Source organism: Macaca nemestrina, chromosome 11, assembly GCF_043159975.1.
Source record: "Macaca nemestrina isolate mMacNem1 chromosome 11, mMacNem.hap1, whole genome shotgun sequence".
Classification (NCBI taxonomy): Eukaryota; Metazoa; Chordata; class Mammalia; order Primates; family Cercopithecidae; genus Macaca; species Macaca nemestrina.
In genome coordinates this window covers 26955826-27027726 of record NC_092135.1, presented here as the reverse complement: position 1 = coordinate 27027726, position 71901 = coordinate 26955826, and positions in this window count along the sequence as shown.

The window sequence follows — 71901 nt, the reverse complement described above, 5'->3', positions numbered from 1 at the left end:
CTGAGAAACTTCTCAGTGTTCTGTGAATTCATCTCACAGAGTTACATGTGTATTTCGAGGATCTCTTTGCTAGCCTTATTTCTGTGGAATCTGAGAACAGATATTTCGGATCCCCTTGAAGACTATAGGGCCAAAGGACATATCCTCCGATAACAAAGAGAAAGAAGCTTTCTGAGAAACTTCTTTGTGTTCTGTGAAATCATCTCACAGAGTTACAGCTTTCCCCTCAAGAAGCCTTTCGCTAAGACAGTTCTTGTGGAATTGGAAAAGTGATATTTGGAAGCCCATAGAGGGCTATGGTGAAAAAGGAAATATCCTCAGATGAAATCTGGAAAGAAGCTTTCTGAGAAACTTCTCAGTGTTCTGTGAATTCATCTCACAGAGTTACATGTGTATTTCGAGGATCTCTTTGCTAGCCTTATTTCTGTGGAATCTGAGAACAGATATTTCGGATCCCCTTGAAGACTATAGGGCCAAAGGACATATCCTCCGATAACAAAGAGAAAGAAGCTTTCTGAGAAACTTCTTTGTGTTCTGTGAAATCATCTCTCAGAGTTACAGCTTTCCCCTCAAGAAGCCTTTCGCTAAGACAGTTCTTGTGGAATTGGCAAAGTGATATTTGGAAGCCCATAGAGGGCTATGGTGAAAAAGGAAATATCCTCAGATGAAATCTGGAAAGAAGCATTCTGCGAAACTCCTTAGTGTTCTGTGAATTCACCTCACAGAGTTACATGTGTATTTCCAGGATCTCTTTGCTAGCCCTATTTCTGTGGAATCTGAGAACAGATATTTCGGATCCCTTTGAAGACTATAGGGCCAAAGGAAATATACTCGGATAACAAAGAGAAAGAAGCTTTCTGAGAACTTCTTTGTGTTCTGTGAAATCATCTCACAGAGTTACAGTTTTCCCCTCAAGAAGCCTTTCGCTAAGACAGTTCTTGTGGAATTGGCAAAGTGATATTTGGAAGCCCATAGAGGGCTATGGTGAAAAAGGAAATATCCTCAGATGAAATCTGGAAAGAAGCTTTCTGAGAAACTACTCAGTGTTCTGTTAATTCATCTCACAGAGTTACATGTGTATTTCGAGGATCTCTTTGCAAGCCTTATTTCTGTGGAATCTGAGAACAGATATTTCGTATCCCCTTGAAGACTATAGGGCCAAAGGACATATCCTCCGATAACAAAGAGAAAGAAGCTTTCTGAGAAACTTTCTTGTGTTCCGTGAAATCATCTCACAGAGTTACAGCTTTCCCCTCAAGAAGCCTTTCGCTAAGACAGTTCTTGTGGAATTGGCAAAGTGATATTTGGAAGCCCATAGAGGGCTATGGTGAAAAAGGAAATAACCTAAGATGAAATCTGGAAAGAAGCTTTCTGAGAAACTGCTTAGTGTTCTGTGAATTCATCTCACAGAGTTACATGTGTATTTTGAGGATAACTTTGCTAGCTCTATTTCTGTGAAATCTGAGAACAGATATTTCGGATCCCTTTGAAGACTATAGGGCCAAAGGAAATATCCTCTGATAACAAAGAGAAAGAAGCTTTCTGAGAAACTTCTTTGTGTTCTGTGAAATCATCTCACAGAGTTACAGCTTTCCCCTCAAGAAGCCTTTCCCTAAGACAGTTCTTGTGGAATTGGCAAAGTGATATTTGGAAGCCCATAGAGGGCTATGGTGAAAAAGGAAATAACCTCAGATGAAATCTGGAAAGAAGCTTTCTGAGAAACTGCTTAGTGTTCTGTTAATTCATCTCACAGAGTTACATGTGCATTTCGAGGATCTCTTTGCTAGCCTTCTTTCTGTGGAATCTGAGAACAGATATTTCGGATCCCTTTGAAGACTCTAGGGCCAAAGGAAATATCCTCGGATAACAAAGAGAAAGAAGCTTTCTGAGAAGCTTCTTTGTGTTCTGTGAAATCATCTCACAGTGTTACAGCTTTCCCCTGAAGAAGCCTTTCGCTAAGACAGTTCTTGTGGAATTGGCAAAGTGATATTTGGAAGCCCATAGAGGGCTATTGTGAAAAAGGAAATATCCTCAGATGAAATCTGGAAAGAAGCTTTCTGAGAAACTGCTTAGTGTTCTGTTAATTCATCTCACAGAGTTACATGTGTTTATCGAGGATCTATTTGCTAGCCTTCTTTCTGTGGAATCTGAGAACAGATATTTCTGATCCCTTTGAAGACTATTGGGCCAAAGGAAATACCCTCCGATAACAAAGAGAAAGAAGTTTTCTGAGAAACTTCTTTGTGTTCTGTGAAATCATCTCACAGAGTTACAGCTTTCCCCTCAAGAAGCCTTTCGCTAAGACAGTTCTTGTGGAATTGGCAAAGTGATATTTGGAAGCCCATAGAGGGCTATGGTGAAAAAGGAAATATCCTCAGATGAAATATGGAAAGAAGCTTTCTGAGAAACTACTCAGTGTTCTGTTAATTCATCTCACAGAGTTACATGTGTATTTCGTGGATCTCTTTGCTAGCCCTATTTATGTGGAATCTGAGAACAGATATATCGGATTCCTTTGAAGACTATAGGGCCAAAGGAAATATCCTCGGATAACAAAGAGAAAGAAGCTTTCTGAGAAATTCTTTGTGTTCTGTGAAATCATCTCACAGAGTTACAGCTTTCCCCTCAAGAAGCCTTTCGCTAAGACAGTTCTTGTGGAATTGGCAAAGTGATATTTGGAAGCCCATAGAGGGCTATGGTGAAAAAGTAAATATCGTCAGATGAAATCTGGAAAGAAGCTTTCTGAGAAACTGCTTAGTGTTTTGTTAATTCATCTCAACGAGTTACATGTGTATTTCGAGGATCTCTTTGCTAGCCCCATTTCTGTGGAAACTGAGAACAGATATTTCGGATCCCTTTGAAGACTATAGGGCCAAAGGAAATATCCTCTGAAAACAAAGAGAAAGAAGCTTTCTGAGAAACTTCTTTGTGTTCTGTGAAATCATCTCACAGAGTTACAGCTTTCCCCTCAAGAAGCCTTTCGCTAAGACAGTTCTTGTGGAATTGGCAAAGTGATATTTGGAAGCCCCTAGAGGGCTATGGTGAAAAAGGAAATATCCTCAGATGAAATCTGGAAAGAAGCTTTCTGCGAAACTCCTTAATCTTCTGTGAATTCATCTCACAGAGTTACATGTGTATTTCGAGGATCTCTTTGCTAGCCCCATTTCTGTGGAAACTGAGAACAGATATTTCGGATCCCTTTGAAGACTATAGGGCCAAAGGAAATATCCTCCGATAACAAAGAGAAAGAAGCTTTCTGAGAAACTTCTTTGTGTTCTGTGAAATCATCTCACAGAGTTACAGCATTCCCCTGAAGAAGACTTTCGCTAAGACAGTTCTTGTGGAATTCGCAAAGTGATATTTGGAAGCCCATAGAGGGCTCTGGTGAAAAAGGAAATATCATCAGATGAAATCTGGAAAGAAGCTTTCTGAGAAACTGCTTAGTGTTCTGTGAATTCATCTCACAGAGTTACATGTGTATTTCGAGGATCTCTTTGCTAGCCCTATTTCTGTGGAAACTGAGAAAACGTATTTCGGATCCCTTTGAAGAGTATAGGGCCAAAGGACATATCCTCCGATAACAAAGAGAAAGAAGCTTTCTGAGAAACTTCTTTGTGTTCTGTGAAATCATCTCACAGAGTTACAGCTTTCCCCTCAAGAAGCCTTTCGCTAAGACAGTTCTTGTGGAATTGGCAAAGTGATATTTGCAAGCCCATAGAGGGCTATGGTGAAAAAGGAAATATCGTCAGATGAAATCTGAAAAGAAGCTTTCTGCCAAACTGCTTAGTGTTCTGTGAATTCATTTCACAGAGTTACATGTGTATTTCGAGGATCTCTTTGCTAGCTCTATTTCTGTGGAAACTGAGAACAGATATTTCGGATCCCATTGAAGACTATAGGGCCAAAGGAAATATCCTCGGATAACAAAGAGAAAGAAGCTTTCTGAGAACTTCTTTGTGTTCTGTGAAATCATCTCACAGAGTTACAGCTTTCCCCTCAAGAAGCCTTTCGCTAAGACAGTTCTTGTGGAATTGGCAAAGTGATATTTGGAAGCCCATAGAGGGCTATGGTGAAAAAGGAAATATCTTCAGATGAAATCTGGAAAGAAGCTTTCTGAGAAACTGCTTAGTGTTCTGTTAATTCATCTCACAGAGTTACATGTGTATTTCGAGGATCTCTTTGCTAGCCCCATTTCTGTGGAAACTGAGAACAGATATTTCCGATCCCTTTGAAGACTATAGGGCCAAAGGAAATATCCTCCGATAACAAAGAGAAAGAAGCTTTCTAAGAAACTTCTTTTTGTTCTGTGAAATCATCTCACAGAGTTACAGCTTTCCCCTCAAGAAGCCTTTCGCTAAGACAGTTCTTGTGGAATTGGCAAAGTTACATTTGGAAGCCCATAGAGGGCTCTGGTGAAAAAGGAAATATCCTCAGATGAAATCTGGAAAGAAGCTTTCTGAGAAACTGCTTAGTGTTCTGTAAATTCATCACACAGAGTTACATGTGTATTTCGAGGATCTCTTTGCTAGCCTTATTTCTGTGGAATCTGAGAACAGATATTTTGGATCCCTTTGAAGACTATAGGGCCAAAGGAAATATCCTCCGATAACAAAGAGAAAGAAGCTTTCTGAGAACTTCTTTGTGTTCTGTGAAATCATGTCACAGAGTTACAGCTTTCCCCTCAAGAAGCCTTTCGCTAAGACAGTTCTCGTGGAATTGGCAAAGTGTTATTTGGGAGCCCCTAGAGGGCTATAGTGAAAAAGGAAATATCCTCAGATGAAATCTGGAAAGAAGCTTTCTGCGAAACTGCTTAGTGTTCTGTGAATTCATCTCACAGAGTTACATGTGTATTTCGAGGATCTCTTTGCTAGCCCTATTTCTGTGGAATCTGAGAACAGATATTTCGGATCCCTTTGAAGACTATAGGGCCAAAGGAAATATCCTCCGATAACAAAGAGAAAGAAGCTTTCTGAGAAACTTCTTTGTGTTCTGTGAAATCATCTCACAGAGTTACAGCTTTCCCCTCAAGAAGCCTTTCGCTAAGACAGTTCTTGTGGAATTGGCAAAGTGATATTTGGAAGCCCATAGAGGGCTATGGTGAAAAAGGAAATATCCTCAGATGAAATCTGGAAAGAAGCTTTCTGCGAAACTCCTTAATGTTCTGTGAATTCATCTCACAGAGTTACATGTGTATTTCGAGGATCTCTTTGCTAGCCCTATTTCTGTGGAATCTGAGAACAGATATTTCGGATCCCTTTGAAGACTATAGGGCCAAAGGAAATATCCTCGGATAACAAAGAGAAAGAAGCTTTCTGAGAACTTCTTTGTGTTCTGTGAAATCATCTCACAGAGTTACGGCTATCCCCTCAAGAAGCCTTTCGCTAAGACAGTTCTTGTGGAATTGGCAAAGTGATATTTGGAAGCCCATAGAGGGCTATGGTGAAAAAGGAAATATCCTCAGATGAAATCTGGAAAGAAGCTTTCTGAGAAACTGCTTAGTGTTCTGTTAATTCGTCTCACAGAGTTACATGTGTATTTCGAGGATCTCTTTGCTAGCCCCATTTCTGTGGAAACTGAGAACAGGTATTTCGGATCCCTTTGAAGACTATAGGGCCAAAGGAAATATCCTCCGATAACAAAGAGAAAGACGCTTTCTGAGGAACTTCTTTGTGTTCTGTGAAATTATCTCACAGAGTTACAGCTTTCCCCTCAAGAAGCCTTTCGCTAAGACAGTTCTTGTGGATTTGGCAAAGTGATATTTGGAAGCCCCTAGAGGGCTATAGTGAAAAAGGAAATATCCTCAGATGAAATCTGGAAAGAAGCTTTCTGAGAAACTACTCAATGTTCTGTTAATTCATCTCACAGAGTTACATGTGTATTTCGTGGATCTCTTTGCTAGCCCTATTTTGTGGAAACTGAGAACAGATATTTCGGATCCCTTTGAAGACTATAGGGCCAAAGGAAATATCCTCCGATAACAAAGAGAAAGAAGCTTTCTGAGAAACTTCTTTGTGTTCTGTGAAATCATCTCACAGAGTTACAGCATTCCCCTGAAGAAGACTTTCGCTAAGACAGTTCTTGTGGAATTCGCAAAGTGATATTTGGAAGCCCATAGAGGGCTATGGTGAAAAAGGGAATATCATCAGATGAAATCTGGAAAGAAGCTTTCTGAGAAACTGCTTAGTGTTCTGTGAATTCATCTCACAGAGTTACATGTGTATTTCGAGGATCTCTTTGCTAGCCCTATTTCTGTGGAAACTGAGAAAAGATATTTCGGATCCCTTTGAAGACTATAGGGCCAAAGGAAATATCCTCGGATAACAAAGAGAAAGAAGCTTTCTGAGAAACTTCTTTGTGTTCTGTGAAATCATCTCACAGAGTTACAGCTTTCCCCTCAAGAAGCCTTTCGCTAAGGCAGTTCTTGTGGAATTGGCAAAGTGATATTTGGAAGCCCAGAGAGGGCTATGGTGAAAAAGGAAATAACCTCAGATGAAATCTGGAAAGAAGCTTTCTGAGAAACTACTCAGTGTTCTGTTAATTCATCTCACAGTGTTACATGTGTATTTCGAGGATCTCTTTGCTAGCCCTATTTCTGTGGAATCTGAGAAAAGATATTTCGAATCCCTTTGAAGACTACAGGGCCAAAGGAAATATCCTCGGATAACAAAGATAAAGAAGCTTTCTGAGAACTTCTTTGTGTTCTGTGAAATCATCTCACAGAGTTACAGCTTTCCCCTCAAGAAGCCTTTCGCTAAGACAGTTCTTGTGGAATTGGCAAAGTGATATTTGGAAGCCCATAGAGGGCTATGGCGAAAAAGGAAATATCGTCAGATGAAATCTGGAAGGAAGGTTTCTGAGAAATTGCTTAGTGTTCTGTGAATTCATCTCACAGAGTTACATGTGTATTTCGAGGATCTCTTTGCTAGCCCTATTTCTGTAGAAACTGAGAACAGATATTTCGGATCCCTTTGAAGACTATAGGGCCAAAGGAAATATCCTCCTATAACAAAGAGAAAGAAGCTTTCTGAGAAACTTCTTTGTGTTCTGTGAAATCATCTCACAGAGTTACAGCTTTCCCCTCAAGAAGCCTTTCGCTAAGACAGTTCTTGTGGAATTTGAAAAGTGATATTTGGAAGCCCATAGAGGGCTATGGTGAAAAAGGAAATATCCTCAGATGAAATCTGGAAAGAAGCTTTCTGAGAAACTTCTCAGTGTTCTGTGAATTCGTCTCACAGAGTTACATGTGTATTTTGAGGATCTCTTTGCTAGCCTTATTTCTGTGGAATCTGAGAACAGATATTTCGGATCCCCTTGAAGACTATAGGGCCAAAGGACATATCCTCCGATAACAAAGAGAAAGAAGCTTTCTGAGAAACTTCTTTGTGTTCTGTGAAATCATCTCTCAGAGTTACGGCTTTCCCCTCAAGAAGCCTTTCGCTAAGACAGTTCTTGTGGAATTGGCAAAGTGATATTTGGAAGCCCATAGAGGGCTATGGTGAAAAAGGAAATATCCTCAGATGAAATCTGGAAAGAAGCTTTCTGCGAAACTCCTTTAGTGTTCTGTGAATTCACCTCACACAGTTACATGTGTATTTCGAGGATCTCTTTGCTAGCCCTATTTCTGTGGAATCTTAGAACAGATATTTCGGATCCCTTTGAAGACTATAGGGCCAAAGGAAATATCCTCGGATAACAAAGAGAAAGAAGCTTTCTGAGAACTTCTTTGTGTTCTGTGAAATCATCTCACAGAGTTACAGCTTTCCCCTCAAGAAGCCTTTCGCTAAGACAGTTCTTGTGGAATTGGCAAAGTGATATTTGGAAGCCCATAGAGGGCTATGGTGAAAAAGGAAATATCCTCAGATGAAATCTGGAAAGAAGCTTTCTGAGAAACTCCTTAATGTTCTGTGAATTCATCTCACAGAGTTACATGTGTATTTCGAGGATCTCTTTGCTAGCCCTATTTCTGTGGAAACTGAGAAAAGATATTTCGGATCCCTTTGAAGACTATAGGGCCAAAGGAAATATCCTCCGTTAACAAAGAGAAAGAAGCTTTCTGAGAAACTTCTTTGTGTTCCGTGAAATCATCTCACAGAGTTACAACTTTCCCCTCAAGAAGCCTTTCGCTAAGACAGTTCTTGTGGAATTGGCAAAGTGATATTTGGAAGCCCATAGAGGGCTATGGTGAAAAAGAAAATATCGTCAGATGAAATCTGGAAAGAAGCTTTCTGCGAAACTGCTTAGTGTTCTGTGAATTCATCTCACAGAGTTACATGTGTATTTCGATGATCTCTTTGCTAGCCCTATTTCTGTGGAAACTGAGAACAGATATTTCAGATCCCTTTGAAGACTATAGGGCCAAAGGAAATATCCTCGGATAACAAAGAGAAAGAAGCTTTCTGAGAACTTCTTTGTGTTCTGTGAAATCATCTCACAGAGTTACAACTTTCCCTTCAAGAAGCCTTTCGCTAAGACAGTTCTTGTGGAATTGGCAAAGTGATATTTGGAAGCCCATAGAGGGCTATGGTGAAAAAGTAAATATCGTCAGATGAAATCTGGAAAGAAGCTTTCTGAGAAACTGCTTAGTGTTCTGTTAATTCATCTCAAAGAGTTACATGTGTATTTCGAGGATCTCTTTGCTAGCCCCATTTCTGTGGAAACTGAGAACAGATATTTCGGATCCCCTTGAAGACTATAGGGCCAAAGGAAATATCCTCCGATAACAAAGAGAAAGAAGCTTTCTGAGAAACTTCTTTGTGTTCTGTGAAATCATCTCACAGAGTTACAGCTTTCCCCTCAAGAAGCCTTTCGCTAAGACAGTTCTTGTGGAATTGGCAAAGTGATATTTGGAAGCCCCTAGAGGGCTATGGTGAAAAAGGAAATATCCTCAGATGAAACTGGAAAGAAGCTTTCTGCGAAACTCCTTAATCTTCTGTGAATTCATCTCACAGAGTTACATGTGTATTTCGAGGATCTCTTTGCTAGCCCTATTTCTGTGGAATCTGAGAAGAGATATTTCGGATCCCTTTGAAGACTATAGGGCCAAAGGAAATATCCTCGGATAACAAAGAGAAAGAAGCTTTCTGAGAACTTCTTTGTGTTCTGTGAAATCATCTCACAGAGTTACAACTTTCCCCTCAAGAAGCCTTTCGCTAAGACAGTTCTTGTGGAATTGGCAAAGTGATATTTGGAAGCCCATAGAGGGCTATGGTGAAAAAGAAAATATCGTCAGATGAAATCTGGAAAGAAGCTTTCTGCGAAACTGCTTAGTGTTCTGTGAATTCATCTCACAGAGTTACATGTGTATTTCGAGGATCTCTTTGCTAGCCCTATTTCTGTGGAAACTGAGAACAGATATTTCAGATCCCTTTGAAGACTATAGGGCCAAAGGAAATATCCTCGGATAACAAAGAGAAAGAAGCTTTCTGAGAACTTCTTTGTGTTCTGTGAAATCATCTCACAGAGTTACAGCTTTCCCCTCAAGAAGCCTTTCGCTAAGACAGTTCTTGTGGAATTGGCAAAGTGATATTTGGAAGCCCATAAAGGGCTATGGTGAAAAAGGAAATATCGTCAGATGAAATCTGGAAAGAAGCTTGCTGCGAAACTGCTTAGTGTTCTGTTAATTCATCTCACAGAGTTACATGTGTATTTCGAGGATCTCTTTGCTAGCCCTATTTCTGTGGAAACTGAGAACAGATATTTCGGATCCCTTTGAAGACTATAGGGCCAAAGGAAATATCCTCCGTTAACAAAGAGAAAGAAGCTTTCTGAGAAACTTCTTTGTGTTCTGTGAAATCATCTCACAGAGTTACGGCTTTCCCCTCTAGAAGCCTTTCGCTAAGACAGTTCTTGTGGAATTGGCAAAGTGATATTTGGAAGCCCTTAGAGGGCACTGGTGAAAAAGGAAATATCCTCAGATGAAATCTGGAAAGAAGCTTTCTGCGAAACTCCTTAGTGTTCTGTGAATTCATCTCACAGTGTTACATGTGTATTTCGAGGATCTCTTTGCCAGCCCTATTTCTGTGGAATGTGAGAACAGATATTTCGGATCCCTTTGAAGACTATAGGGCCAAAGGAAATATCCTCGGATAACAAAGAGAAAGAAGCTTTCTGAGAACTTCTTTGTGTTCTGTGAAATCATCTCACAGAGTTACAGCTTTCCCCTCAAGAAGCTTTTCGCTAAGACAGTTCTTGTGGCATTGGAAAAATGATATTTGGAAGCCCATAGAGGGCTATGATGAAAAAGTAAATATCGTCAGATGAAATCTGTAAAGAAGCTTTCTGCGAAACTGCTTAGTGTTCTGTTCATTCATCTCACAGAGTTACATGTGTATTTCGAGGATCTCTTTGCTAGCCCCATTTCTGTGGAAATTGAGAACAGATATTTCGGATCCCTTTGAAGACTATAGGGCCAAAGGAAATGTCCTCCGATAACAAAGAGAAAGAAGCTTTCTGAGAAACTTCTTTGTGTTCTGTGAAATCATCTCACAGAGTTACAGCTTTCCCCTCAAGAAGCCTTTCGCTAAGACAGTTCTTGTGGAATTGGCAAAGTGATATTTGGAAGCCCATAGAGGGCTATGGTGAAAAAGGAAATATCGTCAGATGAAATCTGGAAAGAAGCTTTCTGAGAAACTGCTTAGTCTTCTGTTAATTCATCTCACAGAGTTACATGTGTATTTCGAGGATCTCTTTGCTAGCCCCATTTCTGTGGAAACTGAGAACAGATATTTCGGATCCCTTTGAAGACTATAGGGCCAAAGGAAATATCCTCCGATAACAAAGAGAAAGAAGCTTTCTGAGAAACTTCTTTGTGTTCTGTGAAATCATCTCACAGAGTTACAGCATTCCCCTGAAGAAGACTTTCGCTAAGACAGTTCTTGTGGAATTCGCAAAGTGATATTTGGAAGCCCATAGAGGGCTCTGGTGAAAAAGGAAATATCATCAGATGAAATCTGGAAAGAAGCTTTCTGAGAAACTGCTTAGTGTTCTGTGAATTCATCTCACAGAGTTACATGTGTATTTCGAGGATCTCTTTGCTAGCCCTATTTCTGTGGAAACTGAGAAAACGTATTTCGGATCCCTTTGAAGAGTATAGGGCCAAAGGACATATCCTCCGATAACAAAGAGAAAGAAGCTTTCTGAGAAACTTCTTTGTGTTCTGTGAAATCATCTCACAGAGTTACAGCTTTCCCCTCAAGAAGCCTTTCGCTAAGACAGTTCTTGTGGAATTGGCAAAGTGATATTTGCAAGCCCATAGAGGGCTATGGTGAAAAAGGAAATATCGTCAGATGAAATCTGAAAAGAAGCTTTCTGCCAAACTGCTTAGTGTTCTGTGAATTCATTTCACAGAGTTACATGTGTATTTCGAGGATCTCTTTGCTAGCTCTATTTCTGTGGAAACTGAGAACAGATATTTCGGATCCCATTGAAGACTATAGGGCCAAAGGAAATATCCTCGGATAACAAAGAGAAAGAAGCTTTCTGAGAACTTCTTTGTGTTCTGTGAAATCATCTCACAGAGTTACAGCTTTCCCCTCAAGAAGCCTTTCGCTAAGACAGTTCTTGTGGAATTGGCAAAGTGATATTTGGAAGCCCATAGAGGGCTATGGTGAAAAAGGAAATATCTTCAGATGAAATCTGGAAAGAAGCTTTCTGAGAAACTGCTTAGTGTTCTGTTAATTCATCTCACAGAGTTACATGTGTATTTCGAGGATCTCTTTGCTAGCCCCATTTCTGTGGAAACTGAGAACAGATATTTCCGATCCCTTTGAAGACTATAGGGCCAAAGGAAATATCCTCCGATAACAAAGAGAAAGAAGCTTTCTAAGAAACTTCTTTTTGTTCTGTGAAATCATCTCACAGAGTTACAGCTTTCCCCTCAAGAAGCCTTTCGCTAAGACAGTTCTTGTGGAATTGGCAAAGTTACATTTGGAAGCCCATAGAGGGCTCTGGTGAAAAAGGAAATATCCTCAGATGAAATCTGGAAAGAAGCTTTCTGAGAAACTGCTTAGTGTTCTGTAAATTCATCACACAGAGTTACATGTGTATTTCGAGGATCTCTTTGCTAGCCTTATTTCTGTGGAATCTGAGAACAGATATTTTGGATCCCTTTGAAGACTATAGGGCCAAAATAAATATCCTCCGATAACAAAGAGAAAGAAGCTTTCTGAGAACTTCTTTGTGTTCTGTGAAATCATGTCACAGAGTTACAGCTTTCCCCTCAAGAAGCCTTTCGCTAAGACAGTTCTCGTGGAATTGGCAAAGTGTTATTTGGGAGCCCCTAGAGGGCTATAGTGAAAAAGGAAATATCCTCAGATGAAATCTGGAAAGAAGCTTTCTGCGAAACTGCTTAGTGTTCTGTGAATTCATCTCACAGAGTTACATGTGTATTTCGAGGATCTCTTTGCTAGCCCTATTTCTGTGGAATCTGAGAACAGATATTTCGGATCCCTTTGAAGACTATAGGGCCAAAGGAAATATCCTCCGATAACAAAGAGAAAGAAGCTTTCTGAGAAACTTCTTTGTGTTCTGTGAAATCATCTCACAGAGTTACAGCTTTCCCCTCAAGAAGCCTTTCGCTAAGACAGTTCTTGTGGAATTGGCAAAGTGATATTTGGAAGCCCATAGAGGGCTATGGTGAAAAAGGAAATATCCTCAGATGAAATCTGGAAAGAAGCTTTCTGCGAAACTCCTTAATGTTCTGTGAATTCATCTCACAGAGTTACATGTGTATTTCGAGGATCTCTTTGCTAGCCCTATTTCTGTGGAATCTGAGAACAGATATTTCGGATCCCTTTGAAGACTATAGGGCCAAAGGAAATATCCTCGGATAACAAAGAGAAAGAAGCTTTCTGAGAACTTCTTTGTGTTCTGTGAAATCATCTCACAGAGTTACGGCTATCCCCTCAAGAAGCCTTTCGCTAAGACAGTTCTTGTGGAATTGGCAAAGTGATATTTGGAAGCCCATAGTGGGCTATGGTGAAAAAGGAAATATCCTCAGATGAAATCTGGAAAGAAGCTTTCTGAGAAACTGCTTAGTGTTCTGTTAATTCGTCTCACAGAGTTACATGTGTATTTCGAGGATCTCTTTGCTAGCCCCATTTCTGTGGAAACTGAGAACAGGTATTTCGGATCCCTTTGAAGACTATAGGGCCAAAGGAAATATCCTCCGATAACAAAGAGAAAGACGCTTTCTGAGGAACTTCTTTGTGTTCTGTGAAATTATCTCACAGAGTTACAGCTTTCCCCTCAAGAAGCCTTTCGCTAAGACAGTTCTTGTGGATTTGGCAAAGTGATATTTGGAAGCCCCTAGAGGGCTATAGTGAAAAAGGAAATATCCTCAGATGAAATCTGGAAAGAAGCTTTCTGAGAAACTACTCAATGTTCTGTTAATTCATCTCACAGAGTTACATGTGTATTTCGTGGATCTCTTTGCTAGCCCTATTTTGTGGAAACTGAGAACAGATATTTCGGATCCCTTTGAAGACTATAGGGCCAAAGGAAATATCCTCCGATAACAAAGAGAAAGAAGCTTTCTGAGAAACTTCTTTGTGTTCTGTGAAATCATCTCACAGAGTTACAGCATTCCCCTGAAGAAGACTTTCGCTAAGACAGTTCTTGTGGAATTCGCAAAGTGATATTTGGAAGCCCATAGAGGGCTATGGTGAAAAAGGGAATATCATCAGATGAAATCTGGAAAGAAGCTTTCTGAGAAACTGCTTAGTGTTCTGTGAATTCATCTCACAGAGTTACATGTGTATTTCGAGGATCTCTTTGCTAGCCCTATTTCTGTGGAAACTGAGAAAAGATATTTCGGATCCCTTTGAAGACTATAGGGCCAAAGGAAATATCCTCGGATAACAAAGAGAAAGAAGATTTCTGAGAAACTTCTTTGTGTTCTGTGAAATCATCTCACAGAGTTACAGCTTTCCCCTCAAGAAGCCTTTCGCTAAGGCAGTTCTTGTGGAATTGGCAAAGTGATATTTGGAAGCCCAGAGAGGGCTATGGTGAAAAAGGAAATAACCTCAGATGAAATCTGGAAAGAAGCTTTCTGAGAAACTACTCAGTGTTCTGTTAATTCATCTCACGGTGTTACATGTGTATTTCGAGGATCTCTTTGCTAGCCCTATTTCTGTGGAATCTGAGAAAAGATATTTCGAATCCCTTTGAAGACTACAGGGCCAAAGGAAATATCCTCGGATAACAAAGATAAAGAAGCTTTCTGAGAACTTCTTTGTGTTCTGTGAAATCATCTCACAGAGTTACAGCTTTCCCCTCAAGAAGCCTTTCGCTAAGACAGTTCTTGTGGAATTGGCAAAGTGATATTTGGAAGCCCATAGAGGGCTATGGCGAAAAAGGAAATATCGTCAGATGAAATCTGGAAGGAAGGTTTCTGAGAAATTGCTTAGTGTTCTGTGAATTCATCTCACAGAGTTACATGTGTATTTCGAGGATCTCTTTGCTAGCCCTATTTCTGTGGAAACTGAGAACAGATATTTCGGATCCCTTTGAAGACTATAGGGCCAAAGGAAATATCCTCCTATAACAAAGAGAAAGAAGCTTTCTGAGAAACTTCTTTGTGTTCTGTGAAATCATCTCACAGAGTTACAGCTTTCCCCTCAAGAAGCCTTTCGCTAAGACAGTTCTTGTGGAATTTGAAAAGTGATATTTGGAAGCCCATAGAGGGCTATGGTGAAAAAGGAAATATCCTCAGATGAAATCTGGAAAGAAGCTTTCTGAGAAACTTCTCAGTGTTCTGTGAATTCGTCTCACAGAGTTACATGTGTATTTTGAGGATCTCTTTGCTAGCCTTATTTCTGTGGAATCTGAGAACAGATATTTCGGATCCCCTTGAAGACTATAGGGCCAAAGGACATATCCTCCGATAACAAAGAGAAAGAAGCTTTCTGAGAAACTTCTTTGTGTTCTCTGAAATCATCTCTCAGAGTTACAGCTTTCCCCTCAAGAAGCCTTTCGCTAAGACAGTTCTTGTGGAATTGGCAAAGTGATATTTGGAAGCCCATAGAGGGCTATGGTGAAAAAGGAAATATCCTCAGATGAAATCTGGAAAGAAGCTTTCTGCGAAACTCCTTAGTGTTCTGTGAATTCACCTCACACAGTTACATGTGTATTTCGAGGATCTCTTTGCTAGCCCTATTTCTGTGGAATCTTAGAACAGATATTTCGGATCCCTTTGAAGACTATAGGGCCAAAGGAAATATCCTCGGATAACAAAGAGAAAGAAGCTTTCTGAGAACTTCTTTGTGTTCTGTGAAATCATCTCACAGAGTTACAGCTTTCCCCTCAAGAAGCCTTTCGCTAAGACAGTTCTTGTGGAATTGGCAAAGTGATATTTGGAAGCCCATAGAGGGCTATGGTGAAAAAGGAAATATCGTCAGATGAAATCTGGAAAGAAGCTTTCTGAGAAACTACTCAGTGTTCTGTTAATTCATCTCACAGAGTTACATGTGTATTTCGAGGATCTCTTTGCTAGCCCTATTTCTGTGGAATCTGAGAAAAGATATTTCGAATCCCTTTGAAGACTACAGGGCCAAAGGAAATATCCTCGGATAACAAAGATAAAGAAGCTTTCTGAGAACTTCTTTGTGTTCTGTGAAATCATCTCACAGAGTTACAGCTTTCCCCTCAAGAAGCCTTTCGCTAAGACAGTTCTTGTGGAATTGGCAAAGTGATATTTGGAAGCCCTTAGAGGGCTATGGCGAAAAAGGAAATATCGTCAGATGAAATCTGGAAGGAAGGTTTCTGAGAAACTGCTTAGTGTTCTGTGAATTCATCTCACAGAGTTACATGTGTATTTCGAGGATCTCTTTGCTAGCCCTATTTCTGTGGAAACTGAGAACAGATATTTCGGATCCCTTTGAAGACTATAGGGCCAAAGGAAATATCCTCCTATAACAAAGAGAAAGAAGCTTTCTGAGAAACTTCTTTGTGTTCTGTGAAATCATCTCACAGAGTTACAGCTTTTCCCTCAAGAAGCCTTTCGCTAAGACAGTTCTTGTGGAATTGGCAAAGTGATATTTGGAATCCCATAGAGGGCTACGGTGAAAAAGGAAATATCGTCAGATGAAATCTGGAAAGAAGCTTTCTGAGAAACTGCTTAGTGTTCTGTGAATTCATCTCACAGAGTTACATGTGTATTTCGAGGATCTCTTTGCTAGCCCTATTTCTGTGGAAACTGAGAACAGATATTTCCGATCGCTTTGAAGACTATAGGGCCAAAGGAAATATCCTCCGATAACAAAGAGAAAGAAGCTTTCTGAGAAACTTCTTTGTGTTCTGTGAAATCATCTCACAGAGTTACAGCTTTCCCCTCAAGAAGCCTTTCGCTAAGACAGTTCTTGTGGAATTGGAAAAGTGATATTTGGAAGCCCATAGAGGGCTATGGTGAAAAAGGAAATATCCTCAGATGAAATCTGGAAAGAAGCTTTCTGAGAAACTTCTCAGTGTTCTGTGAATTCATCTCACAGAGTTACATGTGTATTTCGAGGATCTCTTTGCTAGCCTTATTTCTGTGGAATCTGAGAACAGATATTTCGGATCCCCTTGAAGACTATAGGGCCAAAGGACATATCCTCCGATAACAAAGAGAAAGAAGCTTTCTGAGAAACTTCTTTGTGTTCTGTGAAATCATCTCACAGAGTTACAGCTTTCCCCTCAAGAAGCCTTTCGCTAAGACAGTTCTTGTGGAATTGGAAAAGTGATATTTGGAAGCCCATAGAGGGCTATGGTGAAAAAGGAAATATCCTCAGATGAAATCTGGAAAGAAGCTTTCTGAGAAACTTCTCAGTGTTCTGTGAATTCATCTCACAGAGTTACATGTGTATTTCGAGGATCTCTTTGCTAGCCTTATTTCTGTGGAATCTGAGAACAGATATTTCGGATCCCCTTGAAGACTATAGGGCCAAAGGACATATCCTCCGATAACAAAGAGAAAGAAGCTTTCTGAGAAACTTCTTTGTGTTCTGTGAAATCATCTCTCAGAGTTACAGCTTTCCCCTCAAGAAGCCTTTCGCTAAGACAGTTCTTGTGGAATTGGCAAAGTGATATTTGGAAGCCCATAGAGGGCTATGGTGAAAAAGGAAATATCCTCAGATGAAATCTGGAAAGAAGCATTCTGCGAAACTCCTTAGTGTTCTGTGAATTCACCTCACAGAGTTACATGTGTATTTCGAGGATCTCTTTGCTAGCCCTATTTCTGTGGAATCTGAGAACAGATATTTCGGATCCCTTTGAAGACTATAGGGCCAAAGGAAATATACTCGGATAACAAAGAGAAAGAAGCTTTCTGAGAACTTCTTTGTGTTCTGTGAAATCATCTCACAGAGTTACAGTTTTCCCCTCAAGAAGCCTTTCGCTAAGACAGTTCTTGTGGAATTGGCAAAGTGATATTTGGAAGCCCATAGAGGGCTATGGTGAAAAAGGAAATATCCTCAGATGAAATCTGGAAAGAAGCTTTCTGAGAAACTACTCAGTGTTCTGTTAATTCATCTCACAGAGTTACATGTGTATTTCGAGGATCTCTTTGCAAGCCTTATTTCTGTGGAATCTGAGAACAGATATTTCGTATCCCCTTGAAGACTATAGGGCCAAAGGACATATCCTCCGATAACAAAGAGAAAGAAGCTTTCTGAGAAACTTTCTTGTGTTCCGTGAAATCATCTCACAGAGTTACAGCTTTCCCCTCAAGAAGCCTTTCGCTAAGACAGTTCTTGTGGAATTGGCAAAGTGATATTTGGAAGCCCATAGAGGGCTATGGTGAAAAAGGAAATAACCTAAGATGAAATCTGGAAAGAAGCTTTCTGAGAAACTGCTTAGTGTTCTGTGAATTCATCTCACAGAGTTACATGTGTATTTTGAGGATAACTTTGCTAGCTCTATTTCTGTGAAATCTGAGAACAGATATTTCGGATCCCTTTGAAGACTATAGGGCCAAAGGAAATATCCTCTGATAACAAAGAGAAAGAAGCTTTCTGAGAAACTTCTTTGTGTTCTGTGAAATCATCTCACAGAGTTACAGCTTTCCCCTCAAGAAGCCTTTCCCTAAGACAGTTCTTGTGGAATTGGCAAAGTGATATTTGGAAGCCCATAGAGGGCTATGGTGAAAAAGGAAATAACCTCAGATGAAATCTGGAAAGAAGCTTTCTGAGAAACTGCTTAGTGTTCTGTTAATTCATCTCACAGAGTTACATGTGCATTTCGAGGATCTCTTTGCTAGCCTTCTTTCTGTGGAATCTGAGAACAGATATTTCGGATCCCTTTGAAGACTCTAGGGCCAAAGGAAATATCCTCGGATAACAAAGAGAAAGAAGCTTTCTGAGAAGCTTCTTTGTGTTCTGTGAAATCATCTCACAGTGTTACAGCTTTCCCCTGAAGAAGCCTTTCGCTAAGACAGTTCTTGTGGAATTGGCAAAGTGATATTTGGAAGCCCATAGAGGGCTATTGTGAAAAAGGAAATATCCTCAGATGAAATCTGGAAAGAAGCTTTCTGAGAAACTGCTTAGTGTTCTGTTAATTCATCTCACAGAGTTACATGTGTTTATCGAGGATCTATTTGCTAGCCTTCTTTCTGTGGAATCTGAGAACAGATATTTCTGATCCCTTTGAAGACTATTGGGCCAAAGGAAATACCCTCCGATAACAAAGAGAAAGAAGTTTTCTGAGAAACTTCTTTGTGTTCTGTGAAATCATCTCACAGAGTTACAGCTTTCCCCTCAAGAAGCCTTTCGCTAAGACAGTTCTTGTGGAATTGGCAAAGTGATATTTGGAAGCCCATAGAGGGCTATGGTGAAAAAGGAAATATCCTCAGATGAAATATGGAAAGAAGCTTTCTGAGAAACTACTCAGTGTTCTGTTAATTCATCTCACAGAGTTACATGTGTATTTCGTGGATCTCTTTGCTAGCCCTATTTATGTGGAATCTGAGAACAGATATATCGGATTCCTTTGAAGACTATAGGGCCAAAGGAAATATCCTCGGATAACAAAGAGAAAGAAGCTTTCTGAGAAATTCTTTGTGTTCTGTGAAATCATCTCACAGAGTTACAGCTTTCCCCTCAAGAAGCCTTTCGCTAAGACAGTTCTTGTGGAATTGGCAAAGTGATATTTGGAAGCCCATAGAGGGCTATGGTGAAAAAGTAAATATCGTCAGATGAAATCTGGAAAGAAGCTTTCTGAGAAACTGCTTAGTGTTTTGTTAATTCATCTCAACGAGTTACATGTGTATTTCGAGGATCTCTTTGCTAGCCCCATTTCTGTGGAAACTGAGAACAGATATTTCGGATCCCTTTGAAGACTATAGGGCCAAAGGAAATATCCTCTGAAAACAAAGAGAAAGAAGCTTTCTGAGAACTTCTTTGTGTTCTGTGAAATCATCTCACAGAGTTACAGCTTTCCCCTCAAGAAGCCTTTCGCTAAGACAGTTCTTGTGGAATTGGCAAAGTGATATTTGGAAGCCCATAGAGGGCTATGGTGAAAAAGGAAATATCTTCAGATGAAATCTGGAAAGAAGCTTTCTGAGAAACTGCTTAGTGTTCTGTTAATTCATCTCACAGAGTTACATGTGTATTTCGAGGATCTCTTTGCTAGCCCCATTTCTGTGGAAACTGAGAACAGATATTTCCGATCCCTTTGAAGACTATAGGGCCAAAGGAAATATCCTCCGATAACAAAGAGAAAGAAGCTTTCTAAGAAACTTCTTTTTGTTCTGTGAAATCATCTCACAGAGTTACAGCTTTCCCCTCAAGAAGCCTTTCGCTAAGACAGTTCTTGTGGAATTGGCAAAGTTACATTTGGAAGCCCATAGAGGGCTCTGGTGAAAAAGGAAATATCCTCAGATGAAATCTGGAAAGAAGCTTTCTGAGAAACTGCTTAGTGTTCTGTAAATTCATCACACAGAGTTACATGTGTATTTCGAGGATCTCTTTGCTAGCCTTATTTCTGTGGAATCTGAGAACAGATATTTTGGATCCCTTTGAAGACTATAGGGCCAAAGGAAATATCCTCCGATAACAAAGAGAAAGAAGCTTTCTGAGAACTTCTTTGTGTTCTGTGAAATCATGTCACAGAGTTACAGCTTTCCCCTCAAGAAGCCTTTCGCTAAGACAGTTCTCGTGGAATTGGCAAAGTGTTATTTGGGAGCCCCTAGAGGGCTATAGTGAAAAAGGAAATATCCTCAGATGAAATCTGGAAAGAAGCTTTCTGCGAAACTGCTTAGTGTTCTGTGAATTCATCTCACAGAGTTACATGTGTATTTCGAGGATCTCTTTGCTAGCCCTATTTCTGTGGAATCTGAGAACAGATATTTCGGATCCCTTTGAAGACTATAGGGCCAAAGGAAATATCCTCCGATAACAAAGAGAAAGAAGCTTTCTGAGAAACTTCTTTGTGTTCTGTGAAATCATCTCACAGAGTTACAGCTTTCCCCTCAAGAAGCCTTTCGCTAAGACAGTTCTTGTGGAATTGGCAAAGTGATATTTGGAAGCCCATAGAGGGCTATGGTGAAAAAGGAAATATCCTCAGATGAAATCTGGAAAGAAGCTTTCTGCGAAACTCCTTAATGTTCTGTGAATTCATCTCACAGAGTTACATGTGTATTTCGAGGATCTCTTTGCTAGCCCTATTTCTGTGGAATCTGAGAACAGATATTTCGGATCCCTTTGAAGACTATAGGGCCAAAGGAAATATCCTCGGATAACAAAGAGAAAGAAGCTTTCTGAGAACTTCTTTGTGTTCTGTGAAATCATCTCACAGAGTTACGGCTATCCCCTCAAGAAGCCTTTCGCTAAGACAGTTCTTGTGGAATTGGCAAAGTGATATTTGGAAGCCCATAGAGGGCTATGGTGAAAAAGGAAATATCCTCAGATGAAATCTGGAAAGAAGCTTTCTGAGAAACTGCTTAGTGTTCTGTTAATTCGTCTCACAGAGTTACATGTGTATTTCGAGGATCTCTTTGCTAGCCCCATTTCTGTGGAAACTGAGAACAGGTATTTCGGATCCCTTTGAAGACTATAGGGCCAAAGGAAATATCCTCCGATAACAAAGAGAAAGACGCTTTCTGAGGAACTTCTTTGTGTTCTGTGAAATTATCTCACAGAGTTACAGCTTTCCCCTCAAGAAGCCTTTCGCTAAGACAGTTCTTGTGGATTTGGCAAAGTGATATTTGGAAGCCCCTAGAGGGCTATAGTGAAAAAGGAAATATCCTCAGATGAAATCTGGAAAGAAGCTTTCTGAGAAACTACTCAATGTTCTGTTAATTCATCTCACAGAGTTACATGTGTATTTCGTGGATCTCTTTGCTAGCCCTATTTTGTGGAAACTGAGAACAGATATTTCGGATCCCTTTGAAGACTATAGGGCCAAAGGAAATATCCTCCGATAACAAAGAGAAAGAAGCTTTCTGAGAAACTTCTTTGTGTTCTGTGAAATCATCTCACAGAGTTACAGCATTCCCCTGAAGAAGACTTTCGCTAAGACAGTTCTTGTGGAATTCGCAAAGTGATATTTGGAAGCCCATAGAGGGCTATGGTGAAAAAGGGAATATCATCAGATGAAATCTGGAAAGAAGCTTTCTGAGAAACTGCTTAGTGTTCTGTGAATTCATCTCACAGAGTTACATGTGTATTTCGAGGATCTCTTTGCTAGCCCTATTTCTGTGGAAACTGAGAAAAGATATTTCGGATCCCTTTGAAGACTATAGGGCCAAAGGAAATATCCTCGGATAACAAAGAGAAAGAAGCTTTCTGAGAAACTTCTTTGTGTTCTGTGAAATCATCTCACAGAGTTACAGCTTTCCCCTCAAGAAGCCTTTCGCTAAGGCAGTTCTTGTGGAATTGGCAAAGTGATATTTGGAAGCCCAGAGAGGGCTATGGTGAAAAAGGAAATAACCTCAGATGAAATCTGGAAAGAAGCTTTCTGAGAAACTACTCAGTGTTCTGTTAATTCATCTCACAGTGTTACATGTGTATTTCGAGGATCTCTTTGCTAGCCCTATTTCTGTGGAATCTGAGAAAAGATATTTCGAATCCCTTTGAAGACTACAGGGCCAAAGGAAATATCCTCGGATAACAAAGATAAAGAAGCTTTCTGAGAACTTCTTTGTGTTCTGTGAAATCATCTCACAGAGTTACAGCTTTCCCCTCAAGAAGCCTTTCGCTAAGACAGTTCTTGTGGAATTGGCAAAGTGATATTTGGAAGCCCATAGAGGGCTATGGCGAAAAAGGAAATATCGTCAGATGAAATCTGGAAGGAAGGTTTCTGAGAAATTGCTTAGTGTTCTGTGAATTCATCTCACAGAGTTACATGTGTATTTCGAGGATCTCTTTGCTAGCCCTATTTCTGTGGAAACTGAGAACAGATATTTCGGATCCCTTTGAAGACTATAGGGCCAAAGGAAATATCCTCCTATAACAAAGAGAAAGAAGCTTTCTGAGAAACTTCTTTGTGTTCTGTGAAATCATCTCACAGAGTTACAGCTTTCCCCTCAAGAAGCCTTTCGCTAAGACAGTTCTTGTGGAATTTGAAAAGTGATATTTGGAAGCCCATAGAGGGCTATGGTGAAAAAGGAAATATCCTCAGATGAAATCTGGAAAGAAGCTTTCTGAGAAACTTCTCAGTGTTCTGTGAATTCGTCTCACAGAGTTACATGTGTATTTTGAGGATCTCTTTGCTAGCCTTATTTCTGTGGAATCTGAGAACAGATATTTCGGATCCCCTTGAAGACTATAGGGCCAAAGGACATATCCTCCGATAACAAAGAGAAAGAAGCTTTCTGAGAAACTTCTTTGTGTTCTGTGAAATCATCTCTCAGAGTTACAGCTTTCCCCTCAAGAAGCCTTTCGCTAAGACAGTTCTTGTGGAATTGGCAAAGTGATATTTGGAAGCCCATAGAGGGCTATGGTGAAAAAGGAAATATCCTCAGATGAAATCTGGAAAGAAGCTTTCTGCGAAACTCCTTAGTGTTCTGTGAATTCACCTCACACAGTTACATGTGTATTTCGAGGATCTCTTTGCTAGCCCTATTTCTGTGGAATCTTAGAACAGATATTTCGGATCCCTTTGAAGACTATAGGGCCAAAGGAAATATCCTCGGATAACAAAGAGAAAGAAGCTTTCTGAGAACTTCTTTGTGTTCTGTGAAATCATCTCACAGAGTTACAGCTTTCCCCTCAAGAAGCCTTTCGCTAAGACAGTTCTTGTGGAATTGGCAAAGTGATATTTGGAAGCCCATAGAGGGCTATGGTGAAAAAGGAAATATCCTCAGATGAAATCTGGAAAGAAGCTTTCTGAGAAACTACTCAGTGTTCTGTTAATTCATCTCACAGAGTTACATGTGTATTTCGAGGATCTCTTTGCTAGCCCTATTTCTGTGGAATCTGAGAAAAGATATTTCGAATCCCTTTGAAGACTACAGGGCCAAAGGAAATATCCTCGGATAACAAAGATAAAGAAGCTTTCTGAGAACTTCTTTGTGTTCTGTGAAATCATCTCACAGAGTTACAGCTTTCCCCTCAAGAAGCCTTTCGCTAAGACAGTTCTTGTGGAATTGGCAAAGTGATATTTGGAAGCCCTTAGAGGGCTATGGCGAAAAAGGAAATATCGTCAGATGAAATCTGGAAGGAAGGTTTCTGAGAAACTGCTTAGTGTTCTGTGAATTCATCTCACAGAGTTACATGTGTATTTCGAGGATCTCTTTGCTAGCCCTATTTCTGTGGAAACTGAGAACAGATATTTCGGATCCCTTTGAAGACTATAGGGCCAAAGGAAATATCCTCCTATAACAAAGAGAAAGAAGCTTTCTGAGAAACTTCTTTGTGTTCTGTGAAATCATCTCACAGAGTTACAGCTTTTCCCTCAAGAAGCCTTTCGCTAAGACAGTTCTTGTGGAATTGGCAAAGTGATATTTGGAATCCCATAGAGGGCTACGGTGAAAAAGGAAATATCGTCAGATGAAATCTGGAAAGAAGCTTTCTGAGAAACTGCTTAGTGTTCTGTGAATTCATCTCACAGAGTTACATGTGTATTTCGAGGATCTCTTTGCTAGCCCTATTTCTGTGGAAACTGAGAACAGATATTTCCGATCGCTTTGAAGACTATAGGGCCAAAGGAAATATCCTCCGATAACAAAGAGAAAGAAGCTTTCTGAGAAACTTCTTTGTGTTCTGTGAAATCATCTCACAGAGTTACAGCTTTCCCCTCAAGAAGCCTTTCGCTAAGACAGTTCTTGTGGAATTGGAAAAGTGATATTTGGAAGCCCATAGAGGGCTATGGTGAAAAAGGAAATATCCTCAGATGAAATCTGGAAAGAAGCTTTCTGAGAAACTTCTCAGTGTTCTGTGAAATCATCTCACAGAGTTACATGTGTATTTCGAGGATCTCTTTGCTAGCCTTATTTCTGTGGAATCTGAGAACAGATATTTCGGATCCCCTTGAAGACTATAGGGCCAAAGGACATATCCTCCGATAACAAAGAGAAAGAAGCTTTCTGAGAAACTTCTTTGTGTTCTGTGAAATCATCTCACAGAGTTACAGCTTTCCCCTCAAGAAGCCTTTCGCTAAGACAGTTCTTGTGGAATTGGAAAAGTGATATTTGGAAGCCCATAGAGGGCTATGGTGAAAAAGGAAATATCCTCAGATGAAATCTGGAAAGAAGCTTTCTGAGAAACTTCTCAGTGTTCTGTGAATTCATCTCACAGAGTTACATGTGTATTTCGAGGATCTCTTTGCTAGCCTTATTTCTGTGGAATCTGAGAACAGATATTTCGGATCCCCTTGAAGACTATAGGGCCAAAGGACATATCCTCCGATAACAAAGAGAAAGAAGCTTTCTGAGAAACTTCTTTGTGTTCTGTGAAATCATCTCTCAGAGTTACAGCTTTCCCCTCAAGAAGCCTTTCGCTAAGACAGTTCTTGTGGAATTGGCAAAGTGATATTTGGAAGCCCATAGAGGGCTATGGTGAAAAAGGAAATATCCTCAGATGAAATCTGGAAAGAAGCATTCTGCGAAACTCCTTAGTGTTCTGTGAATTCACCTCACAGAGTTACATGTGTATTTCGAGGATCTCTTTGCTAGCCCTATTTCTGTGGAATCTGAGAACAGATATTTCGGATCCCTTTGAAGACTATAGGGCCAAAGGAAATATACTCGGATAACAAAGAGAAAGAAGCTTTCTGAGAACTTCTTTGTGTTCTGTGAAATCATCTCACAGAGTTACAGTTTTCCCCTCAAGAAGCCTTTCGCTAAGACAGTTCTTGTGGAATTGGCAAAGTGATATTTGGAAGCCCATAGAGGGCTATGGTGAAAAAGGAAATATCCTCAGATGAAATCTGGAAAGAAGCTTTCTGAGAAACTACTCAGTGTTCTGTTAATTCATCTCACAGAGTTACATGTGTATTTCGAGGATCTCTTTGCAAGCCTTATTTCTGTGGAATCTGAGAACAGATATTTCCTATCCCCTTGAAGACTATAGGGCGAAAGGACATATCCTCCGATAACAAAGAGAAAGAAGCTTTCTGAGAAACTTTCTTGTGTTCCGTGAAATCATCTCACAGAGTTACAGCTTTCCCCTCAAGAAGCCTTTCGCTAAGACAGTTCTTGTGGAATTGGCAAAGTGATATTTGGAAGCCCATAGAGGGCTATGGTGAAAAAGGAAATAACCTAAGATGAAATCTGGAAAGAAGCTTTCTGAGAAACTGCTTAGTGTTCTGTGAATTCATCTCACAGAGTTACATGTGTATTTTGAGGATAACTTTGCTAGCTCTATTTCTGTGAAATCTGAGAACAGATATTTCGGATCCCTTTGAAGACTATAGGGCCAAAGGAAATATCCTCTGATAACAAAGAGAAAGAAGCTTTCTGAGAAACTTCTTTGTGTTCTGTGAAATCATCTCACAGAGTTACAGCTTTCCCCTCAAGAAGCCTTTCCCTAAGACAGTTCTTGTGGAATTGGCAAAGTGATATTTGGAAGCCCATAGAGGGCTATGGTGAAAAAGGAAATAACCTCAGATGAAATCTGTAAAGAAGCTTTCTGAGAAACTGCTTAGTGTTCTGTTAATTCATCTCACAGAGTTACATGTGCATTTCGAGGATCTCTTTGCTAGCCTTCTTTCTGTGGAATCTGAGAACAGATATTTCGGATCCCTTTGAAGACTCTAGGGCCAAAGGAAATATCCTCGGATAACAAAGAGAAAGAAGCTTTCTGAGAAGCTTCTTTGTGTTCTGTGAAATCATCTCACAGTGTTACAGCTTTCCCCTGAAGAAGCCTTTCGCTAAGACAGTTCTTGTGGAATTGGCAAAGTGATATTTGGAAGCCCATAGAGGGCTATTGTGAAAAAGGAAATATCCTCAGATGAAATCTGGAAAGAAGCTTTCTGAGAAACTGCTTAGTGTTCTGTTAATTCATCTCACAGAGTTACATGTGTTTATCGAGGATCTATTTGCTAGCCTTCTTTCTGTGGAATCTGAGAACAGATATTTCTGATCCCTTTGAAGACTATTGGGCCAAAGGAAATACCCTCCGATAACAAAGAGAAAGAAGTTTTCTGAGAAACTTCTTTGTGTTCTGTGAAATCATCTCACAGAGTTACAGCTTTCCCCTCAAGAAGCCTTTCGCTAAGACAGTTCTTGTGGAATTGGCAAAGTGATATTTGGAAGCCCATAGAGGGCTATGGTGAAAAAGGAAATATCCTCAGATGAAATATGGAAAGAAGCTTTCTGAGAAACTACTCAGTGTTCTGTTAATTCATCTCACAGAGTTACATGTGTATTTCGTGGATCTCTTTGCTAGCCCTATTTATGTGGAATCTGAGAACAGATATATCGGATTCCTTTGAAGACTATAGGGCCAAAGGAAATATCCTCGGATAACAAAGAGAAAGAAGCTTTCTGAGAAATTCTTTGTGTTCTGTGAAATCATCTCACAGAGTTACAGCTTTCCCCTCAAGAAGCCTTTCGCTAAGACAGTTCTTGTGGAATTGGCAAAGTGATATTTGGAAGCCCATAGAGGGCTATGGTGAAAAAGTAAATATCGTCAGATGAAATCTGGAAAGAAGCTTTCTGAGAAACTGCTTAGTGTTTTGTTAATTCATCTCAACGAGTTACATGTGTATTTCGAGGATCTCTTTGCTAGCCCCATTTCTGTGGAAACTGAGAACAGATATTTCGGATCCCTTTGAAGACTATAGGGCCAAAGGAAATATCCTCTGAAAACAAAGAGAAAGAAGCTTTCTGAGAAACTTCTTTGTGTTCTGTGAAATCATCTCACAGAGTTACAGCTTTCCCCTCAAGAAGCCTTTCGCTAAGACAGTTCTTGTGGAATTGGCAAAGTGATATTTGGAAGCCCCTAGAGGGCTATGGTGAAAAAGGAAATATCCTCAGATGAAATCTGGAAAGAAGCTTTCTGCGAAACTCCTTAATCTTCTGTGAATTCATCTCACAGAGTTACATGTGTATTTCGAGGATCTCTTTGCTAGCCCTATTTCTGTGGAATCTGAGAAGAGATATTTCGGATCCCTTTGAAGACTATAGGGCCAAAGGAAATATCCTCGGATAACAAAGAGAAAGAAGCTTTCTGAGAACTTCTTTGTGTTCTGTGAAATCATCTCACAGAGTTACAGCTTTCCCCTCAAGAAGCCTTTCGCTAAGACAGTTCTTGTGGAATTGGCAAAGTGATATTTGGAAGCCCATAGAGGGCTACGGTGAAAAAGGAAATATCGTCAGATGAAATCTGGAAAGAAGCTTTCTGCGAAACTGCTTAGTGTTCTGTGAATTCATCTCACAGAGTTACATGTGTATTTCGAGGATCTCTTTGCTAGCCCTATTTCTGTGGAAACTGAGAACAGATATTTCGGATCCCTTTGAAGACTATAGGGCCACAGGAAATATCCTCGGATAACAAAGAGAAAGAAGCTTTCTGAGAACTTCTTTGTGTTCTGTGAAATCATCTCACAGAGTTACAGCTTTCCCCTCAAGAAGCCTTTCGCTAAGACAGTTCTTGTGGAATTGGCAAAGTGATATTTGGAAGCCCATAGAGGGCTATGGTGAAAAAGGAAATATCGTCAGATGAAATCTGGAAAGAAGCTTGCTGCGAAACTGCTTAGTGTTCTGTTAATTCATCTCACAGAGTTACATGTGTATTTCGAGGATCTCTTTGCTAGCCCTATTTCTGTGGAAACTGAGAAGAGATATTTCGGATCCCTTTGAAGACTATAGGGCCAAAGGAAATATCCTCCGATAACAAAGAGAAAGAAGCTTTCTGAGAAACTTCTTTGTGTTCTGTGAAATCATCTCACAGAGTTACGGCTTTCCCCTCTAGAAGCCTTTCGCTAAGACAGTTCTTGTGGAATTGGCAAAGTGATATTTGGAAGCCCATAGAGGGCTCTGGTGAAAAAGGAAATATCCTCAGATGAAATCTGGAAAGAAGCTTTCTGAGAAACTACTCAGTGTTCTGTTAATTCATCTCACAGAGTTACATGTGTATTTCGAGGATCTCTTTGCTAGCCTTATTTCTGTGGAATCTGTGAACAGATATTTCGGATCCCCTTGAAGACTATAGGGCCAAAGGACATATCCTCCGATAACAAAGAGAAAGAAGCTTTCTGAGAAACTTCTTTGTGTTCTGTGGAATCATCTCACAGAGTTACAGCTTTCCCCTCAAGAAGCCTTTCGCTAAGACAGTTCTTGTGGAATTGGCAAAGTGATATTTGGAAGCCCATAGAGGGCTCTGGTGAAAAAGGAAATATCCTCAGATGAAATCTGGAAAGAAGCTTTCTGCGAAACTCCTTAGTGTTCTGTGAATTCATCTCACAGTGTTACATGTGTATTTCGAGGATCTCTTTGCCAGCCCTATTTCTGTGGAATGTGAGAACAGATATTTCGGATCCCTTTGAAGACTATAGGGCCAAAGGAAATATCCTCGGATAACAAAGAGAAAGAAGCTTTCTGAGAACTTCTTTGTGTTCTGTGAAATAATCTCACAGAGTTACAGCTTTCCCCTCAAGAAGCTTTTCGCTAAGACAGTTCTTGTGGCATTTGAAAAGTGATATTTGGAAGCCCATAGAGGGCTATGATGAAAAAGTAAATATTGTCAGATGAAATCTGTAAAGAAGATTTCTGCGAAACTGCTTAGTGTTCTGTTAATTCATCTCACAGAGTTACATGTGTATTTCGAGGATCTCTTTGCTAGCCCCATTTCTGTGGAAATTGAGAACAGATATTTCGGATCCCTTTGAAGACTATAGGGCCAAAGGAAATGTCCTCCGATAACAAAGAGAAAGAAGCTTTCTGAGAAACTTCTTTGTGTTCTGTGAAATCATCTCACAGAGTTACAGCTTTCCCCTCAAGAAGCCTTTCCTAAGACAGTTCTTGTGGAATTGGCAAAGTGATATTTGGAAGCCCATAGAGAGCTATGGTGAAAAAGGAAATATCGTCAGATGAAATCTGGAAAGAAGCTTTCTGAGAAACTGCTTAGTCTTCTGTTAATTCATCTCACAGAGTTACATGTGTATTTCGAGGATCTCTTTGCTAGCCCCATTTCTGTGGAAACTGAGAACAGATATTTCGGATCCCTTTGAAGACTATAGGGCCAAAGGAAATATCCTCCGATAACAAAGAGAAAGAAGCTTTCTGAGAAACTTCTTTGTGTTCTGTGAAATCATCTCACAGAGTTACAGCATTCCCCTGAAGAAGACTTTCGCTAAGACAGTTCTTGTGGAATTCGCAAAGTGATATTTGGAAGCCCATAGAGGGCTATGGTGAAAAAGGAAATATCATCAGTTGAAATCTGGAAAGAAGCTTTCTGAGAAACTGCTTAGTGTTCTGTGAATTCATCTCACAGAGTTACATGTGTATTTCGAGGATCTCTTTGCTAGCCCTATTTCTGTGGAAACTGAGAAAAGGTATTTCGGATCCCTTTGAAGACTATAGGGCCAAAGGACATATCCTCCGATAACAAAGAGAAAGAAGCTTTCTGAGAAACTTCTTTGTGTTCTGTGAAATCATCTCACAGAGTTACAGCTTTCCCCTCAAGAAGCCTTTCGCTGAGACAGTTCTTTTGGAATTGGCAAAGTGATATTTGGAAGCCCATAGTGCGCTATGGTGAAAAAGGAAATATCGTCAGATGAAATCTGGAAAGAAGCTTTCTGAGAAACTGCTTAGTGTTCTGTGAATTCATCTCACAGAGTTACATGTGTATTTCGAGGATCTCTTTGCTAGCCCTATTTCTGTGGAAATTGAGAAAAGGTATTTCGGATCCCTTTGAAGACTATAGGGCCAAAGGACATATCCTCCGATAACAAAGAGAAAGAAGCTTTCTGAGAAACTTCTTTGTGTTCTGTGAAATCATCTCACAGAGTTACAGCTTTCCCCTCAAGAAGCCTTTCGCTAAGACAGTTCTTGTGGAATTGGCAAAGTGATATTTGCAAGCCCATAGAGGGCTACGGTGAAAAAGGAAATATCGTCAGATGAAATCTGAAAAGAAGCTTTCTGCCAAACTGCTTAGTGTTCTGTGAATTCATCTCACAGAGTTACATGTGTATTTCGAGGATCTCTTTGCTAGCCCTATTTCTGTGGAAACTGAGAACAGATATTTCGGATCCCATTGAAGACTATAGGGCCAAAGGAAATATCCTCGGATAACAAAGAGAAAGAAGCTTTCTGAGAACTTCTTTGTGTTCTGTGAAATCATCTCACAGAGTTACAGCTTTCCCCTCAAGAAGCCTTTCGCTGAGACAGTTCTTGTGGAATTGGCAAAGTGATATTTGGAAGCCCATAGAGGGCTATGGTGAAAAAGGAAATATCGTCAGATGAAATCTGGAAAGAAGCTTTCGGAGAAACTGCTTAGTGTTTTGTTAATTCATCTCACAGAGTTACATGTGTATTTCGAGGATCTCTTTGCTAGCCCCATTTCTGTGGAAACTGAGAACAGATATTTCCGATCCCTTTGAAGACTATAGGGCCAAAGGAAATATCCTCCGATAACAAAGAGAAAGAAGCTTTCTAAGAAACTTCTTTTTGTTCTGTGAAATCATCTCACAGAGTTACAGCTTTCCCCTCAAGAAGCCTTTCGCTAAGACAGTTCTTGTGGAATTGGCAAAGTTACATTTGGAAGCCCATAGAGGGCTCTGGTGAAAAAGGAAATATCCTCAGATGAAATCTGGAAAGAAGCTTTCTGAGAAACTGCTTAGTGTTCTGTAAATTCATCACACAGAGTTACATGTGTATTTCGAGGATCTCTTTGCTAGCCTTATTTCTGTGGAATCTGAGAACAGATATTTTGGATCCCTTTGAAGACTATAGGGCCAAAGGAAATATCCTCCGATAACAAAGAGAAAGAAGCTTTCTGAGAACTTCTTTGTGTTCTGTGAAATCATGTCACAGAGTTACAGCTTTCCCCTCAAGAAGCCTTTCGCTAAGACAGTTCTCGTGGAATTGGCAAAGTGTTATTTGGGAGCCCCTAGAGGGCTATAGTGAAAAAGGAAATATCCTCAGATGAAATCTGGAAAGAAGCTTTCTGCGAAACTGCTTAGTGTTCTGTGAATTCATCTCACAGAGTTACATGTGTATTTCGAGGATCTCTTTGCGAGCCCTATTTCTGTGGAATCTGAGAACAGATATTTCGGATACCTTTGAAGACTATAGGGCCAAAGGAAATATCCTCCGATAAAAAGAGAAAGAAGCTTTCTGAGAAACTTCTTTGTGTTCTGTGAAATCATCTCACAGAGTTACAGCTTTCCCCTCAAGAAGCCTTTCGCTAAGACAGTTCTTGTGGAATTGGCAAAGTGATATTTGGAAGCCCCTAGAGGGCTATGGTGAAAAAGGAAATATCCTCAGATGAAATCTGGAAAGAAGCTTTCTGCGAAACTCCTTAATGTTCTGTGAATTCATCTCACAGAGTTACATGTGTATTTCGAGGATCTCTTTGCTAGCCCTATTTCTGTGGAATCTGAGAACAGATATTTTGGATCCCTTTGAAGACTATAGGGCCAAAGGAAATATCCTCGGATAACAAAGAGAAAGAAGCTTTCTGAGAACTTCTTTGTGTTCTGTGAAATCATCTCACAGAGTTACGGCTATCCCCTCAAGAAGCCTTTCGCTAAGACAGTTCTTGTGGAATTGGCAAAGTGATATTTGGAAGCCCATAGAGGGCTATGTTGAAAAAGGAAATATCCTCAGATGAAATCTGGAAAGAAGCTTTCTGAGAAACTGCTTAGTGTTCTGTTAATTCATCTCACAGAGTTACATGTGTATTTCGAGGATCTCTTTGCTAGCCCCATTTCTGTGGAAACTGAGAACAGGTATTTCGGATCCCTTTGAAGACTATAGGGCCAAAGGAAATATCCTCCGATAACAAAGAGAAAGAAGCTTTCTAAGAAACTTCTTTTTGTTCTGTGAAATCATCTCACAGAGTTACAGCTTTCCCCTCAAGAAGCCTTTCGCTAAGACAGTTCTTGTGGAATTGGCAAAGTTACATTTGGAAGCCCAAAGAGGGCTCTGGTGAAAAAGGAAATATCCTCAGATGAAATCTGGAAAGAAGCTTTCTGAGAAACTCCTTAATGTTCTGTGAATTCATCTCACAGAGTTACATGTGTATTTCGAGGATCTCTTTGCTAGCCCTATTTCTGTGGAATCTGAGAACAGATATTTCGGATCTCTTTGAAGACTATAGGGCCAAAGGAAATATCCTCGGATAACAAAGAGAAAGAAGCTTTCTGAGAACTTCTTTGTGTTCTGTGAAATCATCTCACAGAGTTACGGGTATCCCCTCAAGAAGCCTTTCGCTAAGACAGTTCTTGTGCAATTGGCAAAGTGATATTTGGAAGCCCATAGAGGGCTATGGTGAAAAAGGAAATATCCTCAGATGAAATCTGGAAAGAAGCTTTCTGAGAAACTGCTTAGTGTTCTGTTAATTCATCTCACAGAGTTACATGTGTATTTCGAGGATCTCTTTGCTAGCCCCATTTCTGTGGAAACTGAGAACAGGTATTTCGGATCCCTTTGAAGACTATAGGGCCAAAGGAAATATCCTCCGATAACAAAGAGAAAGACGCTTTCTGAGGAACTTCTTTGTGTTCTGTGAAATTATCTCACAGAGTTACAGCTTTCCCCTCAAGAAGCCTTTCGCTAAGACAGTTCTTGTGGATTTGGCAAAGTGATATTTGGAAGCCCCTAGAGGGCTATAGTGAAAAAGGAAATATCCTCAGATGAAATCTGGAAAGAAGCTTTCTGAGAAACTACTCAATGTTCTGTTAATTCATCTCACAGAGTTACATGTGTATTTCGTGGATCTCTTTGCTAGTCCTATTTTGTGGAAACTGAGAACAGATAATTCGGATCCCTTTGAAGACTATAGGGCCAAAGGAAATATCCTCCGATAACAAAGAGAAAGAAGCTTTCTGAGAAACTTCTTTTTGTTCTGTGAAATCATCTCACAGAGTTACAGCATTCCCCTGAAGAAGACTTTCGCTAAGACAGTTCTTGTGGAATTCGCAAAGTGATATTTGGAAGCCCATAGAGGGCTATGGTGAAAAAGGGAATATCATCAGATGAAATCTGGAAAGAAGCTTTCTGAGAAACTGCTTAGTGTTCTGTGAATTCATCTCACAGAGTTACATGTGTATTTCGAGGATCTCTTTGCTAGCCCTATTTCTGTGGAAACTGAGAAAAGATATTTCGGATCCCTTTGAAGACTATAGGGCCAAAGGAAATATCCTCGGATAACAAAGAGAAAGAAGCTTTCTGAGAAACTTCTTTGTGTTCTGTGAAATCATCTCACAGAGTTACAGTTTTCCCCTCAAGAAGCCTTTCGCTAAGGCCGTTGTTGTGGAATTGGCAAAGTGATATTTGGAAGCCCATAGAGGGCTATGGTGAAAAAGGAAATATCCTCAGATGAAATCTGGAAAGAAGCTTTCTGAGAAACTACTCAGTGTTCTGTTAATTCATCTCACAGAGTTACATGTGTATTTCGAGGATCTCTTTGCTAGCCCTATTTCTGTGGAATCTGAGAAAAGATATTTCGAATCCCTTTGAAGACTACAGGGCCAAAGGAAATGTCCTCGGATAACAAAGATAAAGAAGCTTTCTGAGAACTTCTTTGTGTTCTGTGAAATCATCTCACAGAGTTACAGCTTTCCCCTCAAGAAGCCTTTCGCTAAGACAGTTCTTGTGGAATTGGCAAAGTGATATTTGGAAGCCCATAGAGGGCTATGGCGAAAAAGGAAATATCGTCAGATGAAATCTGGAAGGAAGGTTTCTGAGAAACTGCTTAGTGTTCTGTGAATTCATCTCACAGAGTTACATGTGTATTTCGAGGATCTCTTTGCTAGCCCTATTTCTGTGGAAACTGAGAACAGATATTTCGGATCCCTTTGAAGACTATAGGGCCAAAGGAAATATCCTCCTATAACAAAGAGAAAGAAGCTTTCTGAGAAACTTCTTTGTGTTCTGTGAAATCATCTCACAGAGTTACAGCTTTTCCCTCAAGAAGCCTTTCGCTAAGACAGTTCTTGTGGAATTGGCAAAGTGATATTTGGAATCCCATAGAGGGCTACGGTGAAAAAGGAAATATCGTCAGATGAAATCTGGAAAGAAGCTTTCTGAGAAACTGCTTAGTGTTCTGTGAATTCATCTCACAGAGTTACATGTGTATTTCGAGGTCTCTTTGCTAGCCCTATTTCTGTGGAAACTGAGAACAGATATTTCCGATCGCTTTGAAGACTATAGGGCCAAAGGAAATATCCTCCGATAACAAAGAGAAAGAAGCTTTCTGATAAACTTCTTTGTGTTCTGTGAAATCATCTCACAGAGTTACAGCTTTCCCCTCAAGAAGCCTTTCGCTAAGACAGTTCTTGTGGAATTGGAAAAGTGATATTTGGAAGCCCATAGAGGGCTATGGTGAAAAAGGAAATATCCTCAGATGAAATCTGGAAAGAAGCTTTCTGAGAAACTTCTCAGTGTTCTGTGAATTCATCTCACAGAGTTACATGTGTATTTCGAGGATCTCTTTGCTAGCCTTATTTCTGTGGAATCTGAGAACAGATATTTCGGATCCCCTTGAAGACTATAGGGCCAAAGGACATATCCTCCGATAACAAAGAGAAAGAAGCTTTCTGAGAAACTTCTTTGTGTTCTGTGAAATCATCTCTCAGAGTTACAGCTTTCCCCTAAAGAAGCCTTTCGCTAAGACAGTTCTTGTGGAATTGGCAAAGTGATATTTGGAAGCCCATAGAGGGCTATGGTGAAAAAGGAAACATCCTCAGATGAAATCTGGAAAGAAGCATTCTGCGAAACTCCTTAGTGTTCTGTGAATTCACCTCACAGAGTTACATGTGTATTTCGAGGATCTCTTTGCTAGCCCTATTTCTGTGGAATCTGAGAACAGATATTTCGGATCCCTTTGAAGACTATAGGGCCAAAGGAAATATCCTCGGATAACAAAGAGAAAGAAGCTTTCTGAGAACTTCTTTGTGTTCTGTGAAATCATCTCACAGAGTTACAGCTTTCCCCTCAAGAAGCCTTTCGCTAAGACAGTTCTTGTGGAATTGGCAAAGTGATATTTGGAAGCCCATAGAGGGCTATGGTGAAAAAGGAAATATCCTCAGATGAAATCTGGAAAGAAGCTTTCTGAGAAACTACTCAGTGTTCTGTTAATTCATCTCACAGAGTTACATGTGTATTTCGAGGATCTCTTTGCTAGCCCTATTTCTGTGGAATCTGAGAAAAGATATTTCGAATCCCTTTGAAGACTACAGGGCCAAAGGAAATGTCCTCGGATAACAAAGATAAAGAAGCTTTCTGAGAACTTCTTTGTGTTCTGTGAAATCATCTCACAGAGTTACAGCTTTCCCCTCAAGAAGCCTTTCGCTAAGACAGTTCTTGTGGAATTGGCAAAGTGATATTTGGAAGCCCATAGAGGGCTATGGCGAAAAAGGAAATATCGTCAGATGAAATCTGGAAGGAAGGTTTCTGAGAAACTGCTTAGTGTTCTGTGAATTCATCTCACAGAGTTACATGTGTATTTCGAGGATCTCTTTGCTAGCCCTATTTCTGTGGAAACTGAGAACAGATATTTCGGATCCCTTTGAAGACTATAGGGCCAAAGGAAATATCCTCCTATAACAAAGAGAAAGAAGCTTTCTGAGAAACTTCTTTGTGTTCTGTGAAATCATCTCACAGAGTTACAGCTTTTCCCTCAAGAAGCCTTTCGCTAAGACAGTTCTTGTGGAATTGGCAAAGTGATATTTGGAATCCCATAGAGGGCTACGGTGAAAAAGGAAATATCGTCAGATGAAATCTGGAAAGAAGCTTTCTGAGAAACTGCTTAGTGTTCTGTGAATTCATCTCACAGAGTTACATGTGTATTTCGAGGATCTCTTTGCTAGCCCTATTTCTGTGGAAACTGAGAACAGATATTTCCGATCGCTTTGAAGACTATAGGGCCAAAGGAAATATCCTCCGATAACAAAGAGAAAGAAGCTTTCTGAGAAACTTCTTTGTGTTCTGTGAAATCATCTCACAGAGTTACAGCTTTCCCCTCAAGAAGCCTTTCGCTAAGACAGTTCTTGTGGAATTGGCAAAGTGATATTTGGAAGCCCATAGAGGGCTATGGTGAAAAAGGAAATAACCTAAGATGAAATCTGGAAAGAAGCTTTCTGAGAAACTGCTTAGTGTTCTGTGAATTCATCTCACAGAGTTACATGTGTATTTTGAGGATAACTTTGCTAGCTCTATTTCTGTGAAATCTGAGAACAGATATTTCGGATCCCTTTGAAGACTATAGGGCCAAAGGAAATATCCTCTGATAACAAAGAGAAAGAAGCTTTCTGAGAAACTTCTTTGTGTTCTGTGAAATCATCTCACAGAGTTACAGCTTTCCCCTCAAGAAGCCTTTCCCTAAGACAGTTCTTGTGGAATTGGCAAAGTGATATTTGGAAGCCCATAGAGGGCTATGGTGAAAAAGGAAATAACCTCAGATGAAATCTGGAAAGAAGCTTTCTGAGAAACTGCTTAGTGTTCTGTTAATTCATCTCACAGAGTTACATGTGCATTTCGAGGATCTCTTTGCTAGCCTTCTTTCTGTGGAATCTGAGAACAGATATTTCGGATCCCTTTGAAGACTCTAGGGCCAAAGGAAATATCCTCCGATAACAAAGAGAAAGAAGCTTTCTGAGAAGCTTCTTTGTGTTCTGTGAAATCATCTCACAGAGTTACAGCTTTCCCCTGAAGAAGCCTTTCGCTAAGACAGTTCTTGTGGAATTGGCAAAGTGATATTTGGAAGCCCATAGAGGGCTAATGTGAAAAAGGAAATATCCTCAGATGAAATCTGGAAAGAAGCTTTCTGAGAAACTGCTTAGTGTTCTGTTAATTCATCTCACAGAGTTACATGTGTTTATCGAGGATCTATTTGCTAGCCTTCTTTCTGTGGAATCTGAGAACAGATATTTCGGATCCCTTTGAAGACTATTGGGCCAAAGGAAATACCCTCCGATACAAAGAGAAAGAAGCTTTCTGAGAAACTTCTTTGTGTTCTGTGAAATCATCTCACAGAGTTACAGCTTTCCCCTCAAGAAGCCTTTCGCTAAGACAGTTCTTGTGGAATTGGCAAAGTGATATTTGGAAGCCCATAGAGGGCTATGGTGAAAAAGGAAATATCCTCAGTTGAAATCTGGAAAGAAGCTTTCTGAGAAACTGCTTAGTGTTCTGTTAATTCATCTCACAGAGTTACATGTGTATTTCGAGGATCTCTTTGCTAGCCTTATTTCTGTGGAATCTGAGAACAGATATTTCGGATCCCCTTGAAGACTATAGGGCCAAAGGACATATCCTCCGATAACAAAGAGAAAGAAGCTTTCTGAGAAACTTCTTTGTGTTCTGTGAAATCATCTCTCAGAGTTACAGCTTTCCCCTCAAGAAGCCTTTCGCTAAGACAGTTCTTGTGTAATTGGCAAAGTGATATTTGGAAGCCCATAGAGGGCTATGGTGAAAAAGGAAATATCCTCAGATGAAATCTGGAAAGAAGCATTCTGCGAAACTCCTTAGTGTTCTGTGAATTCACCTCACAGAGTTACATGTGTATTTCGAGGATCTCTTTGCTAGCCCTATTTCTGTGGAATCTGAGAACAGATATTTCGGATCCCTTTGAAGACTATAGGGCCAAAGGAAATATCCTCGGATAACAAAGAGAAAGAAGCTTTCTGAGAACTTCTTTGTGTTCTGTGAAATCATCTCACAGAGTTACAGCTTTCCCCTCAAGAAGCCTTTCGCTAAGACAGTTCTTGTGGAATTGGCAAAGTGATATTTGGAAGCCCATAGAGGGCTATGGTGAAAAAGGAAATATCCTCAGATGAAATCTGGAAAGAAGCTTTCTGAGAAACTACTCAGTGTTCTGTTAATTCATCTCACAGAGTTACATGTGTATTTCGAGGATCTCTTTGCAAGCCTTATTTCTGTGGAATCTGAGAACAGATATTTCGTATCCCCTTGAAGACTATAGGGCCAAAGGACATATCCTCCGATAACAAAGAGAAAGAAGCTTTCTGAGAAACTTTCTTGTGTTCTGTGAAATCATCTCACAGAGTTACAGCTTTCCCCTCAAGAAGCCTTTCGCTAAGACAGTTCTTGTGGAATTGGCAAAGTGATATTTGGAAGCCCATAGAGGGCTATGGTGAAAAAGGAAATAACCTAAGATGAAATCTGGAAAGAAGCTTTCTGAGAAACTGCTTAGTGTTCTGTGAATTCATCTCACAGAGTTACATGTGTATTTTGAGGATAACTTTGCTAGCTCTATTTCTGTGAAATCTGAGAACAGATATTTCGGATCCCTTTGAAGACTATAGGGACAAAGGAAATATCCTCTGATAACAAAGAGAAAGAAGCTTTCTGAGAAACTTCTTTGTGTTCTGTGAAATCATCTCACAGAGTTACAGCTTTCCCCTCAAGAAGCCTTTCCCTAAGACAGTTCTTGTGGAATTGGCAAAGTGATATTTGGAAGCCCATAGAGGGCTATGGTGAAAAAGGAAATAACCTCAGATGAAATCTGGAAAGAAGCTTTCTGAGAAACTGCTTAGTGTTCTGTTAATTCATCTCACAGAGTTACATGTGCATTTCGAGGATCTCTTTGCTAGCCTTCTTTCTGTGGAATCTGAGAACAGATATTTCGGATCCCTTTGAAGACTCTAGGGCCAAAGGAAATATCCTCCGATAACAAAGAGAAAGAAGCTTTCTGAGAAGCTTCTTTGTGTTCTGTGAAATCATCTCACAGAGTTACAGCTTTCCCCTGAAGAAGCCTTTCGCTAAGACAGTTCTTGTGGAATTGGCAAAGTGATATTTGGAAGCCCATAGAGGGCTAATGTGAAAAAGGAAATATCCTCAGATGAAATCTGGAAAGAAGCTTTCTGAGAAACTGCTTAGTGTTCTGTTAATTCATCTCACAGAGTTACATGTGTTTATCGAGGATCTATTTGCTAGCCTTCTTTCTGTGGAATCTGAGAACAGATATTTCGGATCCCTTTGAAGACTATTGGGCCAAAGGAAATACCCTCCGATAACAAAGAGAAAGAAGCTTTCTGAGAAACTTCTTTGTGTTCTGTGAAATCATCTCACAGAGTTACAGCTTTCCCCTCAAGAAGCCTTTCGCTAAGACAGTTCTTGTGGAATTGGCAAAGTGATATTTGGAAGCCCATAGAGGGCTATGGTGAAAAAGGAAATATCCTCAGTTGAAATCTGGAAAGAAGCTTTCTGAGAAACTGCTTAGTGTTCTGTTAATTCATCTCACAGAGTTACATGTGTATTTCGAGGATATCTTTGCTAGCCCTATTTCTGTGAAATCTGAGAACAGATATTTCGGATCCCTTTGAAGAATATAGGGCCAAAGGAAATATCTTCTGATAACAAAGAGAAAGAAGCTTTCTGAGAAACTTCATTGTGTTCTGTGAAATCATCTCGAAGAGTTACAGCTTTCCCCTCAAGAAGCCTTTCGCTAAGACAGTTCTTGTGGAATTGGCAAAGTGATATTTGGAAGCCCATAGAGGGCTATGGTGAAAAAGGAAATAACCTCAGATGAAATCTGGAAAGAAGCTTTCTGAGAAACTGCTTAGTGTTCTGTTAATTCATCTCACAGAAGTACATGTGTATTTCGAGGATATCTTTACTAGCCTTCTTTCTGTGGAATCTGAGAACAGATATTTCGGATCCCTTTGAAGACTATAGGGCCAAAGGAAATACCCTCCGATAACAAAGAGAAAGAAGCTGTCTGAGAAACTTCTTTGTGTTCTGTGAAATCATCTCACAGAGTTACAGCTTTCCCCTCAAGAAGCCTTTCGCTAAGACAGTTCTTGTGGAATTGGCAAAGTGATATTTGGAAGCCCATAGAGGGCTATGGTGAAAAAGGAAATATCCTCAGTTGAAATCTGGAAAGAAGCTTTCTGAGAAACTGCTTAGTGTTCTGTTAATTCATCTCACAGAGTTACAGGTGTATGTCGAGGATATCTTGGCTAGCCCTATTTCTGTGAAATCTGAGAACAGATATTTCGGATCCCTTTGAAGACTATAGGGCCAAAGGAAATATCCTCCGATAACAAAGAGAAAGAAGCTTTATGAGAAACTTCTTTGTGTTCTGTGAAATCATCTCACAGAGTTACAGCTTTCCCCTCAAGAAGCCTTTCGCTAAGACAGTTCTTGTGGAATTGGCAAAGTGATAGTTGGAAGCCCATAGAGTGCTATGGTGAAAAAGGAAATAACCTCAGATGAAATCTGGAAAGAAGCTTTCTGAGAAACTGCTTAGTGTTCTGTGAATTCATCTCACAGAGTTACATGTGTATTTCGAGGATCTCTTTGCTAGCCTTCTCTCCCTGGAATCTGAGAACAGATAATTTGGATCCCTTCGAAGACTATAGGGCCAAAGGAAATATCCTCCGATAACAAAGAGAAAGAAGCTTTCTGAGAAACTTCTTTGTGTTCTGTGAAATCATCTCACAGAGTTACAGCTTTCCCCTCAAGAAGGCTTTCGCTAAGACAGTTCTTGTGGAATTGGCAAAGTGATATTTGGAAGCCCATAGAGGGCTATGGTGAAAAAGGAAATAACCTCAGATGAAATCTGGAAAGAAGCTTTTTGAGAAACTGCTTAGTGTTCTGTGAATTCATCTCACAGAGTTACATGTGTATTTCGAGGATCTCTTTGCTAGCCTTCTCTCCCTGGAATCTGAGAACAGATATTTCGGATCCCTTTGAAGACTATAGGGCCAAAGGAAATATCCTCCGATAACAAAGAGAAAGAAGCTTTCTGAGAAACTTCTTTGTGTTCTGTGAAATCATCTCACAGAGTTACAGCTTTCCCCTCAAGAAGCCTTTCGCTAAGACAGTTCTTGTGGAATTGGCAAAGTGATATTTGGAAGCCCATAGAGGGCTCTGGTGAAAAAGGAAATATCCTCAGATGAAATCTGGAAAGAAGCTTTCTGAGAAACTGCTTAGTGTTCTGTTAATTCATCTCACAGAGTTACATGTGTATTTCGAGAATATCTTTGCTAGCCTTATTTCTGTGAAATCTGAGAACAGATATTTCGGATCCCTTTGAAGACTATAGGGCCAAAGGAAATATCTTCCGATAACAAAGACAAAGAAGATTTCTGAGAAACTTCTTTGTGTTCTGTGAAATCATCTAACAGAGTTACAGCTTTCCCCTCAAGAAGCCTTTCGCTAAGACAGTTCTTCCGGAATTGGCAAAATTATATTTGGAAGCCCATAGAGGGCTATGGTGAAAAAGGAAATATCCTCAGTTGAAATCTGGAAAGAAGCTTTCTGAGAAACTGCTTAGTGTTCTGTTAATTCATCTCACAGAGTTACATGTGTATTTCGAGGATATCTTTGCTAGCCCTATTTCTGTGAAATCTGAGAACAGATATTTCGGATCCCTTTGAAGAATATAGGGCCAAAGGAAATATCTTCTGATAACAAAGAGAAAGAAGCTTTCTGAGAAACTTCATTGTGTTCTGTGAAATCATCTCGAAGAGTTACAGCTTTCCCCTCAAGAAGCCTTTCGCTAAGACAGTTCTTGTGGAATTGGCAAAGTGATATTTGGAAGCCCATAGAGGGCTATGGTGAAAAAGGAAATAACCTCAGATGAAATCTGGAAAGAAGCTTTCTGAGAAACTGCTTAGTGTTCTGTTAATTCATCTCACAGAATTACATGTGTATTTCGAGGATCTCTTTACTAGCCTTCTTTCTGTGGAATCTGAGAACAGATATTTCGGATCCCTTTGAAGACTATAGGGCCAAAGGAATTACCCTCCGATAACAAAGAGAAAGAAGCTGTCTGAGAAACTTCTTTGTGTTCTGTGAAATCATCTCACAGAGTTACTGCATTCCCCTGAAGAAGCCTTTCGCTAAGACAGTTCTTGTGGAATTGGCAAAGTGATATTTGGAAGCCCATAGAGGGCTATGGTGAAAAAGGAAATATCCTCAGTTGAAATCTGGAAAGAAGCTTTCTGAGAAACTGCTTAGTGTTCTGTTAATTCATCTCACAGAGTTACAGGTGTATGTCGAGGATATCTTGGCTAGCCCTATTTCTGTGAAATCTGAGAACAGATATTTCGGATCCCTTTGAAGACTATAGGGCCAAAGGAAATATCCTCCGATAACAAAGAGAAAGAAGCTTTCTGAGAAACTTCTTTGTGTTCTGTGAAATCATCTCACAGAGTTACAGCTTTCCCCTCAAGAAGCCTTTCGCTAAGACAGTTCTTGTGGAATTGGCAAAGTGATATTTGGAAGCCCATAGAGTGCTATGGTGAAAAAGGAAATAACCTCAGATGAAATCTGGAAAGAAGCTTTCTGAGAAACTGCTTAGTGTTCTGTGAATTCATCTCACAGAGTTACATGTGTATTTCGAGGATCTCTTTGCTAGCCTTCTCTCCCTGGAATCTGAGAACAGATATTTCGGATCCCTTCGAAGACTATAGGGCCAAAGGAAATATCCTCCGATAACAAAGAGAAAGAAGTTTTCTGAGAAACTTCTTTGTGTTCTGTGAAATCATCTCACAGAGTTACAGCTTTCCCCTCAAGAAGGCTTTCGCTAAGACAGTTCTTGTGGATTTGGCAAAGTGATATTTGGAAGCCCATAGAGGGCTATGGTGAAAAAGGAAATAACCTCAGATGAAATCTGGAAAGAAGCTTTTTGAGAAACTGCTTAGTGTTCTGTGAATTCATCTCACAGAGTTACATGTGTATTTCGAGGATCTCTTTGCTAGCCCTATTTCTGTGGAATCTGAGAAGAGATATTTCGGATCCCTTTGAAGACTATAGGGCCAAAGGAAATATCCTCGGATAACAAAGAGAAAGAAGCTTTCTGAGAACTTCTTTGTGTTCTGTGAAATCATCTCACAGAGTTACAGCTTTCCCCTCAAGAAGCCTTTCGCTAAGACAGTTCTTGTGGAATTGGCAAAGTGATATTTGGAAGCCCATAGAGGGCTACGGTGAAAAAGGAAATATCGTCAGATGAAATCTGGAAAGAAGCTTTCTGCGAAACTGCTTAGTGTTCTGTGAATTCATCTCACAGAGTTACATGTGTATTTCGAGGATCTCTTTGCTAGCCCTATTTCTGTGGAAACTGAGAACAGATATTTCGGATCCCTTTGAAGACTATAGGGCCACAGGAAATATCCTCGGATAACAAAGAGAAAGAAGCTTTCTGAGAACTTCTTTGTGTTCTGTGAAATCATCTCACAGAGTTACAGCTTTCCCCTCAAGAAGCCTTTCGCTAAGACAGTTCTTGTGGAATTGGCAAAGTGATATTTGGAAGCCCATAGAGTGCTATGGTGAAAAAGGAAATAACCTCAGATGAAATCTGGAAAGAAGCTTTCTGAGAAACTGCTTAGTGTTCTGTGAATTCATCTCACAGAGTTACATGTGTATTTCGAGGATCTCTTTGCTAGCCTTCTCTCCCTGGAATCTGAGAACAGATATTTTGGATCCCTTCGAAGACTATAGGGCCAAAGGAAATATCCTCCGATAACAAAGAGAAAGAAGCTTTCTGAGAAACTTCTTTGTGTTCTGTGAAATCATCTCACAGAGTTACAGCTTTCCCCTCAAGAAGGCTTTCGCTAAGACAGTTCTTGTGGAATTGGCAAAGTGATATTTGGAAGCCCATAGAGGGCTATGGTGAAAAAGGAAATAACCTCAGATGAAATCTGGAAAGAAGCTTTTTGAGAAACTGCTTAGTGTTCTGTGAATTCATCTCACAGAGTTACATGTGTATTTCGAGGATCTCTTTGCTAGCCTTCTCTCCCTGGTATCTGAGAACAGATATTTCGGATCCCTTTGAAGACTATAGGGCCAAAGGAAATATCCTCCGATAACAAAGAGAAAGAAGCTTTCTGAGAAACTTCTTTGTGTTCTGTGAAATCATCTCACAGAGTTACAGCTTTCCCCTCAAGAAGCCTTTCGCTAAGACAGTTCTTGTGGAATTGGCAAAGTGATATTTGGAAGCCCATAGAGGGCTCTGGTGAAAAAGGAAATATCCTCAGATGAAATCTGGAAAGAAGCTTTCTGAGAAACTGCTTAGTGTTCTGTTAATTCATCTCACAGAGTTACATGTGTATTTCGAGAATATCTTTGCTAGCCTTATTTCTGTGAAATCTGAGAACAGATATTTCGGATCCCTTTGAAGACTATAGGGCCAAAGGAAATATCTTCCGATAACAAAGACAAAGAAGATTTCTGAGAAACTTCTTTGTGTTCTGTGAAATCATCTCACAGAGTTACAGCTTTCCCCTCAAGAAGCCTTTCGCTAAGACAGTTCTTCCGGAATTGGCAAAATTATATTTGGAAGCCCATAGAGGGCTATGGTGAAAAAGGAAATATCCTCAGTTGAAATCTGGAAAGAAGCTTTCTGAGAAACTGCTTAGTGTTCTGTTAATTCATCTCACAGAGTTACATGTGTATTTCGAGGATATCTTTGCTAGCCCTATTTCTGTGAAATCTGAGAACAGATATTTCGGATCCCTTTGAAGAATATAGGGCCAAAGGAAATATCTTCTGATAACAAAGAGAAAGAAGCTTTCTGAGAAACTTCATTGTGTTCTGTGAAATCATCTCGAAGAGTTACAGCTTTCCCCTCAAGAAGCCTTTCGCTAAGACAGTTCTTGTGGAATTGGCAAAGTGATATTTGGAAGCCCATAGAGGGCTATGGTGAAAAAGGAAATAACCTCAGATGAAATCTGGAAAGAAGCTTTCTGAGAAACTGCTTAGTGTTCTGTTAATTCATCTCACAGAATTACATGTGTATTTCGAGGATCTCTTTACTAGCCTTCTTTCTGTGGAATCTGAGAACAGATATTTCGGATCCCTTTGAAGACTATAGGGCCAAAGGAAATACCCTCCGATAACAAAGAGAAAGAAGCTGTCTGAGAAACTTCTTTGTGTTCTGTGAAATCATCTCACAGAGTTACAGCATTCCCCTGAAGAAGCCTTTCGCTAAGACAGTTCTTGTGGAATTGGCAAAGTGATATTTGGAAGCCCATAGAGGGCTATGGTGAAAAAGGAAATATCCTTAGTTGAAATCTGGAAAGAAGCTTTCTGAGAAACTGCTTAGTGTTCTGTTAATTCATCTCACAGAGTTACAGGTGTATGTCGAGGATATCTTGGCTAGCCCTATGTCTGTGAAATCTGAGAACAGATATTTCGGATCCCTTTGAAGACTATAGGGCCAAAGGAAATATCCTCCGATAACAAAGAGAAAGAAGCTTTCTGAGAAACTTCTTTGTGTTCTGTGAAATCATCTCACAGAGTTACAGCTTTCCCCTCAAGAAGCCTTTCGCTAAGACAGTTCTTGTGGAATTGGCAAAGTGATATTTGGAAGCCCATAGAGTGCTATGGTGAAAAAGGAAATAACCTCAGATGAAATCTGGAAAGAAGCTTTCTGAGAAACTGCTTAGTGTTCTGTGAATTCATCTCACAGAGTTACATGTGTATTTCGAGGATCTCTTTGCTAGCCTTCTCTCCCTGGAATCTGAGAACAGATATTTCGGATCCCTTCGAAGACTATAGGGCCAAAGGAAATATCCTCCGATAACAAAGAGAAAGAAGTTTTCTGAGAAACTTCTTTGTGTTCTGTGAAATCATCTCACAGAGTTACAGCTTTCCCCTCAAGAAGGCTTTCGCTAAGACAGTTCTTGTGGATTTGGCAAAGTGATATTTGGAAGCCCATAGAGGGCTATGGTGAAAAAGGAAATAACCTCAGATAAAATCTGGAAAGAAGCTTTTTGAGAAACTGCTTAGTGTTCTGTGAATTCATCTCACAGAGTTACATGTGTATTTCGAGGATCTCTTTGCTAGCCCTATTTCTGTGGAATCTGAGAAGAGATATTTCGGATCCCTTTGAAGACTATAGGGCCAAAGGAAATATCCTCGGATAACAAAGAGAAAGAAGCTTTCTGAGAACTTCTTTGTGTTCTGTGAAATCATCTCACAGAGTTACAGCTTTCCCCTCAAGAAGCCTTTCGCTAAGACAGTTCTTGTGGAATTGGCAAAGTGATATTTGGAAGCCCATAGAGGGCTACGGTGAAAAAGGAAATATCGTCAGATGAAATCTGGAAAGAAGCTTTCTGCGAAACTGCTTAGTGTTCTGTGAATTCATCTCACAGAGTTACATGTGTATTTCGAGGATCTCTTTGCTAGCCCTATTTCTGTGGAAACTGAGAACAGATATTTCGGATCCCTTTGAAGACTATAGGGCCACAGGAAATATCCTCGGATAACAAAGAGAAAGAAGCTTTCTGAGAACTTCTTTGTGTTCTGTGAAATCATCTCACAGAGTTACAGCTTTCCCCTCAAGAAGCCTTTCGCTAAGACAGTTCTTGTGGAATTGGCAAAGTGATATTTGGAAGCCCATAGAGTGCTATGGTGAAAAAGGAAATAACCTCAGATGAAATCTGGAAAGAAGCTTTCTGAGAAACTGCTTAGTGTTCTGTGAATTCATCTCACAGAGTTACATGTGTATTTCGAGGATCTCTTTGCTAGCCTTCTCTCCCTGGAATCTGAGAACAGATATTTTGGATCCCTTCGAAGACTATAGGGCCAAAGGAAATATCCTCCGATAACAAAGAGAAAGAAGCTTTCTGAGAAACTTCTTTGTGTTCTGTGAAATCATCTCACAGAGTTACAGCTTTCCCCTCAAGAAGGCTTTCGCTAAGACAGTTCTTGTGGAATTGGCAAAGTGATATTTGGAAGCCCATAGAGGGCTATGGTGAAAAAGGAAATAACCTCAGATGAAATCTGGAAAGAAGCTTTTTGAGAAACTGCTTAGTGTTCTGTGAATTCATCTCACAGAGTTACATGTGTATTTCGAGGATCTCTTTGCTAGCCTTCTCTCCCTGGTATCTGAGAACAGATATTTCGGATCCCTTTGAAGACTATAGGGCCAAAGGAAATATCCTCCGATAACAAAGAGAAAGAAGCTTTCTGAGAAACTTCTTTGTGTTCTGTGAAATCATCTCACAGAGTTACAGCTTTCCCCTCAAGAAGCCTTTCGCTAAGACAGTTCTTGTGGAATTGGCAAAGTGATATTTGGAAGCCCATAGAGGGCTCTGGTGAAAAAGGAAATATCCTCAGATGAAATCTGGAAAGAAGCTTTCTGAGAAACTGCTTAGTGTTCTGTTAATTCATCTCACAGAGTTACATGTGTATTTCGAGAATATCTTTGCTAGCCTTATTTCTGTGAAATCTGAGAACAGATATTTCGGATCCCTTTGAAGACTATAGGGCCAAAGGAAATATCTTCCGATAACAAAGACAAAGAAGATTTCTGAGAAACTTCTTTGTGTTCTGTGAAATCATCTCACAGAGTTACAGCTTTCCCCTCAAGAAGCCTTTCGCTAAGACAGTTCTTCCGGAATTGGCAAAATTATATTTGGAAGCCCATAGAGGGCTATGGTGAAAAAGGAAATATCCTCAGTTGAAATCTGGAAAGAAGCTTTCTGAGAAACTGCTTAGTGTTCTGTTAATTCATCTCACAGAGTTACATGTGTATTTCGAGGATATCTTTGCTAGCCCTATTTCTGTGAAATCTGAGAACAGATATTTCGGATCCCTTTGAAGAATATAGGGCCAAAGGAAATATCTTCTGATAACAAAGAGAAAGAAGCTTTCTGAGAAACTTCATTGTGTTCTGTGAAATCATCTCGAAGAGTTACAGCTTTCCCCTCAAGAAGCCTTTCGCTAAGACAGTTCTTGTGGAATTGGCAAAGTGATATTTGGAAGCCCATAGAGGGCTATGGTGAAAAAGGAAATAACCTCAGATGAAATCTGGAAAGAAGCTTTCTGAGAAACTGCTTAGTGTTCTGTTAATTCATCTCACAGAATTACATGTGTATTTCGAGGATCTCTTTACTAGCCTTCTTTCTGTGGAATCTGAGAACAGATATTTCGGATCCCTTTGAAGACTATAGGGCCAAAGGAAATACCCTCCGATAACAAAGAGAAAGAAGCTGTCTGAGAAACTTCTTTGTGTTCTGTGAAATCATCTCACAGAGTTACAGCATTCCCCTGAAGAAGCCTTTCGCTAAGACAGTTCTTGTGGAATTGGCAAAGTGATATTTGGAAGCCCATAGAGGGCTATGGTGAAAAAGGAAATATCCTCAGTTGAAATCTGGAAAGAAGCTTTCTGAGAAACTGCTTAGTGTTCTGTTAATTCATCTCACAGAGTTACAGGTGTATGTCGAGGATATCTTGGCTAGCCCTATTTCTGTGAAATCTGAGAACAGATATTTCGGATCCCTTTGAAGACTATAGGGCCAAAGGAAATATCCTCCGATAACAAAGAGAAAGAAGCTTTCTGAGAAACTTCTTTGTGTTCTGTGAAATCATCTCACAGAGTTACAGCTTTCCCCTCAAGAAGCCTTTCGCTAAGACAGTTCTTGTGGAATTGGCAAAGTGATATTTGGAAGCCCATAGAGTGCTATGGTGAAAAAGGAAATAACCTCAGATGAAATCTGGAAAGAAGCTTTCTGAGAAACTGCTTAGTGTTCTGTGAATTCATCTCACAGAGTTACATGTGTATTTCGAGGATCTCTTTGCTAGCCTTCTCTCCCTGGAATCTGAGAACAGATATTTCGAATCCCTTCGAAGACTATAGGGCCAAAGGAAATATCCTCCGATAACAAAGAGAAAGAAGTTTTCTGAGAAACTTCTTTGTGTTCTGTGAAATCATCTCACAGAGTTACAGCTTTCCCCTCAAGAAGGCTTTCGCTAAGACAGTTCTTGTGGAATTGGCAAAGTGATATTTGGAAGCCCATAGAGGGCTATGGTGAAAAAGGAAATAACCTCAGATGAAATCTGGAAAGAAGCTTTTTGAGAAACTGCTTAGTGTTCTGTGAATTCATCTCACAGAGTTACATGTGTATTTCGAGGATCTCTTTGCTAGCCCTATTTCTGTGGAATCTGAGAAGAGATATTTCGGATCCCTTTGAAGACTATAGGGCCAAAGGAAATATCCTAGGATAACAAAGAGAAAGAAGCTTTCTGAGAACTTCTTTGTGTTCTGTGAAATCATCTCACAGAGTTACAGCTTTCCCCTCAAGAAGCCTTTCGCTAAGACAGTTCTTGTGGAATTGGCAAAGTGATATTTGGAAGCCCATAGAGAGCTATGGTGAAAAAGGAAATATCGTCAGATGAAATCTGGAAAGAAGCTTTCTGAGAAACTGCTTAGTCTTCTGTTAATTCATCTCACAGAGTTACATGTGTATTTCGAGGATCTCTTTGCTAGCCCCATTTCTGTGGAAACTGAGAACAGATATTTCGGATCCCTTTGAAGACTATAGGGCCAAAGGAAATATCCTCCGATAACAAAGAGAAAGAAGCTTTCTGAGAAACTTCTTTGTGTTCTGTGAAATCATCTCACAGAGTTACAGCTTTCCCCTCAAGAAACCTTTCGCTAAGACAGTTCTTGTGGAATTGGCAAAGTGATATTTGCAAGCCCATAGAGGGCTATGGTGAAAAAGGAAATATCGTCAGATGAAATCTGAAAAGAAGCTTTCTGCCAAACTGCTTAGTGTTCTGTGAATTCATCTCACAGAGTTACATGTGTATTTCGAGGATCTCTTTGCTAGCCCTATTTCTGTGGAAACTGAGAACAGATATTTCGGATCCCATTGAAGACTATAGGGCCAAAGGAAATATCCTCGGATAACAAAGAGAAAGAAGCTTTCTGAGAACTTCTTTGTGTTCTGTGAAATCATCTCACAGAGTTACAGCTTTCCCCTCAAAGCCTTTCGCTGAGACAGTTCTTGTGGAATTGGCAAAGTGATATTTGGAAGCCCATAGAGGGCTATGGTGAAAAAGGAAATATCGTCAGATGAAATCTGGAAAGAAGCTTTCTGAGAAACTGCTTAGTGTTCTGTTAATTCATCTCACAGAGTTACATGTGTATTTCGAGGATCTCTTTGCTAGCCCCATTTCTGTGGAAACTGAGAACAGATATTTCCGATCCCTTTGAAGACTATAGGGCCAAAGGAAATATCCTCCGATAACAAAGAGAAGAAGCTTTCTAAGAAACTTCGTTTTGTTCTGTGAAATCATCTCACAGAGTTACAGCTTTCCCCTCAAGAAGCCTTTCGCTAAGACAGTTCTTGTGGAATTGGCAAAGTTACATTTGGAAGCCCATAGAGGGCTCTGGTGATAAAGGAAATATCCTCAGATGAAATCTGGAAAGAAGCTTTCTGAGAAACTACTCAGTGTTCTGTTAATTCATCTCACAGAGTTACATGTGTATTTCGAGGATCTCTTTGCTAGCCTTATTTCTGTGGAATCTGTGAACAGATATTTCGGATCCCCTTGAAGACTATAGGGCCAAAGGACATATCCTCCGATAACAAAGAGAAAGAAGCTTTCTGAGAAACTTCTTTGTGTTCTGTGGAATCATCTCACAGAGTTACAGCATTCCCCTGAAGAAGACTTTCGCTAAGACAGTTCTTGTGGAATTCGCAAAGTGATATTTGGAAGCCCATAGAGGGCTATGGTGAAAAAGGGAATATCATCAGATGAAATCTGGAAAGAAGCTTTCTGAGAAACTGCTTAGTGTTCTCTGAATTCATCTCACAGAGTTACATGTGTATTTCGAGGATCTCTTTGCTAGCCCTATTTCTGTGGAAACTGAGAAAAGATATTTCGGATCCCTTTGAAGACTATAGGGCCAAAGGAAATATCCTCGGATAACAAAGAGAAAGAAGCTTTCTGAGAAACTTCTTTGTGTTCTGTGAAATCATCTCACAGAGTTACAGCTTTCCCCTCAAGAAGCCTTTCGCTAAGGCAGTTCTTGTGGAATTGGCAAAGTGATATTTGGAAGCCCATAGAGGGCTATGGTGAAAAAGGAAATATCCTCAGATGAAATCTGGAAAGAAGCTTTCTGAGAAACTGCTTAGTGTTCTGTTAATTCATCTCACAGAGTTACATGTGTATTTCGAGGATCTCTTTGCTAGCCCCATTTCTGTGGAAATTGAGAACAGATATTTCGGATCCCTTTGAAGACTATAGGGCCAAAGGAAATGTCCTCCGATAACAAAGAGAAAGAAGCTTTCTGAGAAACTTCTTTGTGTTCTGTGAAATCATCTCACAGAGTTACAGCTTTCCCCTCAAGAAGCCTTTCGCTAAGACAGTTCTTGTGGAATTGGCAAAGTGATATTTGGAAGCCCATAGAGGGCTATGGTGAAAAAGGAAATATCGTCAGATGAAATCTGGAAAGAAGCTTTCTGAGAAACTGCTTAGTCTTCTGTTAATTCATCTCACAGAGTTACATGTGTATTTCGAGGATCTCTTTGCTAGCCCCATTTCTGTGGAAACTGAGAACAGATATTTCGGATCCCTTTGAAGACTATAGGGCCAAAGGAAATATCCTCCGATAACAAAGAGAAAGAAGCTTTCTGAGAAACTTCTTTGTGTTCTGTGAAATCATCTCACAGAGTTACAGCATTCCCCTGAAGAAGACTTTCGCTAAGACAGTTCTTGTGGAATTCGCAAAGTGATATTTGGAAGCCCATAGAGGGCTATGGTGAAAAAGGAAATATCATCAGATGAAATCTGGAAAGAAGCTTTCTGAGAAACTGCTTAGTGTTCTGTGAATTCATCTCACAGAGTTACATGTGTATTTCGAGGATCTCTTTGCTAGCCCTATTTCTGTGGAAACTGAGAAAAGGTATTTCGGATCCCTTTGAAGACTATAGGGCCAAAGGACATATCCTCCGATAACAAAGAGAAAGAAGCTTTCTGAGAAACTTCTTTGTGTTCTGTGAAATCATCTCAAAGAGTTACAGCTTTCCCCTCAAGAAGCCTTTCGCTAAGACAGTTCTTGTGGAATTGGCAAAGTGATATTTGCAAGCCCATAGAGGGCTATGGTGAAAAAGGAAATATCGTCAGATGAAATCTGAAAAGAAGCTTTCTGCCAAACTGCTTAGTGTTCTGTGAATTCATCTCACAGAGTTACATGTGTATTTCGAGGATCTCTTTGCTAGCCCTATTTCTGTGGAAACTGAGAACAGATATTTCGGATCCCATTGAAGACTATAGGGCCAAAGGAAATATCCTCGGATAACAAAGAGAAAGAAGCTTTCTGAGAACTTCTTTGTGTTCTGTGAAATCATCTCACAGAGTTACAGCTTTCCCCTCAAGAAGCCTTTCGCTGAGACAGTTCTTGTGGAATTGGCAAAGTTACATTTGGAAGCCCATAGAGGGCTCTGGTGAAAAAGGAAATATCCTCAGATGAAATCTGGAAAGAAGCTTTCTGAAAAACTGCTTAGTGTTCTGTAAATTCATCACACAGAGTTACATGTGTATTTCGAGGATCTCTTTGCTAGCCTTATTTCTGTGGAATCTGAGAACAGATATTTTGGATCCCTTTGAAGACTATAGGCCCAAAGGAAATATCCTCCGATAACAAAGAGAAAGAAGCTTTCTGAGAACTTCTTTGTGTTCTGTGAAATCATGTCACAGAGTTACAGCTTTCCCCTCAAGAAGCCTTTCGCTAAGACAGTTCTCGTGGAATTGGCAAAGTGTTATTTGGGAGCCCCTAGAGGGCTATAGTGAAAAAGGAAATATCCTCAGATGAAATCTGGAAAGAAGCTTTCTGCGAAACTGCTTAGTGTTCTGTGAATTCATCTCACAGAGTTACATGTGTATTTCGAGGATCTCTTTGCTAGCCCTATTTCTGTGGAATCTGAGAACAGATATTTCGGATCCCTTTGAAGACTATAGGGCCAAAGGAAATATCCTCCGATAAAAAGAGAAAGAAGCTTTCTGAGAAACTTCTTTGTGTTCTGTGAAATCATCTCACAGAGTTACAGCTTTCCCCTCAAGAAGCCTTTCGCTAAGACAGTTCTTGTGGAATTGGCAAAGTGATATTTGGAAGCCCCTAGAGGGCTATGGTGAAAAAGGAAATATCCTCAGATGAAATCTGGAAAGAAGCTTTCTGCGAAACTCCTTAATGTTCTGTGAATTCATCTCACAGAGTTACATGTGTATTTCGAGGATCTCTTTGCTAGCCCTATTTCTGTGGAATCTGAGAACAGATATTTCGGATCCCTTTGAAGACTATAGGGCCAAAGGAAATATCCTCGGATAACAAAGAGAAAGAAGCTTTCTGAGAACTTCTTTGTGTTCTGTGAAATCATCTCACAGAGTTACGGCTATCCCCTCAAGAAGCCTTTCGCTAAGACAGTTCTTGTGGAATTGGCAAAGTGATATTTGGAAGCCCATAGAGGGCTATGGTGAAAAAGGAAATATCCTCAGATGAAATCTGGAAAGAAGCTTTCTGAGAAACTGCTTAGTGTTCTGTTAATTCATCTCACAGAGTTACATGTGTATTTCGAGGATCTCTTTGCTAGCCCCATTTCTGTGGAAACTGAGAACAGGTATTTCGGATCCCTTTGAAGACTATAGGGCCAAAGGAAATATCCTCCGATAACAAAGAGAAAGAAGCTTTCTAAGAAACTTCTTTTTGTTCTGTGAAATCATCTCACAGAGTTACAGCTTTCCCCTCAAGAAGCCTTTCGCTAAGACAGTTCTTGTGGAATTGGCAAAGTTACATTTGGAAGCCCATAGAGGGCTCTGGTGAAAAAGGAAATATCCTCAGATGAAATCTGGAAAGAAGCTTTCTGAGAAACTGCTTAGTGTTCTGTAAATTCATCACACAGAGTTACATGTGTATTTCGAGGATCTCTTTGCTAGCCTTATTTCTGTGGAATCTGAGAACAGATATTTTGGATCCCTTTGAAGACTATAAGGCCAAAGGAAATATCCTCCGATAACAAAGAGAAAGAAGCTTTCTGAGAACTTCTTTGTGTTCTGTGAAATCATGTCACAGAGTTACAGCTTTCCCCTCAAGAAGCCTTTCGCTAAGACAGTTCTCGTGGAATTGGCAAAGTGTTATTTGGGAGCCCCTAGAGGGCTATAGTGAAAAAGGAAATATCCTCAGATGAAATCTGGAAAGAAGCTTTCTGCGAAACTGCTTAGTGTTCTGTGAATTCTTCTCACAGAGTTACATGTGTATTTCGAGGATCTCTTTGCTAGCCCTATTTCTGTGGAATCTGAGAACAGATATTTCGGATCCCTTTGAAGACTATAGGGCCAAAGGAAATATCCTCCGATAAAAAGAGAAAGAAGCTTTCTGAGAAACTTCTTTGTGTTCTGTGAAATCATCTCACAGTGTTACAGCTTTCCCCTCAAGAAGCCTTTCGCTAAGACAGTTCTTGTGGAATTGGCAAAGTGATATTTGGAAGCCCCTAGAGGGCTATGGTGAAAAAGGAAATATCCTCAGATGAAATCTGGAAAGAAGCTTTCTGCGAAACTCCTTAATGTTCTGTGAATTCATCTCACAGAGTTACATGTGTATTTCGAGGATCTCTTTGCTAGCCCTATTTCTGTGGAATCTGAGAACAGATATTTCGGATCTCTTTGAAGACTATAGGGCCAAAGGAAATATCCTCGGATAACAAAGAGAAAGAAGCTTTCTGAGAACTTCTTTGTGTTCTGTGAAATCATCTCACAGAGTTACGGGTGTCCCCTCAAGAAGCCTTTCGCTAAGACAGTTCTTGTGGAATTGGCAAAGTGATATTTGGAAGCCCATAGAGGGCTATGGTGAAAAAGGAAATATCCTCAGATGAAATCTGGAAAGAAGCTTTCTGAGAAACTGCTTAGTGTTCTGTTAATTCATCTCACAGAGTTACATGTGTATTTCGAGGATCTCTTTGCTAGCCCCATTTCTGTGGAAACTGAGAACAGGTATTTCGGATCCCTTTGAAGACTATAGGGCCAAAGGAAATATCCTCTGATAACAAAGAGAAAGAAGCTTTCTAAGAAACTTCTTTTTGTTCTGTGAAATCATCTCACAGAGTTACAGCTTTCCCCTCAAGAAGCCTTTCGCTAAGACAGTTCTTGTGGAATTGGCAAAGTTACATTTGGAAGCCCATAGAGGGCCCTGGTGAAAAAGGAAATATCCTCAGATGAAATCTGGAAAGAAGCTTTCTGAGAAACTGCTTAGTGTTCTGTAAATTCATCACACAGAGTTACATGTGTATTTCGAGGATCTCTTTGCTAGCCTTATTTCTGTGGAATCTGAGAACAGATATTTTGGATCCCTTTGAAGACTATAAGGCCAAAGGAAATATCCTCCGATAACAAAGAGAAAGAAGCTTTCTGAGAACTTCTTTGTGTTCTGTGAAATCATGTCACAGAGTTACAGCTTTCCCCTCAAGAAGCCTTTCGCTAAGACAGTTCTCGTGGAATTGGCAAAGTGTTATTTGGGAGCCCCTAGAGGGCTATAGTGAAAAAGGAAATATCCTCAGATGAAATCTGGAAAGAAGCTTTCTGCGAAACTGCTTAGTGTTCTGTGAATTCTTCTCACAGAGTTACATGTGTATTTCGAGGATCTCTTTGCTAGCCCTATTTCTGTGGAATCTGAGAACAGATATTTCGGATCCCTTTGAAGACTATAGGGCCAAAGGAAATATCCTCCGATAAAAAGAGAAAGAAGCTTTCTGAGAATCTTCTTTGTGTTCTGTGAAATCATCTCACAGTGTTACAGCTTTCCCCTCAAGAAGCCTTTCGCTAAGACAGTTCTTGTGGAATTGGCAAAGTGATATTTGGAAGCCCCTAGAGGGCTATGGTGAAAAAGGAAATATTCTCAGATGAAATCTGGAAAGAAGCTTTCTGCGAAACTCCTTAATGTTCTGTGAATTCATCTCACAGAGTTACATGTGTATTTCGAGGATCTCTTTGCTAGCCCTATTTCTGTGGAATCTGAGAACAGATATTTCGGATCTCTTTGAAGACTATAGGGCCAAAGGAAATATCCTCGGATAACAAAGAGAAAGAAGCTTTCTGAGAACTTCTTTGTGTTCTGTGAAATCATCTCACAGAGTTACGGGTGTCTCCTCAAGAAGCCTTTCGCTAAGACAGTTCTTGTGGAATTGGCAAAGTGATATTTGAAAGCCCATAGAGGGCTCTGGTGAAAAAGGAAATATCCTCAGATGAAATCTGGAAAGAAGCTTTCTGAGAAACTGCTTAGTGTTCTGTTAATTCATCTCACAGAGTTACATGTGTATTTCGAGGATCTCTTTGCTAGCCCCATTTCTGTGGAAACTGAGAACAGGTATTTCGGATCCCTTTGAAGACTATAGGGCCAAAGGAAATATCCTCCGATAACAAAGAGAAAGACGCTTTCTGAGGAACTTCTTTGTGTTCTGTGAAATTATCTCACAGAGTTACAGCTTTCCCCTCAAGAAGCCTTTCGCTAAGACAGTTCTTGTGGATTTGGCAAAGTGATATTTGGAAGCCCCTAGAGGGCTATAGTGAAAAAGGAAATATCCTCAGATGAAATCTGGAAAGAAGCTTTCTGAGAAACTACTCAATGTTCTGTTAATTCATCTCACAGAGTTACATGTGTATTTCGTGGATCTCTTTGCTAGCCCTATTTTGTGGAAACTGAGAACAGATATTTCGGATCCCTTTGAAGACTATAGGGCCAAAGGAAATATCCTCCGATAACAAAGAGAAAGAAGCTTTCTGAGAAACTTCTTTGTGTTCTGTGAAATCATCTCACAGAGTTACAGCATTCCCCTGAAGAAGACTTTCGCTAAGACAGTTCTTGTGGAATTCGCAAAGTGATATTTGGAAGCCCATAGAGGGCTATGGTGAAAAAGGGAATATCATCAGATGAAATCTGGAAAGAAGCTTTCTGAGAAACTGCTTAGTGTTCTGTGAATTCATCTCACAGAGTTACATGTGTATTTCGAGGATCTCTTTGCTAGCCCTATTTCTGTGGAAACTGAGAAAAGATATTTCGGATCCCTTTGAAGACTATAGGGCCAAAGGAAATATCCACGGATAACAAAGAGAAAGAAGCTTTCTGAGAAACTTCTTTGTGTTCTGTGAAATCATCTCACAGAGTTACAGCTTTCCCCTCAAGAAGCCTTTCGCTAAGGCAGTTCTTGTGGAATTGGCAAAGTGATATTTGGAAGCCCATAGAGGGCTATGGTGAAAAAGGAAATATCCTCAGATGAAATCTGGAAAGAAGCTTCCTGAGAAACTACTCAGTGTTCTGTTAATTCATCTCACAGAGTTACATGTGTATTTCGAGGATCTCTTTGCTAGCCCTATTTCTGTGGAATCTGAGAAAAGATATTTCGAATCCCTTTGAAGACTACAGGGCCAAAGGAAATATCCTCGGAAAACAAAGATAAAGAAGATTTCTGAGAACTTCTTTGTGTTCTGTGAAATCATCTCACAGAGTTACAGCTTTCCCCTCAAGAAGCCTTTCGCTAAGACAGTTCTTGTGGAATTGGCAAAGTGATATTTGGAAGCCCATAGAGGGCTATGGCGAAAAAGGAAATATCGTCAGATGAAATCTGGAAGGAAGGTTTCTGAGAAACTGCTTAGTGTTCTGTGAATTCATCTCACAGAGTTACATGTGTATTTCGAGGATCTCTTTGCTAGCCTTATTTCTGTGGAAACTGAGAACAGATATTTCGGATCCCTTTGAAGACTATAGGGCCAAAGGAAATATCCTCCTATAACAAAGAGAAAGAAGCTTTCTGAGAAACTTCTTTGTGTTCTGTGAAATCATCTCACAGAGTTACAGCTTTTCCCTCAAGAAGCCTTTCGCTAAGACAGTTCTTGTGGAATTGGCAAAGTGATATTTGGAATCCCATAGAGGGCTACGGTGAAAAAGGAAATATCGTCAGATGAAATCTGGAAAGAAGCTTTCTGAGAAACTGCTTAGTGTTCTGTGAATTCATCTCACAGAGTTACATGTGTATTTCGAGCGTCTCTTTGCTAGCCCTATTTCTGTGGAAACTGAGAACAGATATTTCCGATCGCTTTGAAGACTATAGGGCCAAAGGAAATATCCTCCGATAACAAAGAGAAAGAAGCTTTCTGAGAAACTTCTTTGTGTTCTGTGAAATCATCTCACAGAGTTACAGCTTTCCCCTCAAGAAGCCTTTCGCTAAGACAGTTCTTGTGGAATTGGCAAAGTGATATTTGGAAGCCCATAGAGGGCTATGGTGAAAAAGGAAATATCCTCAGATGAAATCTGGAAAGAAACTTTCTGAGAAATTTCTCAGTGTTCTGTGAATTCATCTCACAGAGTTACATGTGTATATCGAGGATCTCTTTGCTAGCCTTATTTCTGTGGAATCTGAGAACAGATATTTCGGATCCCCTTGAAGACTATAGGGCCAAAGGACATATCCTCCGATAACAAAGAGAAAGAAGCTTTCTGAGAAACTTCTTTGTGTTCTGTGAAATCATCTCTCAGAGTTACAGCTTTCCCCTCAAGAAGCCTTTCGCTAAGACAGTTCTTGTGGAATTGGCAAAGTGATATTTGGAAGCCCATAGAGGGCTATGGTGAAAAAGGAAATATCCTCAGATGAAATCTGGAAAGAAGCTTCCTGAGAAACTACTCAGTGTTCTGTTAATTCATCTCACAGAGTTACATGTGTATTTCGAGGATCTCTTTGCTAGCCCTATTTCTGTGGAATCTGAGAAAAGATATTTCGAATCCCTTTGAAGACTACAGGGCCAAAGGAAATATCCTCGGAAAACAAAGATAAAGAAGATTTCTGAGAACTTCTTTGTGTTCTGTGAAATCATCTCACAGAGTTACAGCTTTCCCCTCAAGAAGCCTTTCGCTAAGACAGTTCTTGTGGAATTGGCAAAGTGATATTTGGAAGCCCATAGAGGGCTATGGCGAAAAAGGAAATATCGTCAGATGAAATCTGGAAGGAAGGTTTCTGAGAAACTGCTTAGTGTTCTGTGAATTCATCTCACAGAGTTACATGTGTATTTCGAGGATCTCTTTGCTAGCCTTATTTCTGTGGAAACTGAGAACAGATATTTCGGATCCCTTTGAAGACTATAGGGCCAAAGGAAATATCCTCCTATAACAAAGAGAAAGAAGCTTTCTGAGAAACTTCTTTGTGTTCTGTGAAATCATCTCACAGAGTTACAGCTTTTCCCTCAAGAAGCCTTTCGCTAAGACAGTTCTTGTGGAATTGGCAAAGTGATATTTGGAATCCCATAGAGGGCTACGGTGAAAAAGGAAATATCGTCAGATGAAATCTGGAAAGAAGCTTTCTGAGAAACTGCTTAGTGTTCTGTGAATTCATCTCACAGAGTTACATGTGTATTTCGAGCGTCTCTTTGCTAGCCCTATTTCTGTGGAAACTGAGAACAGATATTTCCGATCGCTTTGAAGACTATAGGGCCAAAGGAAATATCCTCCGATAACAAAGAGAAAGAAGCTTTCTGAGAAACTTCTTTGTGTTCTGTGAAATCATCTCACAGAGTTACAGCTTTCCCCTCAAGAAGCCTTTCGCTAAGACAGTTCTTGTGGAATTGGCAAAGTGATATTTGGAAGCCCATAGAGGGCTATGGTGAAAAAGGAAATATCCTCAGATGAAATCTGGAAAGAAACTTTCTGAGAAATTTCTCAGTGTTCTGTGAATTCATCTCACAGAGTTACATGTGTATATCGAGGATCTCTTTGCTAGCCTTATTTCTGTGGAATCTGAGAACAGATATTTCGGATCCCCTTGAAGACTATAGGGCCAAAGGACATATCCTCCGATAACAAAGAGAAAGAAGCTTTCTGAGAAACTTCTTTGTGTTCTGTGAAATCATCTCTCAGAGTTACAGCTTTCCCCTCAAGAAGCCTTTCGCTAAGACAGTTCTTGTGGAATTGGCAAAGTGATATTTGGAAGCCCATAGAGGGCTATGGTGAAAAAGGAAACATCCTCAGATGAAATCTGGAAAGAAGCATTCTGTGAAACTCCTTAGTGTTCTGTGAATTCACCTCACAGAGTTACATGTGTATTTCGAGGATCTCTTTGCTAGCCCTATTTCTGTGGAATCTGAGAACAGATATTTCGGATCCCTTTGAAGACTATAGGGCCAAAGGAAATATCCTCGGATAACAAAGAGAAAGAAGCTTTCTGAGAACTTCTTTGTGTTCTGTGAAATCATCTCACAGAGTTACAGCTTTCCCCTCAAGAAGCCTTTCGCTAAGACAGTTCTTGTGGAATTGGCAAAGTGATATTTGGAAGCCCATAGAGGGCTATGGTGAAAAAGGAAATATCCTCAGATGAAATCTGGAAAGAAGCTTTCTGAGAAACTACTCAGTGTTCTGTTAATTCATCTCACAGAGTTACATGTGTATTTCGAGGATCTCTTTGCTAGCCCTATTTCTGTGGAATCTGAGAAAAGATATTTCGAATCCCTTTGAAGACTACAGGGCCAAAGGAAATGTCCTCGGATAACAAAGATAAAGAAGCTTTCTGAGAACTTCTTTGTGTTCTGTGAAATCATCTCACAGAGTTACAGCTTTCCCCTCAAGAAGCCTTTCGCTAAGACAGTTCTTGTGGAATTGGCAAAGTGATATTTGGAAGCCCATAGAGGGCTATGGCGAAAAAGGAAATATCGTCAGATGAAATCTGGAAGGAAGGTTTCTGAGAAACTGCTTAGTGTTCTGTGAATTCATCTCACAGAGTTACATGTGTATTTCGAGGATCTCTTTGCTAGCCCTATTTCTGTGGAAACTGAGAACAGATATTTCGGATCCCTTTGAAGACTATAGGGCCAAAGGAAATATCCTCCTATAACAAAGAGAAAGAAGCTTTCTGAGAAACTTCTTTGTGTTCTGTGAAATCATCTCACAGAGTTACAGCTTTTCCCTCAAGAAGCCTTTCGCTAAGACAGTTCTTGTGGAATTGGCAAAGTGATATTTGGAATCCCATAGAGGGCTACGGTGAAAAAGGAAATATCGTCAGATGAAATCTGGAAAGAAGCTTTCTGAGAAACTGCTTAGTGTTCTGTGAATTCATCTCACAGAGTTACATGTGTATTTCGAGCGTCTCTTTGCTAGCCCTATTTCTGTGGAAACTGAGAACAGATATTTCCGATCGCTTTGAAGACTATAGGGCCAAAGGAAATATCCTCCGATAACAAAGAGAAAGAAGCTTTCTGAGAAACTTCTTTGTGTTCTGTGAAATCATCTCACAGAGTTACAGCTTTCCCCTTAAGAAGCCTTTCGCTAAGACAGTTCTTGTGGAATTGGAAAAGTGATATTTGGAAGCCCATAGAGGGCTATGGTGAAAAAGGAAATATCCTCAGATGAAATCTGGAAAGAAGCTTTCTGAGAAACTTCTCAGTGTTCTGTGAATTCATCTCACAGAGTTACATGTGTATTTCGAGGATCTCTTTGCTAGCCTTATTTCTGTGGAATCTGAGAACAGATATTTCGGATCCCCTTGAAGACTATAGGGCCAAAGGACATATCCTCCGATAACAAAGAGAAAGAAGCTTTCTGAGAAACTTCTTTGTGTTCTGTGAAATCATCTCTCAGAGTTACAGCTTTCCCCTCAAGAAGCCTTTCGCTAAGACAGTTCTTGTGGAATTGGCAAAGTGATATTTGGAAGCCCATAGAGGGCTATGGTGAAAAAGGAAACATCCTCAGATGAAATCTGGAAAGAAGCATTCTGCGAAACTCCTTAGTGTTCTGTGAATTCACCTCACAGAGTTACATGTGTATTTCGAGGATCTCTTTGCTAGCCCTATTTCTGTGGAATCTGAGAACAGATATTTCGGATCCCTTTGAAGACTATAGGGCCAAAGGAAATATCCTCGGATAACAAAGAGAAAGAAGCTTTCTGAGAACTTCTTTGTGTTCTGTGAAATCATCTCACAGAGTTACAGCTTTCCCCTCAAGAAGCCTTTCGCTAAGACAGTTCTTGTGGAATTGGCAAAGTGATATTTGGAAGCCCATAGAGGGCTATGGTGAAAAAGGAAATATCCTCACATGAAATCTGGAAAGAAGCTTTCTGAGAAACTACTCAGTGTTCTGTTAATTCATCTCACAGAGTTACATGTGTATTTCGAGGATCTCTTTGCTAGCCCTATTTCTGTGGAATCTGAGAAAAGATATTTCGAATCCCTTTGAAGACTACAGGGCCAAAGGAAATGTCCTCGGATAACAAAGATAAAGAAGCTTTCTGAGAACTTCTTTGTGTTCTGTGAAATCATCTCACAGAGTTACAGCTTTCCCCGCAAGAAGCCTTTCGCTAAGACAGTTCTTGTGGAATTGGCAAAGTGATATTTGGAAGCCCATAGAGGGCTATGTCGAAAAAGGAAATATCGTCAGATGAAATCTGGAAGGAAGGTTTCTGAGAAACTGCTTAGTGTTCTGTGAATTCATCTCACAGAGTTACATGTGTATTTCGAGGATCTCTTTGCTAGCCCTATTTCTGTGGAAACTGAGAACAGATATTTCGGATCCCTTTGAAGACTATAGGGCCAAAGGAAATATCCTCCTATAACAAAGAGAAAGAAGCTTTCTGAGAAACTTCTTTGTGTTCTGTGAAATCATCTCACAGAGTTACAGCTTTTCCCTCAAGAAGCCTTTCGCTAAGACAGTTCTTGTGGAATTGGCAAAGTGATATTTGGAATCCCATAGAGGGCTACGGTGAAAAAGGAAATATCGTCAGATGAAATCTGGAAAGAAGCTTTCTGAGAAACTGCTTAGTGTTCTGTGAATTCATCTCACAGAGTTACATGTGTATTTCGAGGATCTCTTTGCTAGCCCTATTTCTGTGGAAACTGAGAACAGATATTTCCGATCGCTTTGAAGACTATAGGGCCAAAGGAAATATCCTCCGATAACAAAGAGAAAGAAGCTTTCTGAGAAACTTCTTTGTGTTCTGTGAAATCATCTCACAGAGTTACAGCTTTCCCCTCAAGAAGCCTTTCGCTAAGACAGTTCTTGTGGAATTGGCAAAGTGATATTTGGAAGCCCATAGAGGGCTATGGTGAAAAAGGAAATATCCTCAGATGAAATCTGGAAAGAAGCTTTCTGAGAAACTTCTCAGTGTTCTGTGAATTCATCTCACAGAGTTACATGTGTATTTCGAGGATCTCTTTGCTAGCCTTATTTCTGTGGAATCTGAGAACAGATATTTCGGATCCCCTTGAAGACTATAGGGCCAAAGGACATATCCTCCGATAACAAAGAGAAAGAAGCTTTCTGAGAAACTTCTTTGTGTTCTGTGAAATCATCTCTCAGAGTTACAGCTTTCCCCTCAAGAAGCCTTTCGCTAAGACAGTTCTTGTGGAATTGGCAAAGTGATATTTGGAAGCCCATAGAGGGCTATGGTGAAAAAGGAAATGTCCTCAGATGAAATCTGGAAAGAAGCATTCTGCGAAACTCCTTAGTGTTCTGTGAATTCACCTCACAGAGTTACATGTGTATTTCGAGGATCTCTTTGCTAGCCCTATTTCTGTGGAATCTGAGAACAGATATTTCGGATCCCTTTGAAGACTATAGGGCCAAAGGAAATATCCTCGGATAACAAAGAGAAAGAAGCTTTCTGAGAACTTCTTTGTGTTCTGTGAAATCATCTCACAGAGTTACAGCTTTCCCCTCAAGAAGCCTTTCGCTAAGACAGTTCTTGTGGAATTGGCAAAGTGATATTTGGAAGCCCATAGAGGGCTATGGTGAAAAAGGAAATATCCTCAGATGAAATCTGGAAAGAAGCTTTCTGAGAAACTACTCAGTGTTCTGTTAATTCATCTCACAGAGTTACATGTGTATTTCGAGGATCTCTTTGCAAGCCTTATTTCTGTGGAATCTGAGAACAGATATTTCGTATCCCCTTGAAGACTATAGGGCCAAAGGACATATCCTCCGATAACAAAGAGAAAGAAGCTTTCTGAGAAACTTTCTTGTGTTCTGTGAAATCATCTCACAGAGTTACAGCTTTCCCCTCAAGAAGCCTTTCGCTAAGACAGTTCTTGTGGAATTGGCAAAGTGATATTTGGAAGCCCATAGAGGGCTATGGTGAAAAAGGAAATAACCTAAGATGAAATCTGGAAAGAAGCTTTCTGAGAAACTGCTTAGTGTTCTGTGAATTCATCTCACAGAGTTACATGTGTATTTTGAGGATAACTTTGCTAGCTCTATTTCTGTGAAATCTGAGAACAGATATTTCGGATCCCTTTGAAGACTATAGGGCCAAAGGAAATATCCTCTGATAACAAAGAGAAAGAAGCTTTCTGAGAAACTTCTTTGTGTTCTGTGAAATCATCTCACAGAGTTACAGCTTTCCCCTCAAGAAGCCTTTCCCTAAGACAGTTCTTGTGGAATTGGCAAAGTGATATTTGGAAGCCCATAGAGGGCTATGGTGAAAAAGGAAATAACCTCAGATGAAATCTGGAAAGAAGCTTTCTGATTAACTGCTTAGTGTTCTGTTAATTCATCTCACAGAGTTACATGTGCATTTCGAGGATCTCTTTGCTAGCCTTCTTTCTGTGGAATCTGAGAACAGATATTTCGGATCCCTTTGAAGACTCTAGGGCCAAAGGAAATATCCTCCGAAAACAAAGAGAAAGAAGCTTTCTGAGAAGCTTCTTTGTGTTCTGTGAAATCATCTCACAGAGTTACAGCTTTCCCCTGAAGAAGCCTTTCGCTAAGACAGTTCTTGTGGAATTGGCAAAGTGATATTTGGAAGCCCATAGAGGGCTAATGTGAAAAAGGAAATATCCTCAGATGAAGTCTGGAAAGAAGCTTTCTGAGAAACTGCTTAGTGTTCTGTTAATTCATCTCACAGAGTTACATGTGTTTATCGAGGATCTATTTGCTAGCCTTCTTTCTGTGGAATCTGAGAACAGATATTTCGGATCCCTTTGAAGACTATTGGGCCAAAGGAAATACCCTCCGATAACAAAGAGAAAGAAGCTTTCTGAGAAACTTCTTTGTGTTCTGTGAAATCATCTCACAGAGTTACAGCTTTCCCCTCAAGAAGCCTTTCGCTAAGACAGTTCTTGTGGAATTGGCAAAGTGATATTTGGAAGCCCATAGAGGGCTATGGTGAAAAAGGAAATATCCTCAGTTGAAATCTGGAAAGAAGCTTTCTGAGAAACTGCTTAGTGTTCTGTTAATTCATCTCACAGAGTTACATGTGTATTTCGAGGATATCTTTGCTAGCCCTATTTCTGTGAAATCTGAGAACAGATATTTCGGATCCCTTTGAAGAATATAGGGCCAAAGGAAATATCTTCTGATAACAAAGAGAAAGAAGCTTTCTGAGAAACTTCATTGTGTTCTGTGAAATCATCTCGAAGACTTACAGCTTTCCCCTCAAGAAGCCTTTCGCTAAGACAGTTCTTGTGGAATTAGCAAAGTGATATTTGGAAGCCCATAGAGGGCTATGGTGAAAAAGGAAATAACCTCAGATGAAATCTGGAAAGAAGCTTTCTGAGAAACTGCTTAGTGTTCTGTTAATTCATCTCACAGAATTACATGTGTATTTCGAGGATCTCTTTGCCAGCCCTATTTCTGTGAAATCTGAGAACAGATATTTCGGATCCCATTGAAGACTATAGGGCCAAAGGAAATATCCTCCGATAACAAAGAGAAAGAAGCTTTCTGAGAAACTTCTTTGTGTTCTGTGAAATCATCTCACAGAGTTACAGCTTTCCCCTCAAGAAGCCTTTCGCTAAGACAGTTCTTGTGGAATTGGCAAAGTGATATTTGGAAGCCCATAGAGGGCTCTGGTGAAAAAGGAAATATCCTCAGATGAAATCTAGAAAGAAGCTTTCTGAGAAACTGCTTAGTGTTCTGTTAATTCATCTCACAGAGTTACATGTGTATTTCGAGAATATCTTTGCTAGCCTTATTTCTGTGAAATCTGAGAACAGATATTTCGGATCCCTTTGAAGACTATAGGGCCAAAGGAAATATCTTCCGATAACAAAGACAAAGAAGATTTCTGAGAAACTTCTTTGTGTTCTGTGAAATCATCTCACAGAGTTACAGCTTTCCCCTCAAGAAGCCTTTCGCTAAGACAGTTCTTCTGGAATTGGCAAAATTATATTTGGAAGCCCATAGAGGGCTATGGTGAAAAAGGAAATAACCTCAGATGAAATCTGGAAAGAAGCTTTCTGAGAAACTGCTTAGTGTTCTGTGAATTTATCTCACAGAGTTACATGTGTATTTCGAGGATCTCTTTGCTAGGCCTATTTCTGTGAAATCTGAGAATAGATATTTCAGATCCCTTTGAAGCCTATAGGGCCAAAGGATATATCCTCCGATAACAAAGAGAAAGAAGCTTTCTGAGAAACTTCATTGTGTTCTGTGAAATCATCTCACAGAGTTACAGCTTTCCCCTCAAGAAGCCTTTCGCTAAGACAGTTCTTGTGGAATTGGCAAAGTGATATTTGGAAGCCCATAGAGGGCTATGGTGAAAAAGGAAATAACCTCAGATGAAATCTGGAAAGAAGCTTTCTGAGAAACTGCTTAGTGTTCTGTTAATTCATCTCACAGAGTTACATGTGTATGTCGAGGATATCTTTGCTAGCACTATTTCTGTGAAATCTGAGAACAGATATTTCGGATCCCTTTGAAGACTATAGGGCCAAAGGAAATATCCTCCGATAACAAAGAGAAAGAAGCTTTCTGAGAAACTTCTTTGTGTTCTGTGACATCATCTCACAGAGTTACAGCTTTCCCCTCAAGAAGCCTTTCGCTAAGACAGTTCTTGTGGAATTGGCAAAGTGATATTTGGAAGCCCATAGAGGGCTATGGTGAAAAAGGAAATAACCTCAGATGAAATCTGGAAAGAAGCTTTCTGAGAAACTGCTTAGTGTTCTGTGAATTCATCTCACAGAGTTACATGTGTATTTCGAGGATCTCTTTGCTAGCCTTCTCAACCTGGAATCTGAGAACAGATATTTCGGATCCCTTTGAAGACTATAGGGCCAAAGGAAATATCCTCCGATAACAAAGAGAAAGAAGCTTTCTGAGAAACTTCTTTGTGTTCTGTGAAATCATCTCACAGAGTTACAGCTTTCCCCTCAAGAAGCCTTTCGCTAAGACAGTTCTTGTGGAATTGGCAAAGTGATATTTGGAAGCCCATAGAGGGCTCTGGTGAAAAAGGAAATATCCTCAGATGAAATCTGGAAAGAAGCTTTCTGAGAAACTGCTTAGTGTTCTGTTAATTCATCTCACAGAGTTACATGTGTTTATCGAGGATCTATTTGCTAGCCTTCTTTCTGTGGAATCTGAGAACAGATATTTCGGATCCCTTTGAAGACTATTGGGCCAAAGGAAATACCCTCCGATAACAAAGAGAAAGAAGCTTTCTGAGAAACTTCTTTGTATTCTGTGAAATCATCTCACAGAGTTACAGCTTTCCCCTCAAGAAGCCTTTCCCTAAGACAGTTCTTGTGGAATTGGCAAAGTGATATTTGGAAGCCCATAGAGGGCTATGGTGAAAAAGGAAATATCCTCAGTTGAAATCTGGAAAGAAGCTTTCTGAGAAACTGCTTAGTGTTCTGTTAATTCATCTCACAGAGTTACATGTGTATTTCGAGGATATCTTTGCTAGCCCTATTTCTGTGAAATCTGAGAACAGATATTTCGGATCCCTTTGAAGAATATAGGGCCAAAGGAAATATCTTCCGATAACAAAGAGAAAGAAGCTTTCTGAGAAACTTCATTGTGTTTTGTGAAATCATCTCACAGAGTTACAGCTTTCCCCTCAAGAAGCCTTTTGCTAAGACAGTTCTTGTGGAATTGGCAAAGTGATATTTGGAAGCCCATAGAGGGCTATGGTGAAAAAGGAAATATCCTCAGATGAAATCTGGAAAGAAGCTTTCTGAGAAACTGCTTAGTGTTCTGTTAATTCATCTCACAGAATTACATGTGTATATCGAGGATCTCTTTGCTAGCCTTCTTTCTGTGGAATCTGAGAACAGATATTTCGGATCCCTTTGAAGACTATAGGGCCAAAGGAAATATCCTCCGATAATAAAGAGAAAGAAGCTGTCTGAGAAACTTCTTTGTGTTCTGTGAAATCATCTCACAGAGTTACAGCTTTCCCCTCAAGAAGCCTTTCGCTAAGACAGTTCTTGTGGAATTGGCAAAGTGATATTTGGAAGCCCATATAGGGCTCTGGTGAAAAAGGAAATATCCTCAGATGAAATGTGGAAAGAAGCTTTCTGAGAAACTGCTTAGTGTTGTGTTAATTCATCTCACAGAGTTACATGTGTATATCGAGGATCTCTTTGCTAGCCTTCTTTCTGTGGAATCTGAGAACAGATATTTCGGTTCCCTTTGAAGATTATAGGGCCAAAGGAAATACCCTCTGATAACAAAGAGAAAGAAGCTGTCTGAGAAACTTCTTTGTGTTCTGTGAAATCATCTCACAGAGTTACAGCTTTCCCCTCAAGAAGCCTTTCGCTAAGACAGTTCTTGTGGAATTGGCAAAGTGATATTTGGAAGCCCATAGAGGGCTATGGTGAAAAAGGAAATATCCTCAGATGAAATCTGGAAAGAAGCTTTCTGAGAAACTGCTTAGTGTTCTGTTAATTCATCTCACAGAGTTACATGTGTATGTCGAGGATATCTTTGCTAGCCCTATTTCTGTGAAATCTGAGAACAGATATTTCGGATCCCTTTGAAGATTATAGGGCCAAAGGAAATATCCTCCGATAACAAAGAGAAAGAAGCTTTCTGAGAAACTTCTTTGTGTTCTGTGAAATCATCTCACAGAGTTACAGCTTTCCCCTGAAGAAGCCTTTCGCTAAGACAGTTCTTGTGGAATTGGCAAAGTGATATTTGGAAGCCCTTAGAGGGCTATTGTGAAAAAGGAAATATCCTCAGATGAAATCTGGAAAGAAGCTTTCTGAGAAACTGCTTAGTGTTCTGTTAATTCATCTCACAGTGTTACATGTGTTTATCGAGGATCTCTTTGCTAGCCTTCTCTCCCTGGAATCTGAGAACAGATATTTCGGATCCCTTTGAAGACTATAGGGCCAAAGGAAATATCCTCCGATAACAAAGAGAAAGAAGCTTTCTGAGAAACTTCTTTGTGTTCTGTGAAATCATCTCACAGAGTTACAGCTTTCCCCTCAAGAAGCCTTTCGCTAAGACAGTTCTTGTGGAATTGGCAAAGTGATATTTGGAAGCCCATAGAGGGCTCTGGTGAAAAAGGAAATATCCTCAGATGAAATCTGGAAAGAAGCTTTCTGAGATACTGCTTAGTGTTCTGTTAATTCATCTCACAGAGTTACATGTGTATTTCGAGAATATCTTTGCTAGCCCTATTTCTGTGAAATCTGAGAACAGATATTTCGGATCCCTTTGAAGACTATAGGGCCAAAGGAAATATCTTCCGATAACAAAGACAAAGAAGCTTTCTGAGAAACTTCTTTGTGTTCTGTGAAATCATCTCATAGAGTTACAGCTTTCCCCTCAAGAAGCCTTTCGCTAAGACAGTTCTTGTGGAATTGGCAAAATTATATTTGGAAGCCCATAGAGGGCTATGGTGAAAAAGGAAATAACCTCAGATGAAATCTGGAAATAAGCTTTCTGAGAAACTGCTTAGTGTTCTGTGAATTTATCTCACAGAGTTACATGTGTATTTCGAGGATCTCTTTGCTAGCCTTCTTTCTGTGGAATCTGAGAACAGATATTTCGGATCCCTTTGAAGACTATAGGGCCAAAGGAAATATCCTCCGATAACAAAGAGAAAGAAGCTTTCTGAGAAACTTCTTTGTGTTCTGTGACATCATATCACAGAGTTACAGCTTTCCCCTCAAGAAGGCTTTCGCTAAGACAGTTCTTGTGGAATTGGCAAAGTGATATTTGGAAGCCCATAGAGGGCTATGTTGAAAAAGGAAATAACCTCAGATGAAATCTGGAAAGAAGCTTTCTGAGAAACTGCTTAGTGTTCTGTGAATTCATCTCACAGAGTTACATGTGTATTTCGAGGATCTCTTTGCTAGCCTTCTCTCCCTGGAATCTGAGAACAGATATTTCGGATCCCTTTGAATACTATAGGGCCAAAGGAAATATCCTCCGATAACAAAGAGAAAGAAGCTTTCTGAGAAACTTCTTTGTGTTCTGTGAAATCATCTCACAGAGTTACAGCTTTCCCCTCAAGAAGCCTTTCGCTAAGACAGTTCTTGTGGAATTGGCAAAGTGATATTTGGAAGCCCATAGAGGGCTATGGTGAAAAAGGAAATATCCTCAGATGAAATCTGGAAAGAAGCTTTCTGAGAAACTGCTTAGTGTTCTGTTAATTCATCTCACAGAGTTACATGTGTTTATCGAGGATCTCTTTGCTAGCCTTCTTTCTGTGGAATCTGAGAACAGATATTTCGGATCCCTTTGAAGACTATTGGGCCAAAGGAAATACCCTCCGATAACAAAGAGAAAGAAGCTTTCTGAGAAACTTCTTTGTATTCTGTGAAATCATCTCAAAGAGTTACAGCTTTCCCCTCAAGAAGCCTTTCGCTAAGACAGTTCTTGTGGAATTGGCAAAGTGATATATGGAAGCCCATAGAGGGCTATGATGAAAAAGGAAATATCCTCAGTTGAAATCTGGAAAGAAGCTTTCTGAGAAACTGCTTAGTGTTCTGTTAATTCATCTCACAGAGTTACATGTGTATTTCGAGGATATCTTTGCTAGCCCTATTTCTGTGAAATCTGAGAACAGATATTTCGGATCCCTTTGAAGAATATAGGGCCAAAGGAAATATCTTCCGATAACAAAGAGAAAGAAGCTTTCTGAGAAACTTCATTGTGTTCTGTGAAATCATCTCATAGAGTTACAGCTTTCCCCTCAAGAAGCCTTTTGCTAAGACAGTTCTTGTGGAATTGGCAAAGTGATATTTGGAAGCCCATAGAGGGCTATGGTGAAAAAGGAAATATCCTCAGATGAAATCTGGAAAGAAGCTTTCTGAGAAACTGCTTAGTGTTCTGTTAATTCATCTCACAGAATTAAATGTGTATATCGAGGATCTCTTTGCTAGCCTTCTTTCTGTGGAATCTGAGAACAGATATTTCGGATCTCTTTGAAGACTATAGGGCCAAAGGAAATATCCTCCGATAACAAAGAGAAAGAAGCTGTCTGAGAAACTTCTTTGTGTTCTGTGAAATCATCTCACAGAGTTACAGCTTTCCCCTCAAGAAGCCTTTCGCTAAGACAGTTCTTGTGGAATTGGCAAAGTGATATTTGGAAGCCCATAGAGGGCTCTGGTGAAAAAGGAAATATCCTCAGATGAAATGTGGAAAGAAGCTTTCTGAGAAACTGCTTAGTGTTCTGTTAATTCATCTCACAGAGTTACATGTGTATATCGAGGATCTCTTTGCTAGCCTTCTTTCTGTGGAATCTGAGAACAGATATTTCGGTTCCCTTTGAAGATTATAGGGCCAAAGGAAATACCCTCTGATAACAAAGAGAAAGAAGCTTTCTGAGAAACTTCTTTGTGTTCTCTGAAATCATCTCACAGAGTTACAGCTTTCCCCTCAAGAAGCCTTTCGCTAAGACAGTTCTTGTGGAATTGGCAAAGTGATATTTGGAAGCCCA